This window comes from Sceloporus occidentalis, unplaced genomic scaffold, assembly GCF_023333645.1.
Source record: "Sceloporus occidentalis isolate IW3139 unplaced genomic scaffold, rSceOcc1.0.p SCAF_24, whole genome shotgun sequence".
Lineage (NCBI taxonomy): Eukaryota > Metazoa > Chordata > Lepidosauria > Squamata > Phrynosomatidae > Sceloporus > Sceloporus occidentalis.
The window spans coordinates 2,989,936-3,062,024 of NW_028317004.1; the positions used below are offsets into that span (position 1 = coordinate 2,989,936).

At 39.0% G+C, this 72,089-nt stretch overlaps 1 protein-coding gene across 1 annotated transcript; it reads right to left on the reverse strand.

The window, feature by feature from the left end:
• Positions 1-19,221: 19,221 nt before the first annotated feature.
• LOC149300515 (tyrosine-protein kinase SYK-like) lies at positions 19,222-52,127 on the reverse strand. Its single transcript, XM_089485018.1, has 13 exons — positions 51,717-52,127; positions 51,292-51,452; positions 37,888-38,026; positions 33,158-33,236; positions 32,307-32,356; positions 30,596-30,664; positions 28,360-28,447; positions 26,075-26,252; positions 25,623-25,832; positions 23,940-24,132; positions 22,194-22,334; positions 20,992-21,104; positions 19,222-19,294 (listed from the first exon to the last, which is right to left on the reverse strand). The coding sequence occupies exons 1-13, from the start codon at positions 52,116-52,118 to the stop codon at positions 19,222-19,224; spliced, it is 1,896 nt and encodes a 631-aa protein (XP_089341144.1). The 5' UTR covers positions 52,119-52,127.
• Between the last annotated feature and the right edge of the window lie 19,962 nt (positions 52,128-72,089).

Consider the following 72,089-nt stretch of genomic DNA (forward strand, 5'->3'; position numbering starts at 1 on the left):
AAAAGTCTAATTTTCACTTTTGCCACATCACCCTAGTGATGCCTGGGATAACTGACTGTTATCATAACACCCTTCTTAAACTTGTGCCTAAACTTTCTTGCCACTGAACCAACAGTGCTAGGCAAGAGGGTCAACTAATAACTCCCAAGAAATTTACATCCTGCAACTTAACTTTTTAAATTTTTTGTGTGTTTTGTGTACCCTATGTGAACACCTTACCATTACCCCAACTTTTATAATATTGCATTCTAAATACATAGACATGAATATGCAGTTGGTCTCCTACTTTGCAGCTATAACAGCTTTCACTCCTCTGGGAAGGATTTCCACAAGATTTTGAGTGTGGGAATTTCTGCCCAGTCATCATGTGAGGTCAAGCACTGATGTTGAGTGAGAAGGCCTGGCTTGTGATCTCCATTCCAGTTCATCCCAAAGGTCTTCGATGGGGTTGAGCTAAGGGCTCTGTGCAGCCAGTCAAGTTCTTCCACACCAATCTTATCCAACGGTGTCTTTATGGACCTTGCTTGTGGTCATGCTGGATGCTGGAATAGAAAAGGGCATTTCCCAAACAGTTTCCAAAAAGTTGGAAGTATAGCATCGCATTGCCTATCAAAGGCATGCAAGAGGAGGGTGCTGGAGCCCTAGAACCAAGGGAAATTGAAACCCTAATGCTGCCACTGCAAGAATTACATGTAGACAATAGTATTATCTGTTAGGTATTGTCAGAACATTTCTTATAGTTTTATAATTTTTTATTATAATCTATAATTTTGGCACTGTTTTTTTTTTAAAGTTCGTCATATATTCCTAACAATGCAAATTTTTTAAAGTATCTCTGGATAAAATATGGATTAATTAGTGTGATGAGCCTGAGGTGTAATTCTTTGAATAAGGTCAGCACCTGGGCCTTAGCAGTTCAACTTTAAGCTTAATTACATTTTAAAATGAAACATTAACACTATTCACTAACAAGGGAGGATTATGGAATAAACTAAATTAATTAAGCATTTTGAATGGCCATGCATGACATGTCCCACTCCAAGAATGACTGTGTCTGCCCTGTATAATGCATAATGTGGTCATCTGAGTTAAGGGTTAACTTGAATGACTAAACCAAACTGCATGCAAAACAATGTGCTTTTTCAGTGATGTGGGTTGTTTGATAATGCATACAATGCATGTATGTCAGTTCAGGTTAACTTGCATGACCTTGTCTGGAATTTTCAAAATATATGGTTAAACACAACCTCCACAATATAAGTAATAATAAACAATTTATCTAAAAACCAAAACAAAATGGGAAACCCCAAAACCGCTCTCTTGTCATGGGTAATAAATAAACTTTGGTAGTAGGGCATAGGTATACTTCACTTATCCCATTCCTTGCTCATTGTTTGCTAGCCATCCAAATCAACTAATCAATCAAATCCATTAACCAAAGCCATCCAAATCACTTCACTAAGTAGTTATTTACCATCTTAACCACCCTAAATGTGTAAGAAAACCACATTTTTCATTGGTGTCTATTGGAAGATTGCTTTTTATAGATTTATCTGGAGCATTGATGGTATTCCCCTTCTCAATCTACTTTTTAAGGTGATAATAGAGGAAAGATTTGTTGCTTCTGTGTGTACGATTATCTCAAAGAACTAATACATAAAAAGTAATTTTGTACATCTTGTAAGACATGGCTCAGTTATACACAAGGACATTTACAAACCTACAAAGTAGATTTGTAGATTAATATATAATTTCCATTACTATTAATTATTAAATATAATGCCCACTCAGTTATGATACTCCCTAGTGAAAAATTTAGAAGAAATAATTTAAGTTTAGTTTTAGTTAATGTATATCAGAAATATGAATTTTTTATTTCAAGTTTTGCTTTACACAAAAAGTTCAAGCGCTTTTTAGAAGGAAGAAAACAATAACCTTGTGGAACATTTTTTGTATTTAATGTTTTTTATTATTTTTGTTCAAAAAGTATGTTGAAACAAAGTTGACAAGTGACAGTTGAGCATTGAATACATTAATCTTATAATAAAGGCCTTTAATATCCTATATTTAGGTGAAACAGGTGCTGAGGTCCCATGTTGTCTGTACCACAAGCATGCTTCTTAACCGGTCCCCTTCTGTTTTCTTACAGAAATAGGAGTTTTGGCCTCAGGTTCTCTGTTTTATACAATGTGCACCTAATATGGAAACATAAGGGGTGATATCAGCTCAAACAGGCACCGTTTTCTTAACCAAACATGTGGAACCATCCCAGGCTGTGGCTTCAATAACCGGCATAGTGCGGACAGCTGAAATGAGACTTCGCTCCCACAAAGAAGGTCTTGTTTCCGGCAGATGTCCCAGATACCAAGCCATCAGATCCCACCACAAAAAAGTTGCGTAAAAAATATATGTATTCTCTCTGACCTGACAAAAGTCTGTTTCACTATTTAAGGCCATAGAAATATCACTCATCTTTCATATCCTGTATGTATGGCAACTTTTGTAATCATCACCCCAATGTACTCAATACATTAATTATTTGACAATTATTATTTTTAAGGTATTGATTTGCATTGAGCATGCCATTATCATGTAAAATGGAAATAAATCACATATGCAATGTCATAAAACTTAATTCTCATACATATATAGAGAACAGCACCTTAATGTCATTTTTGTTTTTTCATATTGTGGCATATATTCACATTATATTTGCTAAATTAGCATTGTTTATTGTGACTTGGTGGTTACTGTTACTTTCTAACCACATCTCCCTATTGTGTTGGTTTATCTGGTTTTATTTATGTTCCTAACACAATGCTGTATTTTACAAAAAAGTGGTTCATAATGGAAGGTAGCTGCAACATCGGTAGTAAACTGGTATCCGTATTCTTACAAACTGTATCTTGCGTCTGCTTTTCCTCTTCCTCCTGGCTGCCTCTACTCAAAGCAGGAAGCATACTTAAGTACAGAGTGTACTTGAGTATGCATCCTACTTTCAATAGAGGAGCTGTAGCACTTCCACCGAAGTCAATAGCAGTAGCTATAGCAAATCTGAAAGCTTAGCTAGTATTCATGCTTGGCTACATACATTAATGGCTGCTGGTATTCTTACTGAACTGGGAATTTACAGCACATGTGAAAAAATGTATTTAAGGGGACAGCTAAATGTCCGTTGCATTCCTATCAATAAAAATGTCATTTTAAAGTACTTAAAGAAAGTACTTTAATATGCATTTTTCACCCGTAGGTGGAAAAATTAAAAGGCACTTACCATTAGAGCTGCAATTTACCATCCCATCCACCGTCTGATTTTCATGCCAGTTTTGACTGCTTGAAACAACCAATTACTGGCACTAAATTGCCCCCATTTAAATGCAATGCATTTGCAAGAAGAAAATGGTACTTTAACGTAAAAACTCAACTTCTTTCTTTCAGTAGAGCCACTGGGAGAAGTAAAAAATGAGACAAAAGTCTCATTTTTTACAACCAATACCATACAAATGAAGCAAAATTGAACTAGCATATCTCTCACATTGTAACTTAGTCAGATGTGAATTTTTGCTTTTTTTATGTAGAAGAAATGCAACTACTATTAAATTATGTCACTCTTAAATATGATACAACATTAAGTTGTTGCAAGTGCAATTAGTCTTGGCATGCGAATCATAAGACAGTCCGAATAGCTTATGAGATGCACAAACCATGTGTTCTCTCAGAAACAAATATAAATACCCTTTGGTGTTAATTAGATAGATATAAATATATTTGTAGTTATGTGTCTAAAGGTGAGCAACACGTAACATTTTAAACATGACCTTGACATATGAATGAAAATAAAATCTTTAATTTAATGTAAAAATATAAAAAATGTCTTATAGACACCTGGTTTTCATAGAATGTTGGTGTTTCTGCTTCCTCCAATGTGTGCCATATCATTGAATAAACATTGTTTAAAGGATTGTTTTTACTCTTTGTTTTAAGAGTTCCAAACAAATATTACAGGTGGATCTCAAACTCACATTGGATTCGTTTGCAGAAAAACATGGCGGCGTTATTATGTAAGATAAGTTTGCATAAAAATAAAATGATATGAATCGAGTATATTCCAGACCAAGAGGATGTTCAACATACTAAACAGTATTTAGATATCCAGGGTATACTTTCTTAAATAAGAAAATTAAAGGACCATTAAACTTTGCAAATAACTTTGGCTTCTTTGGGGGTTTTCTTTATTAGTTGTGGGAAAATCTAGAAAATTTGTTGTATCTAAAGATTTTTTCAACTATCTGGCTGCCAGCTTCCATTTGGTAGAGGAGGACTAGTTAATCTCCTGTCTGTCATTCTAAAATGGGGCTGTATCATTTTTAGGGCTTACAAAGCATTTTAAGAAAAAGGTAATATGATGTCAATCTGCTATGATGTATCATACAATCTAAAATAGACATACAAGGTAAATGTGAGTCTCTAGTGTGTCTATTCATTAAAGGGAGAGTTGACAGGAGAGTTTCCAGGTGACTTTTGTTTCAGTTCCTTCACTTCACTATTTTTATGAAGGTCCGACCCCAGTGAGGTATGGCTGCAGAGAGTTATGCTACCATGTATAATGTATAATTTAAAAAATGCAATTTCTACAAAAGACTCCTTATACACTGAATCATATGTTATACAGTGCTAGCTCAGCGCTTCTTAAATCCTGTGTTTGCCCTTCATATTGAATAGTGAAATGAGGAGATTGAAACCACAACTCTCATTCAGACTCTCCTGACCCACTTCCATTGAATGAAACCTCTGTACTCTGAGTTGATGTGAAGTAAGCCTCTATTTAAATATGTTACTCTTGCTATATGTTTGTGCTTTATAAACTTGAGTATTCAAGTAATTGAACAAATCATTTCTAAAAAAGATTTTGCCCTTGGGATATACTGTATATGCAAAACAAAACAAGAAAGCATTTTGGTACTGCTTTTAAAATATGCAAATGCACTTTACTTTTACATATACATACACAAGAAATAACATTTCCCTTTAGTTCTGGTAAAGGAAGATATTTCAATTTTACTGTAACATAGACAATATTACTTTCCTTAATTTGACAAAATTATTTGATAAGGACCTGTAGAAAAGGCACAATTATTTTGGCCCTTACAATGTTTGAGTTGGTTTCTCTTAACTAGGGGTATTAGAGTTCTGCTACATGGAGTCACGGAAGTCATGTTGGTATTATTAAGAAACCTGCATGTAGAAAATAAAAGGAAAACAAGCCTGCTATCACTGTCAATGCTAAAGACCAGGGACATAAAAATGATGTCCCTGGTAATTAGCTGAAGAGTGTAGAAAAGGTTGAGGTGGTTAAAATGCAAATATTCTAAAAAGGAACAAGTAAGACATGTAAGACAAAATTGTTAAAAGAGGAATAATGAAGAAAAGCTTAAATATACTTAATGGAAGAGTGGATTAACTCTACGAGGTCCTAGGCTGTCACAGTCATCCACTCCTCAAAAATCCATATACTGACAACTATCCAATGCAAAAATGTGCTTTTAAAGCTTTTAAGATGGCTAAGAAAAGCCTGTATGACTTTATGTTTTTTTTCTATGTTGCCTCAGTAAAAGCTAGAGCTCTATGGATGTCCTCAAGATGCTCCAAGTATAATAGCAATTTACCAGTTCCCCAGACTGTTCCACTTCCCCACCAAGGATACTTATATCAAACGCATTGCTACTGTGATGGAACCCTCCATCACTGGGGCCACTGGAGAGGCCTGACAGCCAGCCTCCTCCCTATTGACTATGGGTCCTGACTTTGGCTACCCCCAGCAGTATATCATCCCATCACTTGCTGAGAGGATTACCTCTGGCAGACAGCCAGAATCTGCAAGCAGGGAGTGACCACCATTGTTTCAGTTTATTATCAGATCCCCCCCACCCCATGGTGCATTATACCATAAACTGGCTAGTGACTGGGGAACCGGGAAAAGTGTGTGGTGTCCCAGGCTAAGGGAGCACAAGTCCGCGGAGGTAGTCGGTTGGACTAGCCAGCTCTGTGACAGCTACCTCTTATTTCTCAGATTGGCTTCAACTCCTTAGATCTCCTGGATGGAGTGGACCAGGGATACCTGTAATGCCCTCATGTATATCAATATCACTGACAGCACAGTTATCAATGTTGATATATTTATTACTCTTAACAGCTGTGGGTGAGTTAAGATAAGCCATTTAATCTCATCTATTTAACTATGCTTTTTCATTTAAAAAAAAGTGCAAGATGTGTCAACTTGAACTCCTCTTTTCGCTCACATTTCTCAAATACACAGGTGGGCTGGCCCAGGGGAGCAATTGCCCCCTGAGTCGGCCTAAAATTGTTCACAAAGGGTCAGTCTGACGCAGACAGGGACATTCATGGAGGCGGGATTGCAGCAAGGTCACGTAACAAGATCTTACTTGAACCCACGTTAAAAGCAAAGCTGCTCACACTGTGTGCAGGAACAGCCAGCAAGAAAGATGCTGTAAGGAACTCAGAACCTGGTGGCTACAGGGACGTACCAAGAGTATTTGGCACCCAGGGCAGATCCTGTATGCGGCATCCCTCCACAATGTAAAGACACCCCAAAAAATAAAGTTGGCAACAATATGTATTTCACAAATTTGCAAATTTTATGTCAACTGGAAAAAAATAGAAATTTGAATATATAAGTTATTAACTTAGAAATAAATTAAAAAGTTTAAATAAATAAGATTTACTGAACAGATATGGTACAGGATAAACCTCAGCCAGACATTGGTGTGGTAGACCTCTGCCCCTAAAACGACCTGCCCTTGCCATCTCTCCCCCTTAACACCCTGCCTGTGCCACCACTGCCCCAAATAGCCTGCCTGCACCACCTCTACCACCCAACAGCATGTCTGTCCCATTTCTGCCTCTAAACATCCACTCGCTCATTCATTCAGCCTCCTAAGTCAGACATTGATGTGGTAGGCCTCTGCCCCTTAAACAGCTTGCACTAGGCCACGCAGATGTCTCTGAGATGGGTTAACAGTCGTCAGACAGGAGTCACTCCATGGGCCTGACAGCTGCAGACGAGGTAAGAATGTGTAAGTTACATGTGTGTTAGAGGGAGTTTGTATTAACATGAGTGTGTAAGTGTATATTAGTGTAAGAGTGTGTGTGTTAGTACGTGTCAATATGTCTGCTACTGTGAATGTTAGCGGGGTGGGTACCAGGCAAACAAATACCAGCTGTCTCCTGCTGAAATGTGAACTAGAGGGTTTTCCATAAAGCCCATTGTAAGGAGATGAATGCTGTGTCTTTAGTGAAAATACTACTGGTATTTCCTTTCCAGTTTTTTGCATGAAATAGATAGAAGCTTATTTTATAAGCCAACTTCTGTACTTCTGTTTTTAGTAGCTCTAGTACTCTATGTGGAAATACATTCTGTGCTGCTAAACACAGTTTACAAAACTGAAAATAATAGCTGATCAGCATCGCACTGAAAAAGTAAACATGATTTTAGCAAAAAAATATGGGCTTGTAGAAAATTCTATCTGCTCTTCTCAGCTTTTAAAGAAATGTGTACCGAATATATATTGTGTTAAAAAAAGTTTTTACATTTTTTAACACTGTTAGTTTGATACAAAAAACTGTAAAATGCTCTGGGAACATAAAAGAATAACTTTAATTTGTACATGATTCACAGCCTGAACATTTTTCTGAGAATGATATGCCTACAAATATTTTTTAATCATTTCAGATGAACAGATGCTATTTTGCTCATTCACTTGATGAAGTCATCGACTTTCAAATTGGTTGGGTTTATTAATAGAGCCTGATTAGGTTTTCTTCTCAGAATGACTCAAGCAACGTTTTTTGTTCATTAATGTAGACTTTTGGAAAGGGAGATCAAGTCACATCATGGAAACAGAGTAGCACATTCTTATTTATTCTGATTGGTTTACAATATTTAATCAAATGCTTGTTTTTTTTATGTAATATGCATTAATTGCAACAAATTGTCTTATCAGAATACTGAAAAGGGCAATTACAGGATCAGCAGCTGCATCTAAGGCTTGCGATTAATTTTTTAATGTGTGAAAATATCAAAAGAGCAATATAGAATTTTGATTACATTTCTTTCGAAACAAACAGATGTTTAGAATGTAAATCTTTGGAATAAGTGGGAATGAGATGTTCATTACTGAAAGGTTAGATGTGTTTTTTTTTTATTTTTAAGAAATCTCATAACATAGTGGGTAAATACTGTGGGTGCCTGTTTTTCTCAATTGCTGTTAAATGCAAAGCGAAAGCACATTTCTTATCCACTTTTCATGTAGAGACACATAAAACGTACATTTTGTATATTTTTTAAAAGTAAAATACAACACACCATTCAGTATAACATTAAAGATTTAAGATAATAAAGTTGATTTTGGTAAATCCCGGGAAGCAGAGATATTAAACAATGAATCATTTTCATTAAAAAGTGCCAACATAGTTTGCATTGCTGAAGGATGATGTTAGAAATAACATCAAACCTCACCAAAATATTGTATTAAAAGTGCATGGGAACCAGCTACACCAGTGATTCCCAAGGCAATCTAGAGGATTCCTCCCAAGACAAGAACATTCAAAGAACATTTCTTAAGAAGTTGGAGCATAAGTGCTGATTCTGTAGTTTTATACAATATAAACTGTATACATGATTGCATTTGATTTCTGCAAACAAAATATATTATGAAAGAGAACTGATTGGAAGAATTATAAAAGACCTGTTTTGGCCACAGAGCTTAATGATCTACAATTAATGATCTACAGTTTACTGATTCCAATACTATTATTGCATTTTATTTATATATATGGTATATAATACTACTATCACATTCTGCAGAGCTGACGTGTATGGGTTAATGAACACAGGGAGAAGCATTATACATATTTTGAAATGGTGGAGATTAGAGAGGTTCGGCAAACTATGTATTCCCAGCTGGTTATAATTGAAATTACATAGTTACAAAAATAAATAGAGGGGAATTTGGATGCATGTCGCGGACCAGGTGGACAGATTGTTGAGAAAGCCTTTTGATTATCCAGTGATTGTTGTTCTCTTGGTACTAAAGACAAACATAATGTGTTAGGTAAGTAAAAAGATGTTGTTAAAAGGGAAAAACTAAAGACTGGTAGTAACTTGATGTTTCAAACAAATGCAAGAAGCTCTTCAAACAAGATGAAGGAACTAGAGTGACAAAGTGTATGCCCTAACTGGTATCACAATCTGGTTGAATGTTTCTCTTGACTAGGCAATACATTTTAATGGATTTTTAATGGCTATACAGTTTTTAGGAGAGACACATGGCTTTATGTAAACCTGGATTAAGGAAGTTTTTGAAGATGCTTTATGTTTCAATTCATAGAGACAACAACCACATTATATTTATTTTAAAAGCCCCAGTGCTATTACAATAGGGGAACAGTGAAGACTATCAATAACATTAAAGTTAACAAAATGCAATTTGACAATAAGACCTGAAGAAGGTCCTGCTCTTACAAGTTTACAATCTACAAAACCAACTAAAAAGGATTTGGATGTGATAATAACTAACAATGTAAAGCTTTCATCAAATATTCAAGTAAGAGATCATTTGGTCAAGAGTGACCATAATATACTCAAACTAAAACATATGTGGCTTAACAGAATGGTCATTCATGAAACAAAAAAGAAGAGAACAGCATTTAAAATACTTAAGTATAGGCGGCCAGAGAGAAGGATCCAGGTCCCCTGCAGCGGTCTGATTGAGGTCTTAATATAAGACGAGGGGTATTTTTCTGAAAAAAACCTTGTCTTATAATCGAGCAAATACAGTATTACTGTCTTTAATTTATACAGCGCCAGTATGGCAAAACTAGATTTGTCAGACTAAGACACATTGAAATATTAGGTAAATAGGACCCTGCTCACAAGCTTACATTCTAGAGGGAATGGGGTATAGAGTACCATAGGGTATGAAAAATAGGAGAGATAGTGCCATAGATGGATGTAGGAGTTGTATTTGTGTACGCTTTGCTGAAGAAGTGGGTTTTAAGATTTTTCATGAACATTCAAAGACAGCCTGAAAGCTGGAGCTTTGGCAGAAGCGAGTTCCAGAGGTATGGGGCAGCATGAGTGAAATCTTCTAAGCTGGAAAAGGACTATGTGATAAGCAAGGAGGAAAGCCTCAGGCCATGGGAAGAACATAAAGATTAAGTAGGAGAGTATGTTGTTATGAGAGCAGAAATGTATGGGGGAGCAGTATTGTGGAGTAGACATCTGTAAATTGACCAAATCATTGAGACAAATTTTTCAGTTAGTTTTTTGCCCATTAGTTTTTGGACAATGAATTCAGTTTCCTGTCCATTCGTTTCGGCTGAAAATCAGGGACCATTTAAAATTTGGGAACTAAATGTGTTGTCCCACGCCCACATTTATTCTCACGCACAGTCTTAGTATCTTCCGACTTATCATTTTTGTTCACTGCCTCTCTCATGGTCTCTAAATGTCTCTCATGGTCCCTCTAAATGTCGCCGACCACTACTGCTTCCATGTCTTGCAGTTTGCATTCTCCAATAGGGGGAGAGGACATCACCAGTAGCTCTGTCATTATGGCGGAAGTTCATACGAGGTTATCTTAGCGTAAAATGAAGGAGCTTCCAGGGAAAGCCTCTCCCTGATCCTCCAATCAGAGGGAGAGGATGTAACTGGAAGCTCCCCTATTTTGGCAAAAGTTTACACAGGGTTATCTTAGGACAAAATGGCGGAGCTTCCGGGGACGTCATCTTTACGACCCTCCAATGTGGAGAGGCGAATGAAGAAGGAAGAAAAAAGAGAGAAGAACAAGAATAATAAGAAGGTACAAGACACGGAAGTGGAGCTACAAGACAACGAAGCAGAAGTGGTCAGCAGAGACGGTAGAGAGACATTTAGAGAGTGTGGGAGTAAAAGAGCACCCAAACTTTGCACGAACATTTGTAGCCTTTTGCTTCATTTTCGTCAGTTTCGATTTAATGAAATCGGCAAATTTTGTTAAATTTGCACATTATGGACGGCTTGCTATGTTAGTACAAGGATTTTTAAGAATGTAATTCTTCATTTAATAGGAGTGAATGGATGGCTTCACAGAGTGGAAAAGCAGAAGAAGAATGTCGTATAAGGAATTTAAGCCTAGCAGCAGCATTTCGGATAGATTGCAGAGGAGGGTCGAGACTGAGTGATGTCAACCAGTCGAGGCAGGAGATAAAATGGGAATGATCCAGAGGTTTTATGGTTTCTTCGGTGAGTAAAGGGTGAATGAGAGTTGATTTTTATGTACAAGTGGCAGGATCTGGCGAAGGATGGAATGTTAGGGATGAGAGTTGAAGATGACCCCAAGCCATCGGGCCTGGTTAGTAGGAGAGATAGTTGTGTGATTACTTGAGATTAAGAATTCAGGTACTGGAGCGGAGATGGAAGGAGGGAAGAAAATGAGTTACATTTTAGATAGAATAAGATTCAGGTAGTGTTATGCGACCCAGGAAAAAATAGACAAGCAGTCTGATAAAAAATGCGAAAGAGTAGAAAACAGAATAGAAACACACAGTAAATGACAGCTATTCAAAACTCCCTTTTTTTAATAAATTGAGGAAAAACTGCTGGCCTATTGTGATCTGAAATTGGTGAGTTGGTTGATGAGGATCAACTTCAGTGAAGAACCGATGCACGGAGGTGTGCAAATTAACGTTAGGAAGAGCTTGTAGCCAACATGTGATTATCTGACACAGGGCAAATGATAAAACTGCTAAATAAAGTCTGACTTTAATATTTTATTAAAGTGGATATTTAGTGGATACAGTATGCCAAGCAGTGTGATGCAAGTGTTTGCTAAACATGGTATGTCAGATACTGTTGTTTGATGATCACTACAGTTTATTTCAACCAAATTAAAGAAAAAAAAAAGTGTTTAAGGGCATTTGCTTTATTTACAAATCCCCTGCCGCCAACACCCTTAGTAAACAGAATACAAATATCATCTCTATTATATCTTTTATTGAGACAACACAAAAAAAAATGTAAAGTTAGAGCTTAAAGCTTAGAGGTCTCTTCTTTAGATGTAATGAGTGGGGTTTTTTAAATACACACAACACAAATCCATAGAGTTAGTGGTGTAGGTCCATATGTAGGAGATATAGGTTTAGTGGAGCCAGGAAAAATGCAAACAAATAAAATGTGGCCATTTGTGTGCCTCGTTAAGTTTACATAACATTTATATGACAACAAATGCAGCGTTCAGTAAAACATGTGTGTGCTGTGACATCAGCTAGCAGGAATTGGCAGTATCAGTATGCCAGTCCGGTATGTGTGATGCATCAACTAGTCATAGACTTGTATTCCAAAAATGCAAATTATTAATGCGTTTCTAACATAGATTTATAGAGTACTATGGTCTACCCGACAGTGTTGTAAAGTAAATGATAGCATTTCCAATGTAATTGTGTGCTTTATAATGAAATAAGTTTATTTAATTTTGTTAGCTTGAGTTGTTAGTACAGCACACAGAAAATAACAGATATAAATCAACTAATATCAAGCCAAAGCGTTTTTTTTATTTCAAAGAGTTTGTCTGCCATCTACTGCCATTTTTGAATCACTACAACACCTGCTTTTGCAAAGAGCAGCATTGTGATTCCCAACCTTTGAACTTTTAAAAGTTTTTTTATAATGTGCACTCATTGTTGGCCTCTCACTGTCTAGAGCTGCCACTGTTGTGTTTATTGCACAAACCAAACTTATGGTCCTCTAGGGTCATTGACAATTTCATCAGAGCCAGAAACACTAGGGAATGCAATTCCAGGGGTTTCCAGTGCCACAGAAGATATGGTTTGGACTAATGTGGCATGTACACACAACAAGGCAAGAGATCAGCGCTTATTCCGTCACTACATCAAAGTACCCCAATTTTGGTGAGTCCTATATAATCTTACAAGGCTAGATTGCTTACTAAGGAGCTGAATCAGTGGGACAGTATTTTAAAACACTGAGACTCTCATGCCCTAGAGAACATTATCGAGGCATCTGTGTAGTAGATGAGGTGTTTAACCACAAGGTTTGGTGAGAACCCGCAGATATGCATAAAAAATACCTAAAGGTGAAGCATACTCTAAAAAGAATACGCATGCAGATTCTGAGGCGCTGCTGAAATGACCAATATGTACACACAACTAAGCAAAAGATCAACGCACACACAGAAAACACAATACTATTTTTGAGGCATAAATATTGGGGATTCCATCACACTACATTATGTGACATCAAGCTGGATGACCAATAGACACAAAGACATGGATGGCCATTTAGAGATGCCGCCTCCTAAGGACATTTATGCATTTTAGGGGGCTGTGACCACAGCGTATCATGACAGGGGACACTTCACTACATTTGTTCTGGCAGTGTCCTTGTTGAGATCCCTGAAAGATGAACTCAAATACTGTGTGAAGAGAAAGCCCCTTTATTAACATTCAGTTTCTTAAGGACTTTTGCTTGGAACGGAACAGCTCCAGGTAACAGGGAGAAGAGCACGTCAGAGGACAGCAGGGAAGGAAGGCAGCAAAAAAGTAAGTATAAAAAAAAATACAAAAATAATTGGGGTGATAGGTGGAAGGGAACCTATAAGGAGAAGGGGGGCTGCATTGGGACAACAATTAAATACAAAAATGGGGTGGCTAGGGGTTTAAGGACACAACAGGGTGGTTGGGGCATCACATAAATCGATACACAAAGGGGGGTGCGTGGCTGGGGGCAATACACAAGGGTACATTAACCAGTACAAAAGGGGGCATAAATACACAAGGGACGGGCGTTGGTTGGGGACATCACATAAACCAGTTTTTTTTAACTGCACAAAAAGGGGCTGGCTGGGGGCACAAATGCACATGGGGCAATACACAAGCGTGTGGGGGGGGAATACATTAAAACCAAAGTGGGGGCGCTGGCTGTGGCATCAATACACAAGGGGGAAACACACAAAAAACAACCCACTGTGGAAAGCATTTTTTATGCTTTGTGTAGCTTAACCTGTACTGATGCAGGTGTCGGTGTGGCAGAGTCCGTTCTGGTGTGTTTGGTGTGTCGGTGTTGCAGAGCCTGTCCTGGTGTGTGTGTTTGGTGTGGCAGAGCCTGTCCTGGTGTGTGTGTTTGGGTGTTGGTGTTGCAGAGCCTGTACTGGTGTGTGTTTGGTGTGTCGGTGTTGCAGACCCTGTCCTGGTGTGTGTTTTTATTGTGTTGGTGTGGCAGAGCCTGTCCTGGTGTGTGTGTTTGGGTGTTGGTGTTGCAGAGTCTGTACTAGTGTGTGTGTGTGTTGTGTGTGTCGGTGTTGCAGAGCCTGTCCTGGTGTGTGTGTTTGGGTGTCTACAGTCCTCACTCTCCTAATGCCCCCAACCATTGGAGTTTTGTCATACCCCCCCACATACTCAGTTGTTGTTCAAGCTGCAAAGCCACTATTTTTTTGCGCCTTTGGAACTGTTAAATGTTATTACTGTTACTTCTTTGTATTTTACATGACAGACTTCCAGGGTGTGTGCTCCATAGGAGAAATAACTAAAATGACCTAAAAATACAGATGATACGGATGAAAGATATGGATGATACAGATGATAGTTCAAATGTTGCAGTGCCAATAATGAATATTAGACGATTGATGGTTGCCATCTAGGAAGGTAAGAAGCGTATCACTAAGATTTGCATGGAGTGTACTTTCCACGAATAAAGAGTTTTGGAGGGTTATTTTGGTGTTTTGAAGTAGTCATCCCTCAGAATAAAAATTCAGCTTAAAACCACTTCACTCACTCATGGTTTGGGTGTCTCTCATGGCCATGTAACTCTGATATACCCACAGATACAATATGTAGTACCTATGTACTCAGGACAGATAGAGAGATATATACTGTATATAGTTTATTTATGGGATTATTTTGATGTTTAGGGGTTACTTATCCCCACCTCAAGATGCATGTTTGTGGTTTAACTATAAAAATTAATATCGCTTTTTGCCCTCCATTTTTTGGGGCATGTTGTGACCATGTAATTATGTAATATAACTTACATGTGGAATTGGGTTATTCAGGAGACGTTGGAGATTCATGTAATATATATATATTTTTTTTTCTTTAATGTACCTAATAATGAAGAGATATACACTCACTGACCAGTTTATTAGGTACACCTGTTCAATTGCTTGTTAACACAAATAGCTAATCAGCCAATCACATGGCATGAACTCACATTTAGGCATGTAGATGTGGTCAAGAAAACTTGCTGAAGTTCAAACCGAGCATCAGAATGGGAAAGAAAGAGCATTTAAGTGAATTTGAACGTGGTTTGGTTGTTGGTGCCAGACAGGCTGGCCTGAGTATTTTAGAAACTGCTGATCTACTGGGATTTTCATGCACAACCATCTCTAGAGTTTACAGAGAATGGGCAGAGAGGTTCAAGATGACAGAAGGGCAACAGTAATGCAAATAACGACTTGTTACAACCAAGGAATGCAGAATACCATCTCTGAACGCACAACACGTCGAACCTTGAAACAGATGGGCTACAGCAGCAGAAGACCACACTGTGTGCCACACCTGTCAAATAAGAAAAGGAAGCTGAGGCTACAATTTGTACAGGCGCACCAAAATTTGACAATGGAAGACTGGAAGAACGTTGCCTGGTCCGATGAGTCTTGATTCCAGCTGCAACTTTCAGATGGCAGGGTCTGACTTTGGAGTAAACAACAACATGAAAGCATGGATCCATCCTGCCTTGTATCAAGGATTCAGGCTGGTGGTGGTGGTGTAATGGTGTGGGGGCATTTTCTTTGCACACTTTGGGCCCCTTAGTACCTCCGGTAACAACTACCTGAGTATTGTTGCTGACCATGCCCATCTTAAACATAACAATGAGTTCACTGTACTCCAATGGCCTCCACAGTCACCAGATCTCAATCCAATAAAGCACCTTTGGGCTGTGGTGGAACGGGAGATTCACATCATGTATGTGCAGCCAACAAATGTGCAGCAACTGCGTGATGCCATCATGCCCATATGGACCAAAATCTCTGAGGAATGTTTCCAGCACCTTGCAGAAAGTATGCCACGAACAATGAAGGCAGTTCTGAAGGCAACCCTATACTAGCAAGGTGTACCTAATGAAGTGGCCAGTGAGTATATAACCATATATCCTAATGTTTTTTTGCAAGAAAAAATTAAAATGTGCTACAAAACTAATATTTGAAAGTTGTGTTATTGCCCTTGATGTGATCATTCATAAAAATATATACTTACATATAGTTATTTTGACCAGGGAATTTATCATGTGTATTTTTTTTAAATAAATGATTATCAATTTTCTGTACATGCACTGCAATTATGCAGAATTTTGCCTCATAATCATATTAAAAGTGTATATGTTGTTTTGATGTGGTTAAAAATAAAATGATATGCTAAACTATATTTGCTTAACATGCTAAGACATAAAATTATGTTTTGTCTAAGTGGAATAGTACTCTTAGGGAGGTTTGAAAACTTGTAATCACATTTTAATTAATTGATCAGGTTTGGTTATGGTGAGCAATGTGCAGCTCTCCAAACATTGTTCATCTACTAATTGCTAGAATTGTGCATTCAGATTAGTAAGAACGTGTATGAAAATTGCCTGTTTCGTGCATTCATATGAATCTCTGATAACAAGAATGGATTCTAAAACTACTGACATTTCGTTGTCACGTGTAGCCGCCATTACAAGCTGCTTTGACTCTCCTTAAAGGGGTAAACAGGGAAGGGAGTGTATGTAGTAGACTTGGGCACCAGGGAGGTCTTCATGTTCGTCTTCGTGCTCGTCCTGGGCACAAAAATCTTCGTATTCCGCGAATATTCGCCCGTTCCTGTCTTCTCTTCAGGCGAATATTCGTGGACATTCTTTGTGTTCGTGTTTAGTTTTTTCCGGTTGTCTATAAGGGGTTAATACGGGGTTAACGCGTAACGCAGCAGCTCTGGTCTCCAGGAGTTTAAATGTCCGTATGAGCAACTCTATTGGTCGCCAGCAGGGGACAGACAAGCAACAGTTAAATGTCCATGCGAACGACCAATAAAGTCACTTGTACGGACATTTTACTGATAGAGCAGGGAGACCAGTGGTCAGGTTGCACCTTAAGGAGTTAAGGGGCCGTGCGAGTGAGCCTATTGGTCACCTGCAGGGTCTTCCTCTGGCATCAACCAATTTCCGCTTCCGTCAACTCCTGGGATGTCGCGAAGATAAGATAGGCTAGATGGGGAAGGGACCAAGGAGATTAGTAGACGAAGACGATCACGAAGATTCTTCGCGTTGTATGTCTTCGTCTTCACCTACATTTTACCGCCGCTATCTTCTCTTCTTCATTTCTTCTGAACGAACATGAAAATGCACTCTTTGTGCACAAGTCTAGTATGTAGGAGGGTACATATCAATAACTGATAGGTAGAAGTAGCCAACAAAACGATAGGATGGTTATGGCAGTGATTGATGGGTCCAACAACCTGCGGGGTTTTTTTCTTACTTTTCTCACTCTGGCAATCAGCTTTTACAAGAGAAAGGGAAAACTATATACACAGTATATTCAAGTGTGCTGATGCCATTTTGACTTGTCAGTAGCAGAATATACAGACTGGTGAGTGTTGCATTGTGAGACAGTGACAGTGATTGATGCTCACTACTCCTATACAATACTGCAAGTTAATTAATAAAGTCATAATAGTTTATTTCAGTGCAGACAATTTACTGGCGTAGAGTGGATTGGAGAAGCTGTAGTGTACTACTGTAGTGTATGTTTATAATCTATATATGACATTTACAGAAGCTGCATCAGACATCTTTTCCAATTTATTTAAGGGCAAAACCTCTAGTTTTTGGTTAAAAAAAGTGAAACATCAGGCATTTGCTTGCACAGGGTATGTTTTTGTTGTTTATTAAATTCTGTCCTATTGAGAAGACTCTAGTTTATTAAGACAGTTGGCCATTTACGCTACTAGCCTATCATAATCAGTCTGTTGTTCGTTTCTTTCCACCCGTTTGTAGTATCCCCTGCACCCGGGCTCCTGCCCTACCTGTGTACCCGGTCCGAGACAGACGTACTTCTGCAGCTGCAGCAACTGCTCCTCCCTCACCATCCTTAATTTGAGGTTAAAAAAATCTGTAATATTGGAGCAATTCAATCTTGTTCCAAGGGGCTACGTGGGCCTATCATCTGTCAGCGTCTTCCTGCTCAGGCCTAGTGGCTTACTACTACTACTGCCCGTACGAAAAATTACTGCAGTTATTTTTGTAAGGAAGTACAAATGCAATAAAGCTGCAGTACATTGAAGTACAACTGTAGGTTTGCAATATAATGACGTAAACGTGCAGTAATACTGCAGTAAAAGTGCAGTAAATGTGCAGTAATACTGCAATAAAAGTGCAGTATTGCAGTTTTTTCATGTCCAAAAAACTGCAGTATTACTTCAGAAAAAACTGCAGTAATTTTTCGTAAGGGTGCTGCTGCTCTTCTTTCAGTGTCTTTACTCTGGTGCTGCTGTAGGTGAAGGGTGAGTCCAAAAGGTGTCAGGATCTCCCCTCTTTGGGAAATGCCTTTTCATGTACTTCTTCATGTACTTTTTCATTTAGTTCAACAAACTTTGTTAATTGAATTTAAACATCAGTGTTGGTTTGCTTTTTAGTAGACAGCAGAAGTACTTGATCATAAATGCACATGACCAGGGCCACTTCTCTTTTAGTGCTAGTATGTCAAAATCTATTTAATTTATTGTCATTTTTTAATACTTTTATTTTAATTCTTTAATGTTATTAGTAATTCTGCATGCTCACCTGTACTTCACCCAGACCCTCCTATAAACTCATAGGAGACATGCAATTAATTTCACTAGTATATTTATTAGACTAAAACACAATTCTCTGGTTGTCTCTCTGAATTCTCTCCAAAGCACTAGAATTCAAATGTATTGCTGTGCAGTCAAAAATCTTCAAAGATGGTTGTTTTATTTATTTTTTATTTTTGGCAGCTTGCATATAGAGCATACAGTATATTGTGGCTTTTAATTAATACACTAAAATATTCATATTAAGCATATATCTTTTTTGTTTACTGAGTATTAAAATTGTTGTTTACAACAAGTTTGGGCTTCTGTAAGTTCACTTCAATTAAATTACTGGGCAATGTCATAATAATAGTTGCGTAGTTTGGGTTCAATTGTTGCAAAAGAGGGACGTTCCTCAATACTGTAAAAAAAAACGAGAAATAATCTTTAGAAACTGAGATATTCACATTGGTTAATTCTATGGAATAATATGTTAATCAGGTGTCTCTCTGCTTTCAAATGTCAAATGTTCAAAACATTCAGATTCATTTTTACCATTATAGCATTTATTTCCTAAACAGTAGACTATCTAATAGTGCTTCTCTTTCATACTACCTGGAAATGTCCCATTGAATAAAAAAGACCAAGCAAATTTCCTTATTCAGGTGAACCCAGTAAAGATAAATTGACTGTTTTGTACATGAGAAATTTAGTACATATATATATATACTGTATTTGCTTGATTATACAACCCTGATTATAAGACGACCCCCCAAAATCTGAATATTAATTTAGGAAAAAAAGAAAAAGCCTGAATATAAGATGACCCTATAGGAATTTTTTTTACCAGTAAATGTTAATTCATGTTAACTATGTAAACTATTTTTTTTTAATAAAAGCTATGATTGAGAAAAATATTTTTGCCACTTTGCCCCATGCTATGCCTTTTGAGCCCCTATTTGCCACTCTGCCTCCAGAATTGCCTTATACCCCTATATGCCGCTCGCATTTAGGGGGTTAAAAGGCATATTATGGGGCAGATTGGCATATAGGGAGGTATAAGGCATTTCAGAAGGCAGAGTGGCATATAGAGGGTTAAAAGGCATTTCTGGAGGCAGGGTGGCATTAAGGGGGTTAAAAGGCAATTCATAGCGCACTCTTCCTACAGAAATGCCTTATGCCCCCCATTTAACACTTACCCCCTCCCCAAACTTACTGGTGCTTCTGACTGCTGGTGTGTTGTCCGGGCAGCAGGTAGACGTCTACGCGATTCGCGTAGGCAACTTTCGCCGCAGCCAGAAGGAGGAGCGGTTAGCAGGAGTTTGTCTGCGTCCAACGCGCATACACCCTACGACTGCCCCGGCTACACACCATGGACTCATAAGCACCGGTAAGTGGGGGGGCATAAGACAGGATGATTCAGGTCCCCTGCAGCGCTGCGGGGGATCTGGATCTTAGTCTCATAGTCAGACCTATTTGAGGTCTCATTATAAGACGACCACAGCATTTGCTCTGGAAAAAATCTCGTCTTAGAATCGAGCAAATACGTTATATGCATCAGGCAGTCTGTGTGACATAAAATCAAAGCATAAGATTGGCCTCAAAATTCCAAAGAGCTCTACTCCACCTGGACACAGAAAATAAGTGTATGCTTAGAATGCTGGATTCCCTGCTAAATAGCTCTGTCTATTGTCATTTATTTTGTTGTCATTTTTTAACATTCACATCACGTGGTACCATGGTAGTAGTATGTGTGTTTTGAAGAACTTGAAAATGGCATCCCATGGCAACAGAGACAGTCTTCAAATATATTCTTCATTTCACTTAACAGTGAGCTTTACATTGGTTTAACTACCTCTCTGTGCCAGGTTTGACTATCTAGGTACAACTGAAATGTAAAATGTGGAGAAGTTATTGAATTACTTCATATTATAAATGTAACTTAGTGTAGAGGTCATGACCTATACACATAAAAATCAAACGTTCCTTTAGTTCTGACAAATATAGAAACCTATCCTTTAGTCTGGTGGCAGTTACTTAAATTACATAATATTCATGCTGTTAAGAAATGTATCCTAATGTTTTTACTGTGAAGAAAATTAAATGCTGCATACTCACTTATATGTCCAACATAGTTTCATTAGATCATACATTTCTGATGGACACCTGCCCGGACACTCCATCCGTTTTCCACTTTCAATCATTAGAGAAACCTCACCACCTTTCATACTCTAAAAGTACAGGAAGAAGATTAAGCATACTGTATGTACTACTACTACTGAAAAGTGGCAGTTGCACTCTGGATATTTTCTATATAACAAAATATGACACTTCACATTAGGTTTCAAAACTAAAATAAAATTGTAAACATTGACTGTAATTCATAATATGAGCCATATTTATCATGCCCCAGATATTCAACTGTATATTCTACTGTGTGATTTTTTCTTACTTCCTGTCACGGAAGCCTCCATGCCATGGGCTCCTGGAGGGGACTGAGTGCCAGCCTCCTTATCATAAGAGACTCTAAAGACTGCGGAGCTCGGAAACAGATTTGGGGTTCCTGCATTTTGGGACTGTGACGGTTCCTAGAGTCACCCTACCCCTCAGTTAATGTTATCCTTTTGTGTGATATTAATAAAAATGTATTTTATTATTTCCTTATTTCCTAACCATTTACATACAGCACACTAAAGTCTGGGAGATAATCTAATCAAGACAATGTGTATTCCTTATTTTAGTGGCATCTGTATCCTTTTGTATTGCTAATCCCTTTACTGCCCCTGTTGTCTCTGGGAGGCAGATTAAGAGGGCGGTTTGTATCTCAGTATCTTGTTTTATGTTAATGTATGTTTTGCTGGGTATATCCAGCTGTCTGTGTCTAAAATAAATCAGTTCTCCTCTTGTACCTAAAGACTAGTCTTGCTTGGTTATTTGGGTACTGGATAGAGATATCCCTTTACTTTGCTTGGGGATATTGCCGCCGGATTGCGGGGAATAACTGTCCTCAAGGGAGAAGTCGCTCTTGGCGGAGAGGGACAACCTGAGGTCTCTGGTCGGTCTGTCACACTTCCCTATTTGCTTCTAATATCTCCCTGACTCGTCCTCGTATTTTCCATCATTCTTTGGTCCTTTGTCTCAGAATGGTGGACTGACTTATGTTTGAAGAAGCTCACTATCTTAATTTTGTTATTTTTAAGTATCAGTAAAATGAGAGCTTTCCAGGACAAACATTAAAAGCTCTTTCCATGGCTAACATCTCTTAACAATCTTGGCAATCTGAAGTAAAATAGTTAGCCAGATCAATACATAAAAAATACCTTGTATGGCTTTTGACCATAGGAATATGCTTCCCACATGAGTACTCCAAAACTCCACACATCACTTTTGCTTGAAAATTTGTAATAGTTTATGCATTCAGGGGCGTACCACTTAACTGGCCATTTCCCAGAACTTTTTGCCTGTGAAAGGTACAATGATTGATAGGAATATAAGTAACATTTACTTTTTGCAGAATTGCAATACAAGTAGCCTCCAAGGTCAGGCGGATGATCCCAATGTCTAAGGAGGCTGGGTTTGCGGTACCAGAGGGGAATTCACAATGGTAGATCAAGCAAAAAGGCCTATGGAGCAAGCTAGCCCTACAACTGAGCAAGGAGGAAACAGCAGGTAGCACATACAGTATCCCACAAAAGTGAGTACACCCCTCACATTTTTGTAAATATTTTCTTATATCTGTTCATGTGACAACCCTGAAGAAATGACACTTGGCTACAATGTAAAGTAGTGAGTGTACAGCCTGTATAACAGCGTAAATTTGCTTTCCCCTCAAAATAAATATTTACAAAAATGTGAGGGTTGTACTCACTTTTGTGAGATACTGTATGGAGGGAACACCTTAATTACCTTGCTCAGGTGTAAAGGGGTGCAGGCAAACTGACCCAGGAGCTTGAGTAATATATTTATTGCATGTGATATGCAAATTGGGCGGGTCACAAAAGAGGAGAGAAGGTGCCTGGACCATACCATACCTAGGTCAGTACCACTTTGTAAGACGGTCAGCAATCACTTACTCACGTCCTCCCTTTTTTGTTGGCAGGTATAGTGATTTAACAATCTCGTTTTCTTTCCTTGTCACAGAAGGCAGTTATTGTGCTGGTGTGAAGGAAGGCAAGTTGGGCTCAGTCCTCCCCTGACCCCTGGTATGGTCATTGACTTTGGACGTGCCCACTGAGCTTAAGGTCGGCTGGTAGTTAGCATGATTGGGGGGAAGCGGAGGGAGCTGTCAGTATTGTTGGACGAGGGGGAGGTGAGTTCCCTCTTCCTGTGTTGGTGGTAACCGGAATTAGAAGGGGCTGGCAAGGACAATGCTAGTTGTATTGTGTTAGGCGAGTTATTATTACTTGGAATATGTTTTTTTATATTGTGTTTTATATTGTATTTACATTGTTTATATTTGTTGTTTATTATTCATGTATTGTTTTGGTTCCTTAAAAAAAAGGTTGTACATATTAAAGTTATAGGCTCACACAGTGCATACATATGTTTCTTGTTTAATTAAAGCTGTGGCCTGTTTATATCCAAGAATGTGGTGTTTTTATTGATGGGTTTCTTGGTTATGGGGGGTAAAAGGTTTTCTTGAGTTCAGCACGGACCCCACTACCGTCACATCCCTTCATTTACTGTGTTTGCATGTACTGCTTCCAATGAGTGACTATTTACATATCAACTAACCTGTAAAGTATAATTTTCTCATGTTACCCCTCAGTCCTCAGTCCTCAGTCAACTCCTGGAATATAGTTTTGGCACCCCTCTTTTTATTAACAATGCTTTCCTGCTAGACGTTATTTAATCAATTCATATATTTGAATGTTCTTGTCACTTCTCTCCTTTCCCTTTAATGTTCTACATGTTGTACATATTATTTTTTTGTGTCATTCCTAGTATGTTTTGTTAGCAAGACCATTTTAGTGACATTTCTTTGAATTCTCTTTAAATTATGAATCCCTTTCTGAAACAGTGATGTCCTACAAGAGACATATAAAAATGTCATTAGTACATCTTACTTTGTAGTAATTTTCATCAGATGCTATTGCCTTTGACAGGCCAAAATCACTTATTTTAGCATAATGCTGGGTAACCAGTAAAACATTTCGTGCTGCCAGGTCTCTGTGCACAAAGTTCTTCTCCTCTAGATATTTCATTCCCATGCAAACCTGATGAACAAGCTCGGTTACATTCTTTTCTGAAACAACATCCCTAGAGAAAAAAAATACATGTGTCACAAACCATGTTCCATAAATGAAAAGGCTGAGTGGATTGACTGAAACATACAGGAGTTCCAAATAGGACTTTTACAGAATTGCAGCACAAGATATTACTTTGTGATCTGTTACCACTCTTGCTCCGACCCAAAATGAGTTGAAATCATCATCTGACATGGTTTCTAGTATATTAATGCTATTGTATACTCCCCAATTTACTGGACCAAGCAAACAAGTACTTTGATAAAGAATACTGACCCTGACCATTCCTTATTAAGCTATGAGTTAGAAACATAGCATTGTCCAGAATGTCTTGATATGTACCCTTCAGCATATGGGACAGCAAAACATTTTGGGCAATGCTTCCAACTTAAGTCAACAATTAAGGTCAGCATTTATTTGCATGCGCCTACCCAGAATTCCTTGTGGTTGTGGCAGGACCATGAGATTTCTGAGGGAAAAGCAAGCCTTCTGGCTTGTCTGGTGTCTGTAGATGAGTGTTTAATTATGCTTCTACTACCGCCTTAATTTTAGTCGAAGGGTTTTCCATCACCTTTACCCACCATAACTGATGTAATGTTATATATACCGTATTTGCTCGATTATAAGATGACCCTGATTATAAGACGACCCCCCAAATCTGAATATTAATTTAGGAAAAAAGAAAAAGTCTGAATATAAGACGACCCTATAGGAAAAAAGTTTTACCAGTAAATGTTAATTCATATAAACTATTTTTTAAATAAAAGCTATGATTGAGAAAAATATTTTGGTTTTATTTCCTTCTATTTTCCAACCTGCCCCCCTCAGTTATGCACATCTGCCCCAGAAATGCCTTATACCCCCTATATGCCACTGTGCCCCATGATATGCCTTTTGACCCCCTATGTGCCACTCTGCCTCCAGAAATGCCTTATACCCCTTTATGCCACTCTGGCATTTAGAGGGTTAAAAGGCATATTATAAGGGTAGAGTGGCATATAGGGAGGTTTAAGGCATTTCAGGAGGCAGAGTGGCGTATAGAGGGTTAAAAAGGCATTTCTGGAGGCCGAGCGGCATTAAGGGGGTTAAAAGGCATTTCACAGAGCACTCTGCCTCCAGAAATGCCTTATGCCCCCCATTTAACACTCACTTCCCCCGCCCGCCCCCCAAACTTACCGAGCTTCTGAGTCCCCTGTCATCTAGCCGGGGCAGCGTGTAGAGCTCTACGCGATTCGCGTAGACATCTACACGCTACCCCGGCTACACACCGGGGACTCAGAAGCAGTGGTAAGTGGGGCGGAGGGAGACAGGAGGATCCAGGTCCCCTGCAGCTCTGCGGGGGATCTGGATCTTAGTTGTCTCATAGCCAGACCTATTTGAGGTCTGATTATAAGACGACGCCGATTATAAGACGAGGGGTATTTTTCAGAGCATTTGCTCTGAAAAAACCCTCGTCTTATAATCGAGCAAATATATAAAACAATTTGTTATATTTTTGCATACCTGTTTTTAAGCAAAAATTTATTTAGTGCTCCTAGTTCTGCCAGTTCCATCACCAACATCCAAGACTCTGCTTCACATATACCAATCATTCGAACAATATATGGATTGTCCAGTTGTTGCATGACTGTGGCTTCTTTGAGCAGTTCCTCCTTTATTGAAGGGTCCTCATTGTCATTCTTGAGGATCTTAACAGCAACATTTCTTTCAGACCTGGAGTGGTGGAAAACAAGTGTCAAAAAAGTAATATATGGAAACAACTGCCCAAAGTTCCATATTTTGAAAGCTCATTCTAGACCTATGAATATAAGCAGGACAAAAAATAAATAAATATATATATATATATATATATATATATATATATATATATAAAATCACACATTGTGCCCATTTCATAGATTTCATAGATTTAAATAAAGGGACATCCGGATAAGTAATACATTTCAACAACTTACTTTGTCATCTTTAAAATTCCTTTCTTCACGGTTCCAAAGTTGCCAGATCCAAGATCTTGTTCAATTAAGGAGAGGTGATCTCTTTGTATTTTGACAGTTCTTGGTCTAAACTCTTCAGGGTCTTCATATAGTCCACGATACACATCTGTGTCCATTGGCATGGAATCTTTTGTAACTTCTAAAATTTGCAGCATACACACAATTACTATATGACCAAAAGTATCTGGACACCCCTCCTAATTTGTGAGTTTAGTTGTTTCAGCCACATCTGTTTTTAGCAGGTGAATAAAATTAAGCACCTAGGCCAGGGGTGTCCAACCGGCGGCCCTCCAGCTGCTGCAGTACTACATCACCCATAATACTCTTTCAGCTAAGGAGCTGGATGAGTTTGGGAGATGTAGTCCTGCAGCAGATGGAGAGGCGTGTGTAAGGGCAGTGTGTGTGTATATGTGTGTTTATGAGCAGGTGTGTGTAAGGGCAGTGTATGTATATGTGTGTGTGTGTGTGTAAGGGCAGCGTATGTGTGTGTATAGACAGGTGTGTAAGGGCAGTGTATGTGTATTTGTGTGTGTAAGGGCATTGTACGTGTATATGTATGTTTATGGGCAGGTGTGTGTAAAGGCAATGTGTATGGAGAGGTGTGTGTAAGGGCAGTGTGTCTGTATATGTGTGTGTAAAGGCAGCGTATGTGTGTGTATGGACTGGTGTGTAAGGGCAGTGTATGTGTATTTGTGTGTTTATGGGCAGGTGTGTGTAAAGGCAGTGTGTAAGGGTCCTGGGAGGGAGGCTAACATTAGCCTTTTTTTAATAAAAAAAAGATCTCTGCTGTTGTCTACTCTTCCAGTGATACTCAGTCAGCATTATGGTGGACATCTGGCTGGCTGAGAATCATAGGAATTGCTGTTCACAGCTAGCATCTGCAGCCAGGGCCGGCCCAAGGCAAAATGCCGCCTGGGGCAAATTTTAAAATGCCGCCCCCCCTTACCTACCCCCCCCCTTTGTACTTACATTTCAGCAGTCCTGCGACGAGTCTCCGTGTTCAGTCTGGGTGCCGGCTTGTAATGTTGAGCGCCGGAACAGGGAGACTCACCGCAGAGGAGAGAGGGGTGCCGAGCGGGTACTGACAGCTTGGTAAGCTGGTCGGCGCCCCTTTCTCTCTCTTTAGCTTTAAAAAAAAAAAAAAAAAAGGGCTTGGGGCGGCGAAGTGCCGCCCCTTCAAAAGTGCCGCCTGGAGCGGTTGCCCCACTCGGCTCCATTGTCGGGCCAGCCCTGTCTGCAGCTTTACTGTTGAATGCACTAACAATGATGCTCAGCCAGCATCTTGGAAGCCGTTTGTCTGGCTGAGCCTCATGTAAACAGTAGTTAACAACAGATGATAGTAGTATGTCTGGCTGAGCCTCATGGGAATTCGATGTGTTCTTTATTTTTAATATGCATGACTGTGCTGACAAAAATGTAGCATGTTTTAAGTAGCGATGCAAGCGCGGCATTGTGAAGTGCAATTACTTGTATTGATGAGTTCCGCGAGAGCAATTAAAAAAAAAAGTGTCCCTCTTTCACATTTTGAAATGTTGGGAGGTATGCAGTATTATGCAAACATTTAATAAATACTGCAGCCTGTTATCCACCCATATATCTGTGTCTGTGGTTATTTGGGGCAGAAAGTCTGTATAGCTGGGTGGTATGGCATTGTATATATAGCACAGTCCCTACTACCTTCATACATGCCCTGTCTTCATTTGATGGGCACAATTTAAGTCAGAAAATTTCCAAGTTCCCCCTTGTGGACAGCTATGGAAGTAATATATGTTCATAAGGAGCAGTAATCATATGCATGCAATAGCAAACTGTTCTCTTTAAATTAACACTTTCCCTCAATGTAAGGGTTTTTTTCTTTCAGCAAACAATTGCATATTTCTCCTATACAGCTGCACCAATGAAAAATGTATATTAGTTTTCCTTTAAGCTAATGTCTTGATTATGTATGTATGTATACTTTTATTTATTGATCGCTAATATATTTACTTTGCAGTTCAAAGCATAGTAATGGGGAGGTACAATAACTTATGTCATATAATAAGTAACATAGTCTACAGACCATTTAAATGAGGAACATTTTTCAAATGTAAAATATAATGAAAAAAACCCCGTAATATTTGAAAATCTCATTATAAGCCCACAATAGATTTAAGATGAATGAGTAATACACTTACTGCATACATGGACAATTTAAACCGGTATTTTTGTAATTGAACAGATTTATAATATTGGATAAATCAAGTTACCTCTGCCTCTTGCTTCTGTTCTTGGCCTCGTCACATATGGGTTTACGGATGAGAAACTCTCTGTTCGATTAACAATTCCAGATGAAACCTGTTACAATATTTAATACTTTTTACAGATAGTTGATAAAGCCTCCTCTTCTGTTTCAGTTCCACGTCAAATAAATATTGCTTGCAACATGAACAGGCTACCAGAAACCTGCAGGAACCTAATTTATTATGGGAAAACCAATGTTTTCAACTCATAGCACCATCTGTGGTAATAATAACTAAAATATAGATATTAAAAAATAAGTCTTCTCCCTCTTAATTAGCCATGCTATTCTATGAGCACTAGTCTTGTGCAGTCTTTTTCATACAAACTGTATTTTTAACGAAAATTGCCTGTTTCGTGCATTCATGCAAAATCAACAAAAGACAAGGTCCATCTCTTACAAAACCCAGAAAAACAAATTCCTGCAAAAGTTCCGAAAATTTGTCATGATTCGTCCATTTGTCGCCACGTGTAGCCGCCATTACGTTTTGGCGCTCGTTGATAAAGTAAAGTGGGAGAGAATGTGGGTGCATATCAATGACTGATAGGTAGAAGTAGCCCAAAAATACGGTTTATGGTCTCATTTATGGTAATGGCTGTGATTGATGGGTCCAACAACCTGTGGGAGTTTCCTTACTTTTTTCACTCTGGCCAATCAGCATTTACAAAGGGGAAGGGGCAAGCATTAGATATAATGGTGACGCCATTTTACTTGTCAGTAGCAGCAGTTACAGACTGATGAGAGTTGGAGTGTGAGACAGTGACAGTTAGCTTAGCAGAGGCTGAGATTGATGCTCATTGCTCACCTATCATACTGCAAGTTAATTAATAGTTTATTTTAGTGCAGAACATGTACAGTTGTAGGGTGGATTGAACAAGCTGTAGTGACTAGTGTAGTGTATTACAGGGGCTGTAGCAGACATTTTTCCCATGTTCCAAACTAGAGTTTAGTTGATTCACACAGTTGGCCATTTATGCTACTAGCCAAAGCTGTAATTTGTGGACAACCACATTTTTTTTATTATCTTTCTATCACATCATCTATTATTCTTTATTAATAAATATATATTGGTGATGCATAATATATAATATTGGAGAAATTCAGTCCTGCTTCATGGGGCTGCATGTGTTTATCATCTGCCAGTGTCTGCCTCCCCAGGCCCAGTGCCCTACTACTACTGCTGCTGCACCTCTTTGACCGTCTTTCTGTAATATTGTGGTGGAAAAGTAGTCCTGCTCCATGGGCTGCATGCGCCTATCATCTGCCTGTGTCTACCTACCCTACATGTCTAATGAGCACTTACCTTTTATGACTGTTCTTCTTGCTATATATTAGCAGATGAACACAATTCTGTGCCACCTGCATCAAGTGGAGCTGTAGATCTTCCTAAATTGGCCTTATTACTGACAGAAAAGATCTTAGAGAGACATCATACTTGCCAAGGGTATTGCGGCAACCATATGGTTTCTCTATGGTGCTTTCTGTCAGGGACTGCAGAGCACCAAGACCATTGCTCTCTGTCATGCAGAAAATTATAGTATATGAAAGCTATACCCGCAAAGCAAGATCTATTATGAATGATTGAACATAAAATAGCATGGCCTTCTTTAAGAGGAATTAAAAATTATATATTTCATCCACCTAGTATTTTAATCCAACTACTCCCTTCAGTCATGATTCAAAATAAACATTAGAAATAAAAACAATTTGGGAGAATGCTTAATATTGTTTGTACTAAATTTCTTTTAGGTTTTTATAAGCGGAAATTATGTTGGGGGCATTAGGTTAAGGGAACAGCCACTAACACTGTTAGCAAGATTAAAGCAGCATTGCTAGTTCTAAATAATCGCCCCGACCTCTGTTGGAAGTGAGTGTGAAAAGGTAAACTTGAGGGTGGGGGACCAGTCTTGCTTTCTCATCAATGTCAGCATTAAGTAGCCTTTTAAATGTTGGGGGGTACTGGCTAAATAATGACATTACAACACTTCATGTGGAGACCATACATTGAAAAAGTTATTCAAAGTTTCCAACAGGGTTCTGTAAAAATCCAATTATTTATTATTACTATTATAATTTAGTTCACAATAATAGCAATTGGTTGTAAATGATGGTGACAGTGAAACCTGCAATGCTACTTTAAAGTAAGCTCTAAAAGCAAAAGCAGCACTAGCTAATAATGTGTAAAGCCTTGAAGTATGGTGCACCTTTTTACTGCCAGGCTTGGGAAATGTGTAGGATTTGACTCTTGAGATAATTCCACCTGCTGACCAATTCTAGAAACCACAATGTCAGAGAGGAAAATTAAATGTGCTATGAAATCACCTTTAACACAATGAACATTGGATACTTTAAACACCACCTACAAAAATTAATTTCATGCAAAAATAATCTTTGATTAATAATGTTTCTTGAAATGAATTTGCCCACAGTATTTGCAGTTAAGGCTAGATTTCCCTTGGGGAATACCAGGAACGATGTGCAGATGTTCACTTTTTAGGGGCACCAAATGTTACATAACTTAGCTCTGAAATATCTCTACCGAGTACTAACATGCCAATCTTTTTTTTAACCTTTTTGTGAGTGCTCACAATAAGGTCTATTCACAAAACAAAGCAACTCATATTTTTACTCCTAGAATCGCTCACTGTCAGTAGGATAGTCAAATTGATGTTAGTTGAAGAACATTGGGGGCACTGTTTTCTTAGAGACTCTTCTGAAGACTTAGAGGACAGCCCATATCCAGAAAGATACTGACACAGAGATGTTACTTTAGCGTGCAGTCTACCGGTAATCTGTGGTCTACCGTAAACCTGCCGTGCATTCTGTCTAGCACAAGTACAAGTAAGACTTAAGTATAACAGTTTAGCCTTGCGGTAATGTTGTTAGAAGATGTGTATAAAATTATCATCTGCACGGAAGAGAATGCAGTTTTGTTTTTTTTAAGCAAGGTAGCTGATGGTCAAAATTTTTATCTGCGACGGTGTGACAGAAACACCCCAATACCAATCATTCAGCGTGAATGCGAAACAGGTTCAGTACATATGGAAACCACACATATGGTGTGTGTATATTGTTTAAAGGATTGAAAAGTGAATACATTTTATTTGTATGTCATAAAACTAAATATAAAGCAATATTGGTCATTGTTTTTTATGATAAAGTTCAGGTAGACTGCAAGGCTAAAATAGAAAAGTTCAGGTCGACGGCACGCTACAGTAGAAAAGTTCAGATAAACTGCACGCTAAAGTAGCAATGACATACTGAGAGCGTTCAGAGAAAGGCTACAGGAGGAAAGTTTATTTCTTAGATGAACTGTAAGAACAAGAGGCCATAGTCTAAAACTGGAGTGTCAGAGATTTGGATTTAATGTTTTATCTTACTAAGAAGATGTTAGATAAATGAACAGCCTCCCTTCAGAAGTGGTACAAGCTAATACAGAGAGGAAGTTTACACATGCATAAAAAAGGCATAGGGCTATCCTGAACCTAAAACAAGACCAAGGATTGGTCTCTACGGCTGGAAAAATGGGTAGACTAGATTAGCCATATAGTTGTTATCTGACCTCAAATTCTATGTTTCTGTGAATTTTAAAAATAATCTTAAACAAAACTAAAACAAGCTACTTACTTTTTTACTTAGAGTACTTAGCTGGTAAATATTAAATTATAGACATTTTTGTCCTATAATTCATTTATATATTGCAGAGATGTGTTATCAGTTAGACAGCAGTCTTGTTTTATGGCATTAAGAAAAGCCACGTTTTGTTGACATTCATTTAAGTTTTGAAAGTATCTTACCTCTAAATGGTACAAAACTTAATTGTTTAATTATTGTCTTAGTACCCATTGTTTGCATACAGTTAACCTGTATATTCCTGTGAAGAGAACCTGCATTCAGCTCTCACAAGTGACTTACTGTTGGATGTTGTCCAGGAAGTTCAGGGAGTCTAGTGAAACTAATGGTGCCTAGAAAAAGAACAAACATCTAAATACTATATGTGTCAAGAGTATGTGGACACCTGACCATCACTCCTATATGAGGTTGTAGGACATCTTATTGCAAAACCATGGTCATTAATATAAAGTATATACTCTGCCACCCTCCCTTATGGCTATAACAACCTCCACTAGTCTTTACAGGATAGATGTCATGAAAAGTTACACATTTTTTTCACACAAGATCTTAATGATTATTAGCAATATTTACTGAAATTAAAATAATTTAAAATATGCATGGAATAGGTGATGAGACCAAAGACTTAATTAAAGTTTGAGTCTTTAAAGCAGGGAAAACAGTAATTTATATAGGTTGAAAGGTTTGTCTCTGCTGTCAAATTCTATGATTCAATATCGAATGTTATCCATAGTATTATATTTTCTTTTTGCATTTCTGTGAAACAGCCTGTGATAATATAATTCACCTAGTGTGACTTTTATTAAATGAAGTTTGGACATTGGAATGTCTGATAAACAGCAAGGTCTACCTAGAAACTAAACTAATAAACTCAAAAGTTTTTTTTTTATTTACTTAGTTCAGCCTTAAAGATAAATAGTTGAACTGAAAAATGTAATACTAAACTTAAATAATACATTTTTTTATTACTGTATTTAATTATGGTTTTATTTCTGATTCGACATTTCCTCTTTATGGTGAAAAACTGTAACTTGGCAGAAAGTCTTATCAAACAACATAGGCAAGTTTACTTTATAAATGTGATTTAAACTAAGAAAAAACCTTGTTTTCCTAAAATAAAATGAATTACTTACTTCTGTAATTAGATCGTGTACAAGGACTTGTCAGGACCTGTAGCAGTCCATCTGGTTTGTAAGAATAATGTTCAACCAACTGCAAAGTGAAACATAGCTAATAAGATAGTGTGGTACTCGTTTCTCAATAAGCAGTCTCTGAGTTAGGGGTCATTTAGCTGTATGTCACTATGGTAGCCTGTTAAAATGGTTAAACAGCAGTGCACCCTCAATTTAACATAGCACCTTTTAAGGCTTTTACAGGGCTATCTAAGACCATCTTTTACTACAGATATATTGTATGTCAACAAGCATAAAAAAAGAGCTAGTGTAATAATGTAAAACACCAAAGCAAGATAAACTAGATGAATCAGAGCTTCCCTTTTTGCTAATTCGGTAGAACTACTTTACTACCTCTTTGGAAATTATAGGCCTTTTTATAAAATGAATCACAAGATGCTAAACAGTCAAGTTTAGTAAAAGAGAATAGATTATTTTGTTACATTAATAACAGTAAGATATATTTACTATGATAATTACTGAACATATTTAACTCACTTACATCAGCACTTTAATCACACTATTAAAGATGGTATTGGTGTAAAAAAAAAACAAGTGAGGGCAACAAAGTTGTATTCTTTCCTCTTCAGTGTATACTTATTTAAGGAAACTGGCCCACTACATGAAAATGATTTGTGTACTTGCACTTCCACTTTTAGCCTCCAGGGTATCTAAACTAAGAAGCAATTTTGACTGTATTTGTGCCATGCTTGGTTTGTGTCAACAGTCCTTTTGAATGTGTTCTTCCGTTACCCTTTTGGTGAATGTGCGGTCCTTCACATGTATACATTCTTGCTATTTTGCTATGCTAGTGTTAATTTTATTGTCAAAAACGTGTAGTAAGTAATCATGTAAAATAATGAATCATAGAAGTAATACAATAAAATAAGAAATGATCTCTTAGATTTTTTTAGAAATTAAACTGTGCTTTGAAAATAACTCATCTGCAAAGACATTTTGACAGCAAATATTGGGTTTTGATAGATTTCACTTAATAAAATTATTATAAATTAAGCAAGAGTAGGATGTGTTATGTTAATACATACAGTTTGTCTCTTATTCACCCTTCTCTGATAGCTTACCATGTCTCTTTTTACCAACGGGTGTTTTTGTATCTCCTTGTAGATGCCACATCACTATATAAAATCCAATCTGTCCAAAAGAAACCAATAAACTTCCCTCCTTCCACATCTAACCTGGTAAACTGAATAACAAATAACAGCACCATCTCACCTACTAACGTAGAACAATGCCTTGGGCTTATCTTTGACACCAGGGGCGTAACTAGAAGCCTCAGGGCCCCAGTGCGAGAATCTGTTAAGGGCCCCCCACCCCAAACCCAATCTACCCCTTCTCACACCATCCACCCCCTTCTCACACTATCTACCCTCTCTCCTCCCCATTCTAACTATCTACCCCCTCTCCCCCCTTCTCAGGCTATCTACTCCTTCTCACTATCTACCCTCTCCCTATCCCCCTTCTCACTATCTACCCTCTCCCTATCCCCCATTCTCACTATCTACCCTCTCCCTACCCCTATTCTCACTATCAACCCTCTCCCTACCCCCCTTTTCTCACTATCTATCCCCTCTCCCCCCTTCTCAGGCTATCTACCCCCTCCCTTCTCACTATCTACCCTCTCCCTACTCCCTTCTCACTATCTACCCCCTCCCCCCTTCTCACTATCTACCCTCTCCCTACCTTCCATTATCACTATCTACCCTCTCCCTACCCCTTCTCACTATCTACCCTCTCCCTATCCCCATTCTCACTATCTACCCTCTCCCTACCCCCTTTCTCATTATCTACCCTCTCCCTACCCCCTTCTCACTATCTAGCCTCTCCCTACCCCCTTCTCACTATCTACCCTCTCCCTACCCCCCTTTTTAGGTCCTGTGGTGGGGGCACGAGGCCTCTGTCTCGCTGATCTGCCACGGTGCGTACAGCTTCACTGCTGAGCGCCGGCATATGACATTACCCGAGACAGATGCCTCACGCTCCCACCACTGCAGTCGGGGCAGCGCTGAGGCAGGCGTTGGCGGCGGCAGGGAGCAGAGGAGACAGAAGGGCACAGAGCGGTTGCTGAAAACAACTGCTCGGCACCCCTTGGGCCCCCCTGACTGGCAGAACTCCAGGGCCCGGTCGCAGTCGTGACCCCGGTAGTTCCGCCACTGTTTGACATGTTCATGTGTTTAATCCCACACAGTTAATCTTTCATAAAAATATGCCTTCTGCACCTTAAGAACATTGCCAGTATCTGACCAGTTGTCATCCAAGATGCCTAAAAGGCCCACTACATGAAAATGATTTGTGTACTTGCACTTCCACTTTTAGCCTCCAGGGTATCTAAACTAAGAAGCAATTTTGACTGTATTTGTGCCATGCTTGGTTTGTGTCAACAGTCCTTTTGAATGTGTTCTTCCGTTACCCTTTTGGTGAATGTGCGGTCCTTCACATGTATACATTCTTGCTATTTTGCTATGCTAGTGTTAATTTTATTGTCAAAAACGTGTAGTAAGTAATCATGTAAAATAATGAATCATAGAAGTAATACAATAAAATAAGAAATGATCTCTTAGATTTTTTTAGAAATTAAACTGTGCTTTGAAAATAACTCATCTGCAAAGATATTTTGACAGCAAATATTGGGTTTTGATAGATTTCACTTAATAAAATTATTATAAATTAGGCAAGAGTAGGATGTGTTATGTTAATACATACAGTTTGTCTCTTATTCACCCTTCTCTGATAGCTCACCATGTCTCTTTTTACCAACGGGTGTTTTTGTATCTCCTTGTAGATGCCACATCACTATATAAAATCCAATCTGTCCAAAAGAAACCAATAAACTTCCCTCCTTCCACATCTAACCTGGTAAACTGAATAACAAATAACAGCACCATCTCACCTACTAACGTAGAACAATGCCTTGGGCTTATCTTTGACACCAGGGGCGTAACTAGAAGCCTCAGGGCCCCAGTGCGAGAATCTGTTAAGGGCCCCCACCCCAAACCCAATCTACCCCTTCTCACACCATCCACCCCTTCTCACACTATCTACCCTCTCTCCTCCCCATTCTAACTATCTACCCCCTCTCCCCCCCTTCTCAGGCTATCTACTCTTTCTTACTATCTACCCTCTCCCTATCCCCCTTCTCACTATCAACCCTCTCCCTACCCCCCTTTTCTCACTATCTATCCCCTCTCCCCCTTCTCAGGCTATCTACCCCCTCCCTTCTCACTATCTACCCTCTCCCTACTCCCTTCTCGCTATCTACCCTCTCCCTACTCCCTTCTCACTATCTACCCCCTCCCCCCATTCTCACTATCTACCCTCTCCCTACCTTCCATTCTCACTATCTACCCTCTCCCTACCCCCTTCTCATTATCTACCCTCTCCCTACCCCCTTTCTCATTATCTACCCTCTCCCTACCCCCTTCTCACTATCTACCCTCTCCCTACCCCTTCTCACTATTTACCCTCTCCCTACCCCCTTCTCACTATCTACCCTATCCCTACCCCCTTCTCACTATCTACCCTCTCCCTACCCCCCCTTCTGACTATCTATCCTCTCGCTATGTACCCTCTCCCTACCCCCTTCTCACTATATACCTTCTCCCTATGCCCCCTTTTCACTATCTATCCTCTCCCTACCACCCCCTTCTCACTATCTACCCTCTCCCTACTCGCCTTCTCACTATCTATCCTCTCCCTACCCCCTATTCTCACTATCTATCCCCTCTCCCCCCTTCTCAGGCTATCTACCCCCCTACCTTCTCACTATCTACCCTCTCCCTACTCCCTTCTCACTATCTACCCCCTCTCCCCCATTCTCACTATTTACCTTCTCCCTACCTTCCATTCTCACTATCTACCCTCTCCCTACCCCCTACTCACTATCTACCCTCTCCCTATCCCCATTCTCACTATCTACCCTCTCCCTACCCCCTTTCTCATTATCTACCCTCTCCCTACCCCCTTCTCACTATCTAGCCTCTCCCTACCCCCTTCTCACTATCTACCCTCTCCCTACCCCCCTTTTTAGGTCCTGTGGTGGGGGCACGAGGCCTCTGTCTCGCTGATCTGCCACGGTGCGTACAGCTTCACTGCTGAGCGCCGGCATATGACATTACCCGAGACAGATGCCTCACGCTCCCACCACTGCAGTCGGGGCAGCGCTGAGGCAGGCGGTGGCAGGGAGCAGAGGAGACAGAAGGGCGCCGAGCGGTTGCTGAAAACAACTGCTCTGCACCCCTTGGGCCCCCCTGACTGGCAGAACTCCAGGGCCCGGTCGCAGTCGTGACCCCGGTAGTTCCGCCACTGTTTGACACGTTCATGTGTTTAATCCCACACAGTTAATCTTTCATAAAAATATGCCTTCTGCACCTTAAGAACATTGCCAGTATCTGACCAGTTGTCATCCAAGATGCCAAAAAGGCATCCTTCTAGATGGTAGACTCTGGGACACTGCCTCACCAGCACTGTCTGTTAAAGGGGACATCACACACCCCGGCTTATATTCTATCCTTAAATACCTAAATAATGAATTTTAAGAAGATGATACAAAATGAAAGAAAAACACGTGTAGCTCATATTCCATTACATATTTCACAAATAAGGTAGACACTGCTTGTTTCTACTATATTCAACAAGGGTCAGAAAGCTCCAACGTCTTTTAAAGTATACGCTACCTGCCACAGCGTGTCAAATTTTTTTCCATCCGGTATTGACAACTTTCCAGTTTTGTCTCGGTCAATACGGTAGTGTGACACTTTTTTGTTATGTATTACACACAAAGCATAGGATCCATTACTGTCTCGTTCTCTTATACTAAAATAACAGAAGAAAAACATAACTGATGATTAATTATCTGAGCAACATGCTTACATAGCTTCAAATATATATATATACAAATTACTTGAATAAATTAATGTTATTTTAAAACCTTGGGATATGTTGAACCAACATAACTTTTATAACATGTTACTTATGTATTTCTATATTATTTGCATTAATCATATAACACTTTTGGAATAAATGTATGATGCCAATTGTATAGTTATGTATATATATATATATATATATATATAGTAAAGGAAGAATGCTTTCAAAAATAGACACGTTAGTTTATTTAACAGCGTACAAGCAGCCCTAGAGAAAGCTGCTGGAGAGGTGAGAGATAAGCGGGGGTGAGCAGGAGGGAGGGAGTATGTACGTATGTTAGTATATATATATATATATATATATGTATGTGAGCATGAATGTGGATGCATAAGCATATGTGAGCATGAATGTGTATGTATAAGTATATATGACAATGTATGTACATATGTTTGTATATATGTATGTGAGCTTGAATGTGGATGTGTAAGTGTGTGTGTCAGCATAGATGTGTAAGTGGTTTCTAGCTACGCCCCTGCTACTATTTATTTATCATACAGGGAGTTCAATAGCAAACCAAGTATTTTCAATCACCCTTAACACTTCTAAAAAACATTTCCATGGCTGCTTTACTATGTGGACTTACCTTCATAAATTATTAAAACTAGCAAAAGACAGAATTAATTTGGTTGTTCAACAGAATTCACAAATTGTTTAGCCTTATCATCAGTGTAACTTGAAAATGTATTATGTGCTTCTAACCACTGGTCAGTACAGGAAGTAAAATGCAGAGCTCCTTGAAGTTAAGAAAACCACAGAGTATTTAGAGAACATTCTGGTTTTCCCACTATAGTCAGCGTTCATAAGAAAAGTAGAATATAGAATGTATTAGCTCTGTGTTACAAATAAAGTGGTTGTAAAATTTAGTTGTTCACAACACAGCAAGATTATTATCCCCTTAATGACAATTGCCGGTCCTGGCACGGCACGGAAAAGCATGTGCTTTACGACAATTGACGTGCCAGGACCGGCACGTCTTTAAACGGGTGCAGAAAGCGATCTACTATCGCTTTCTGCACCCAAAAAGCGTTGCTGAATGCCTCGACCTCGAGGCATTCAGCAACGCCGCGATCGGCACGAAGGGGCCATCTCTGGCCCCTCCACGGGGCGTCAACATCCGCCATACTTTGTATGGCGGCGGACGCCCGTTTTAAAAGCGTTTAGGAGGCGATCGATGATCGCCTCCTAAACTTAAATGGTGTCGCTGGAATGCCTCGATCAGGAGGCATCCAGCGACACCAAACACTAACCTTTTGATGGGCTGTGACCGCTCCGGAGAGCGGTCACAGCCGCAGCTGCCGGCAATCTTCGCCATCAAGGAAGATGGCCGCCGTCCTGTAACAGGAACCACAAATTTTAAAAGTTCGCTAGATAGTCCAGACCATCTAGAGAACTTTGGCTCCACTTGCAGGTTGAATACAGGTACTGCATTCACCATGCAAGTCAATGGAGCCCAGCTTTCTAATCACAGTGTGATTAGTAAAAATAAATTAAAAAATAAAATAAAATTAATAATAATTAGAAAAAAATAGTAAAAAAACAGTAAAATGTAAAAATCATTTCCCACTGATGTCACTATCAGGGGAACCTCCAAGTTGAAAAAAAATGTTAAATTTTTTTAAAAAAAAAATAAAAAAAATATATATATATATAAAAAATATATTTTTGTGAGCAAGTCCTAAAATTAGCATATTAGCTTAAAACAATTCTCGCATGGAAAGAGTTAAAATACTGGCATATTAAATGCCCGTGGGGTGTCTACTTTTAAAAAATGTATGATTTGATGGGGTAAATTGAATGGGCCAGGTTCAACAACGTCCCAATTAACACGGGGGGAAGGATGGCCACACATCTAATTTCCAATTAGAAAAATGCACACGTACCAAATGTGGCCTTTTAGTTCCCCCCAAAAATGGCACACCCATGCATGTGGGGTATCACTGCACTCAGGAGATGTTGCTGAACACATTATGGGGTGTCGTGTGACAGCGGCATATACCAGGAGCTGTAAATTCATACATAAAGTAGGTGTGTGTGGGAAAAATACACACACAAAAATATTACTGCAAACTTTGAAAAAATGCTGGTGGTAAAATATGTGCATGCAAAGAGTTAAAATACCAGCATTTAAAATACCCTGTGGTGTCTAGTTTTGAAAAATATATGGTTTTGTTGGGCACACTGAAATGGCCTGGCTCAAAGATGTACCAAATAGGGCATGGGCAGTGGATCCCAAATGCCAAAGTTCAACATTGAAAAAAGCGCATGCCCCAAATGTGGCCCTTTTGCCCCAAAACAGCCAGGCAAAATCATTCATGTGAGGTATCGCTGTACTCAGGAGATGTTGCTGAACACATATTGGGGTGTTTTGTGATAGTGACATATACGAGAACATTTTAATTCATACCTGAATTAAAATGTGTGTGGAAAACCAAATGCAAAAAAATGACTACCACAAAGTTTGACAAAGACTGGTGGTAGATATGGTGCATGGAAAGAGTTAAAATACTAGCATTTGAAATACCCTGGGGTGTCTAGTTTTCAAAAATATATGGGTTTATTGGGCACACTGAAATGGCCCGGCTCAAAGATGTACCAAATAGGGCATGGGCAGTGGATCCCCAAATGCCAAAGTTCAACATTGAAAAATGCGCATGCCCCAAATGTGGCCCTTTTGCCCCCAAACAGCCAGGCAAAATCATTCATGTGGGGTATCGCTGCGCTCAGGAGATGTTGCTGAACACATATTGGGGTGTTTTGTGATAGTGACATAAACTAGAACATTTTAATTCATACCTGAAGTAAAATGTGTATGACAAAACAAATGCAAAAAAATGACTACCATAAAGTTTGACAAAGACTGGTGGTAGATATGGTGCATGGAAAGAGTTAAAATACTAGCATTTGGAATACCCTGGGCTGTCTAGTTTTCAAAAATATATGACTTGATGGGGTAAATTGCATTGGCCGGGTTCAAAGATACCCGAAATGGCACATGGGGGGAAGAATTACCAGATTTGGAAAAAATGGCTTTGAAATAGCAAAACGCTACCTGTACTTATTGCCCCATAATGGGTAGAAAAAAGCAAAAAAACATAAAAACATTGGGTATTTCTAAACTCAGGACAAATAGTAGAATCTATTTAGCAGGTTTTTTCATTACCTTTTATAGATGAGTAAAAGATTTTTCAACTAAAAGTTAGAAACAGTCATTTTTTTCTAAATTTTTCACCATATTTTATAATTTTTTTAATAGTAAATAATATGATACAATCAAAACAATGTCATCTAAAGAAAGCCCTTCTTGTCCTGAAAAAAACAATATCTAATGTGTGTGGGTTCAGTAAACGGGAAAGAAGAAAATTACAGCTAAACACAAGCAGCGCAGAAATGTTAAAAAGGCCATTGTCACAAAGGGTACAAAAAGTAAAATCAGCCTTTGTCTCGAAGGGGTTATTATTATTTATTGTTTTATATAGCGACATCAAATTCCGTAGTGCTGTACAATCGGTGGACAGGACAAAACAAGTAGTATGTAACATAACAATTTGACTTACAGAGACAACACATGAGGAGGGCCCTGCTCAAATGAGTTTAAGATGGTTCTTCCACCATGGGTTGATGCGTATCAGCATCCTGATTCAGGTTATAGAGTGTATGATAATAAGCAGCAAATTCCTCCACTATAGCTTTTGGATTGGCAACCTTATGTCCTGATTTACATAGGATATTGCGTATTGTGCTGTTCTGGCGCGGAGTTTGCGAGCCAGCAGAGTATCGGCCTTATTACACTTAAGCTAAAATAGCTGTTTAGATTTCCGCAAATTAAAAGCAGTGTGCGCCCGTAGTTCCGAGCGAGCCCTATGCAGTGCCTGCGCAGAAGCAATGGTGGGGTCAGTCTTATGCTGGAGAAGTCAACGCACTCAATAGTGAGAGGTAGGTTTTCCTACGCAATTGCCTAAGCTGGGAGGTATGTTGTATTAAAATGGCCCCGAATAAACACCTTGGAAGCAGACCAAACCATTGGAACGTCTACCTCAGGAGTCCTTCGTCGCGGTGACGAGGCTGGAGACAAATTCCTTGTCATTAAGCAAAGATTCATTTAAACGCCACACTCCGTGGCCCCTAACCGCAGCCACGAAAGGGCAAGTCCACAAACTTCGGAGCGTGGTCCGACCATGTGATATCACCCACAGTGACAGTCTTGACGTCTTGTAAAGTGAGTTTATCGACAAATATAAAATCAATCCTTGAGTAACTATTATGGGCCTCAGAAAAGAATGTGTAGTCCCTCTCTGTACCGTGAAGAATGTGCCAAGAGTCAAATAACCCGTATTGTAACAAAAGGTCCTGAAAACCTGAACATAACCTGCGCAGGGGCGCACCTCGGGCCCTGATAGCTGAAGAGGAGACATCTCACACACCGGATCTAAAGGGAGGTTAAAGTCCCCACAGATCAATATGCGACCCTGTTGGACCTTAGACAATTTCTCGAAGCACATGGATAGGAATTGGAGTTGGTCAGCGTTAGGTGCATATATACACGCTACGGTAACAACCTGGTGATTCAATCTTCCCACAATAAAGAGATATCTCCCCTAAAGCATATGATTTTAATAGAGTTCTCAATATTTTGTGAGGGTAAAAAGAGGAGGGATAGGGTGAGAAAGAGAGGAGGAGAATGTGTGTGAGAGGAGGATCAGAAGGTGTGAAAAAGAGGAATAGGTGTCAGAGGGGGGGGCAGGAAGAGGAGGAGAGGGTGAAAAAGTGAGTGTGTATGTATACGTGTATGGTGTTAGAAGGTGTGTAAGTGTGTAATGGTAGAGTAAGTGAGTGTGTGAACGTATGCTGTTAGTGTATGTGTGTCGTGTGTGTGTATAGTGTTAGCCGCATGTGTGAGTGTATGTTGTTACCGTGTTATTGTGTGGTGTCAGTGTCTGGTATCAGAGTTGAGCCTAGAATTAGTGGCCCCTGTGAGAGAGGCAGGGAGTGAAAGTTTGTGTAAGTATGTATAAGTGTATAGCTAAGACTAGTACTGGAATGATAAATATTATACCTATAGTTTTGACTTATCTATATGTGTGTATGATATTTGCTGTTAATGTTGATTGTCTGACACATCTACCATTAAATATAATAGCTTAGTAGTGTTAATACCTTTTTTGCTTTACTTAACATTGCTTATGGCCAAAAAATTTTTATCTTTCAATCTGCACAACAAAAGGCTATTTTGTACTCTAAAGACTAGAGCTCCAATGACTTGCTGCTATAAAAAGTAGTCACATCACCATAGAATCTTATTTTTGCTACTGTAAAAATAAACTGTACGCCAATGAAGTGAAATGGATACAGAGATCCAAAGGACACAGCCTCTCTATACAAGACCTTAAAATTCTCTCTCTCTCTCTCTCTCTCTCTCTGATCGCAAAGGAGTGGTAATTGTATCACATGTCTAGAGGCTTATCGTGCTCTTTCTTTATTATTTCCATTCAATCAATGAATAGTTTGGTAACATCATATACTAACTTATAGCAAATTGTATATGTATTGTTAGTTTGTTTCGCCTCTCTTAATAAATATTGTTAATTGCAGAAAACAAGGAGTGTTACACTTAATAGTTAGTGGTTATTGATAGCATCATAACAGTATATATATATATATATTATATATATATATATATATATATATATATATATAGCCAGACCCGTTCATAACAGCTACTCATTAGGGCATTCAGTTGGTAGCTATGGTGATAAGATCACCTAAAACTTTGCACAAAACTTTGTTCTTTAGTAGTAACAGATAATATGTTGGGGGGTTTTTTTTGGACAAATTGAAAACCAGACAAATTTAACAAAGAAAAAAGTGTTATACACAGAGCGCCAGGCATGGATTCAGCAGCACCTCTTGAGTCTCACACCTCTTGAGTCTCAATCTAGAAAAGTACCAATATACAGCAAACAGAGTGGTAGAGTACGCTACCAGATTGCACCTTATAATCACACCAAAGGTGAATTATACTTAACTCTCAGGTATGCAGCAGGGGAATATCCAATGCAGATCAGTAATATATGTATGTATATTTCTTTATGTATATATATATATATATATATATATATATATGTGTGTGTGTAAAAAAAGAAATACAGAGAATACAGCATTACACACTCTTGCTAACAAACACTCCCTCTCACACCAACACATTCATGCTCACACACATACACATTCATAGTCACATTTAAACACAACCATGCTAGAACACAAATACTTACATATACACATCCATGCTCAAAAACACTTATGCCCAAACACTGCAAAGGCTAACACATACACATTAATGCTTAAACACATATACACATCCATGCTTAAACACAAATACTTGCACATACACATTCTAACATGCATATATTTATACATACTCCCTTCCTTGCCCTCTCCCTCCCTCATGCACTCCTATTATCTCACTGTCAACTTTCTCTCTGGCTATGCCCACACAGTGCAGGCAGCCTCGTTTTAACTGTATAGTGATGTAAACTTGCGTTATATGACCTTGCTCCAAAATTGTTCACAAAGGGCTAAGCCCCACTACCCCCTGAGAGCCAGCCTGCCGCCCCGGATGCAGTATGTAAATATATATAGTCATGTCACAATATAGAGTTTTTAGGCACATGATTGTTAAATTGTGAAAATAAATCATTGCAACATTACTCAAGCAACATGTTCAGTCCTTGCTCACTGAATCCCTGTTAATTTCAAAGTAATTATGTGAAAAGGTATTTTGTTGCATGAAAATAATTTACAGGATGCTTGTGGCTGCACATATGCTCTTAAAAGGAAATTGCAAGTTCATGTGGTTGGCAAGACAGGTCTTGCTAGGGGAAGTCCAGACTTTAGACACCAATATCTAGTATACAAAAAGTAGTTTACAACAATGCTACACAAAACAAGTCTTGTTTTATTAAATAATGTTTATTATTTTATATTTGTTTCCCAAAATAATGAAACAATATGTTTTTAAAGTGTTATTACAAGTCCCTTTACTGTCTGCATACTACTGTAAAAAAAGCAATCTTCAAAAGTGGAGTTATTATTGTTTCTCTTGATTTTCCCTGCTTTAGTAATTTAGTAACTCATTAAGGCAATTTTCCTCTTCTGAAATTACAAACTGCTTCTAGGTGGTAATCATTATTTAAAATAATACAATTGAACAATTTTAGGTCACTAACAATATTAGTATGTTGAATGTGTGGTAGCTTTAATTATGTTTTTTAATGTTTTATACAATGTGAATGTTTCGGTTTTTTTATCAATGGGTAAGTTCTGAGAATAAGTCAGGGTTCATTGTGTAGTGAAGAGCTGAACAAATATCTCCATATGGACAAACTTAAAGAGGGGATGGGAAGACTCTTCCAACTACAGACCAGTAAGTCTTATGTCAGTAGCGATGTTATTATGTAGCTTGGGGTAGCCGTGTTAGTTCAGTGTAAATTTCTGTGATTTTGTTCTAATGTATACATTCTTACAGTTTTACAGTTTTGTTTTAACAATTCCATTATCACCCTCATTCCCTCTACCATTGCACATTCTTCTTAAACTACCCAAGCTAATTTACGATTACCTTAAACAGGTCTGCGGCTATGCAGCTCCATATGCAACAAACTGCAATGCACTGTGTGTGCTGACACCTTTCTTTCAGAACCAGCATTAACTTTTTTTCAGCAATTTGAGATACAACAGCTACAGGCCAGCCTTCACCCCCCACATGCATTAATGAGCCTTGGCCGCCCATGACCCTGTCGCCGGTTCACCACTTTTCCTTCCTTAGACCACTTTTGATAGGTAACCATCACAATTTGGCCCTTGTCAAAGTCGCTCACATCCTTATGTTTGCCCATTTTTTTTCTGCTTCTAACACATCAACTTTGAGGACAAAATGCTCACTTGTTGCCTAATATATCCCACCCACCAACCCGTGTCAAGGTAACAAGATTATCAGTGTTATTCATTTCACTTGTCAGTGGTCATGTTATGGTCATGTTATGGCTGATCAGTGTATATATATATATATATATATATATATCAGTGTATATATATACATACATATATATATATATATATATAAACCTTGTCACTGTGGGAATTGCTGGTAATGCAGGGCTCGGCTTAATGCAAAAGTCCAATCAGATTGTAGATGCTGAAGTTTTATTAGACCCTCTAGTCACATGACTCCTCCTGTAAGGCTTGGGGAGATGGAGGAGTCCGGTATGCAGGAAAAACACAGAGGCAAGCTGCAACAGGAACAAGTGAACTGAAAGCAGCGAGAACTGTACACGGAGCCGGAATCGGTTAACGGAGAGCAGCGTAGTCCAGTATACAAGCCAGGTTCGAGTTCACGGAGAGCAGCGTAGTCAGGTATACAAGCAGGGCCGGCCTTAGGGGTGTGCGACCTGTGCGGCACAGGGCACCATGGTTGCAGGGGCGCCTGACCGGGACTTAGATTAAAGCATCGGTTTGTTTTTTTTGTTTTTTTTTTAAACTTTATTTAACATCATTCATGTTAAATAAAGTTTAAAAAAAACAACAATGCTTTAATCTAAGTCCCGGTCAGGGGCGCCGAGCGGTTGCTCGTGAAGTTCTCAGCAACCGCTCGGCGCCCCTTACTCTCCGTGAGTTGAGCACCGGACTATTCCAACGCTTAACATGAAATGCCGGCAGCACGGCAGAGCGAGAAGACGGATGCCTCCCGCTCTCACCGCAGGACTCCGGCAACAAGGTAAGTGGGGGGGTGTAGTTTGAAGGGGCAGGGGGGGGTGTAGTTTGAAGGGACAGAGGGGGGGTGTAGTTTGAAGGGGCAGAGGGAGGGGGTGTAGTTTGAAGGGGCAGAGGGAGGGGGGTGTAGTTTGAAGGGGCAGAGGGGGATGTAGTTTGAAGGGGCAGAGGGGGGTGTAGTTTGAAGGAGCAGAGGGGGGTGTAGTTTGAAGGGGCAGAGGGAAGGGGGTGTAGTTTGAAGGGGCAGAGGGGGGGTGTAGTTTGAAGGGGCAGAGGGGGGGTGTAGTTTGAAGGGACAGGGGGGGTGTAGTTTGAAGGGGCAGAGGGGGGTAGTTTGAATGGGCAGGGGGGGTAGTTTGAAGGGGCAGAGGGGAGGGGTAGTTTGAAGGGGTAGAGGGGAGGGGTAGTTTGAGGGGGGGTAGTTTGAAGGGGCAGAGAGGGGGGTAGTTTGAAGGGGCAGAGAGGACAGGTAGTTTGAAGGGGCAGAGAGGGGGGGTAGTGAGGGGGGGCGCCAGAGGAGTAGTCCGCACAGGGCGCCACAACGCCTAAGGCCAGCTCTGTATACAAGCCAGGTTCAGATTCACGGAGAGCAGCGTAGTCAAAAAACAAAGCCAAGGTCAGTACACAAGAAATCGGGAAAGCCGTTTAGTAGACCAGGGTCGGGACAATGGAAGGCAGCAATGTCAGAGGAATAGCCAGGATCAGTAACAGTAGTCAGGAGAAAAACACTAGGAACGCTTTACTGCAAAATAACTGAGGTTTTAAACTTGCCGCTCGGGAGATACTCCGCCCCCAAGCGTGACGTCATTCAGGCGCGTTCCCCGGCGTCTCCATTCAGGGACGCATAAAGTTTGCGTGCCCCTAGAGGCAGCAGAGCCGGCCTTAGGCGTTGTGGCGCCCTGTGCGGACTACTCCTCTGGTGCCCCCCCTCACTACCCCCCCAAACTACCCCTCCCCTCTGCCCCTTCAAACTACCCCTCCCCTCTTCCCCTTCAAACTACCCCCCCTCTGCCCCTTCAAACTACCCCCCCTCTGTCCCTTCAAACTACCCCCCTCTGCCCCTTCAAATTCCCCCCCATGCCCCTTAAAACTTCACCCCCCCCCTCTGCCCCTTCAAACTACACCCCCCCACACTTACCTTGTTGCCGGAGTCCTGCGGTGAGAGTGAGAGGCATCCGTCTTCTGGCTCTGCCGCGGTGCCGGCATTTCATGTTGAGCGCCGGAATAGTCCGGCGCTCAACATGAGATGCCGGCACCGCAACGGAGTCACGGAGAGTAAGGGGTGCCGAGCGGCTGCTGAGAACTTCACGAGCAACCGCTCGGCGCCCCTGCCCGGGACTTAGATTAAAGCATCGTTTTTTGTTTTTTAAACTTTATTTAACATGAATGATGTTAAATAAAGTTTAAAAAAAAAACAACAAAAAAACCCCCAATGTTTTAAGTTATGTCCCGGGCAGGCGCCCCTGCTACCATGGCGCCCTGTGTGGTCGCACAGGTCGCACACCCCTAAGGCCGGCCCTGAGAGGCAGTCATGCTGGCTGTGGAGGAGGAAGGAGGTGCGTTGCGGGATGCGGTAGCCGCGAATAGCGGGTACTCCGGTGAGTGGCTTCATCGGGGTCCGAAGCTCTTCCTGTTACTAATGCCTCTCCCTATGCAACCCAGCATCCTGCTTGCTCTTTGATATTGTTTATTTCATTGTCTGCTTACCTTTAAGTCATCAGAAATAATTTCTCCTAAGTCCCTCTCTTCCGTCGTCACTGACAGAACAGCCCCCAATGCTATATTCTGATTGTTTAAGAAAAATGCTATTCATGGAGCAGCAGATGCCCCTGTGTTTAACTTTAAACTATATGCTGTAATCCCATTAGAAGCAGAGAGTAAGTAAATATTTATAACTTCACTTTATATAGACCAACTTTGTATATTATCTGCTTTTACTTTACCTCTATATGACCAAAAGCGTGCAGACATCTGACCATTGCACTTATTTGAGCTTGTTGGACATTCTATTCCAAAACAGCATACATTCTTCTGGGAATGCTTTGTATAAGATTTTAGAGTGTGTCTGTGGGAATTTGTGCCCATTTAGTCCAGCAGTAGTATGCTTTATACCACCCCAGCCGATGCTTGTCATTGGGCATAGTGATGTTTGGCCTGTGTGCAGCTGCTTAGCCATGGAAACCCACTCTATGGAGCTTCTGACACACAGGGCTTGTGCTGATGTTGCTTCCAGAGGCAAGTAGGAACTCTGTAGTGAGTGATGTTACAAAGGACAGATGATTTTTATGTGCTACATACTTCAGCACTCAGTATATCTGCTTAGTGAGTGTGCATGGGCTGTTGTCTTGTGGCTAAGATTTTGTTACTCCTAGATGCTTCCACTGCACAATAATAGCACTTACAGTGGATTAAGGCAGATATAGCCGGTCATAAGGTGGCATCCTATGACAGTCCTATGAAACTCTTCAGTACCACCCATTTCACTGCCCATGTTGCCTATGGATATGGCTCCCTATATGCTGTGTTTTATACACCTGTTAGCAATGGGTGTTGCTAAAACACCTAAACTGTGGAGGGTGTCCACATCCTTTGGTCATTTGGTGTACCTCTTCTCCTTAAAAGTAAAGGAGACACTTAAACAACTTCACCCCATTAACTTCTTCACACACTGGAGAGAAACAGTGAGAGTGAGTGACAGTGTGTGTGACTGTGTGTGAGATTGTGTATATAAATGCATGTGTGAGAGAGAAGGCTGTAGAGAGAAAAAGAAGGTGGCAGGAAACTGTAAGAGAGAGTGAGCATGTGAGTGTGCATGCGAGGAAAGAAAAAGTACATGAGAGAATGAAAGCTTGAGAGTAAACTAGAGTGCGAGAGTGTAAAGAGAGATAAAGAATATGTGAGAGAGAATGTGTGTAAGAAAGCATAATAAGAGCAGAAGAGAGTGTGTGTGAGAGTAAAAGTATGAAAGAACAGAGGAAAGTGTGTATGTGTGAGAGGGAGAAAGAATGCATGAGACAAAGAAAACGAGAGAGTATGCTTGTGTGAGAGAGTTCATGAGAATAAGCCGGTGCAAGAAGACAAGGCAGTCTTGTGTGGGTGGATGAGTGAGTATAGTTGGTAACTTTGGTAAATAATGTTATATATATATATATATATATATATATATATATATATATACATACACATATATATATATAAATATATATATACTAGGGCTGCAACAACTAATCGATAAAATTGATAATAATCGATAATGTACATTGTTGGCAACAAATTTCATTATCGATAAATTGAATCGATTATAGGATTAGGGTTTTTTCCCAGAGCAAATGCTCTGAAAAATACCCCTCGTTTTATAATCCAACCTCAAAAAAGTCGGATTATAACACTAAAATCCAGATCCCCCACAGCGCTGCAGGGGACCCGGATCCTTCTCTCTGACAGCCAGTGGTGTCTGTGTGATGCGTGCAGACATCCTCCCCTACTGTCCTCCACTTCCGCCGGGGTTCCTATGATGGAGCACCAGCGTCACATGACCTTCCGTTGCTCAGTCATAGAAGCTTCATCGAAAGTGCCAGCTAGAAGCAGAGGTTGTCTACGCACATCGCCCAGACACTCACCGGCTGCCCCTACTAGACCAATGAGTCTGGAGCACGGGGGGTAATTCTGGGGGGGATATTATCAAGGGGTGCACAGTGGTATATAGGGTGTTATAAGGCATATTTGGTGGGCACAGTGGCACATAGGGGGTATAAGACATATCAGGGGGGGACAGAGTGGCATATTAGGGGTATACGGCATATCAGAGGGAACTATGGCATATCTGGGGGGGCAGAGTGGCATATCTGGGGGTATAAGGCATATCTGGGGGGGCAAAGTGGCATATCGGGGGGGCAAAGTGGCATATCGGGGGTAGAGTGGGATATCAGGGGGTATAAGGCATATAAGGGGGTATGATAAATTAATCGTAAGTTGCAGCTCTAATATATACCCCTGAGGGCTACATTTTTTGCACCCCACTGCATACAAGGTGATGGAAGGGGAGATCATGCTCACAAGATACTTGTATAATAGTAACAGTAATTGTACAACTTACATGGAAGATCATACAAATTCAGTCAAAACTGATTAGTTGAATTGGCCACTGAGCACCAACTTCATAGTGAATTTTCCCAATGCAGCAATAGATAATGATGGCTGAGAGATTTGTGCAGTACTAGCAAATTATTTGTCCAGTGTTGGTGTGTAATACTTAATTTGCAACCCCAATAATCATTAATATACAAAAGTTCAACATTTTTCACCAAATATCTATATGGTTAACTTCATAAAAATGTTCTCATTAAACAGCTCATAATTTTAGTAATATTATATAAATTACTTACAGAAATGTTCCATTTGTCTTTGGTCCATTCAGTAATAATGCTTCTGAATCTTCTCGAGATATCTTCCCATGGAACCATGGCATTTTTTCATGAGCAGTTGTGGCTATTAGTTTCTCTAGTTGAGGCTTTTGACTAATAATTGCTTGTTCAAGAGCTTCACCCTTCAAAGGCAAAGAGGTAATTAATAAAAAAAAATATTGTGAACGAGAACATTTGAGTATAAATTGTCAGTTCAGTTTGTTGTAAAGTTTTTTCAGTTTTATCAGTTGGATAATCATACTGGTGGTCAAATTGGATGTCAATTAGAGAGTACCATTTTGTTTAAATAGAGTTCAACTCACTTCCAAACCCTGAATGATTTAATGCATGACCCCCTTATATATTACTGAAAATATGCTGATGCTATGTAAATGGAGAGTAATTACCTCTAAATACCATGTTTGCCGTACATATTCTCTGACGAGATTTTCTTTTAGGTCTTCAAATGGGCCAATTTTTGGTTGAACACCAGGTGGTCGATTACATGGTTTCTTTAGTAAACAAACAAGCCCACTACTTTCTTGGGTGTGATAATGGCAGAGTTCAGCCGGGGAACCGTGAGATATGCCTCCAGTTATAGCATATGTCCCACTTATCTCTCTTTCAATCGTATAATGGTAAAATTTTCTGCCATGAGCAACTGATAAAGCATAACCTCCAAGGTAGCTTCGACTCTGTCTTAGTAGATAAAGTCCATCACTTTGGCCCTCTTGCTTCAGATAATCTTCTGCCTCTTCACGTGTTATGTTGCCATAGAAATAGGGAAGCTGTTGAGCACTTTCAGCCATTATACTCGGCAATATTTAAGACTTGTTCTGATTCAACCTATGCGCCTACACAACCAAAAAAAAATGAATGCATTCATTAGTAACAGAGAAATGCTCCAATAAAACATAATTACATGGACATTTTCACCTAAATATTATTTAAAGTCAGATGAGTTGCATTCTTTAAAATACACTTGTTGGTGCCTTGTTACTCAAAATTACACTACAAGTTATTTAGCAAATAAATCTTCCCCTGGAGTGGCCATTTTTAGATATCACCCTTCACACATACAATGGAGTCTATTTACTAAACAGTGAGTGCTTGTGAGTTTGAAAAAAAATGGTTTGTAGCAGTAAACTTCCCAAATTCGACAAAAGTCTGACTCAAAATTTCATTAAAACTGACTGAAGACCACTTGGCCCAAGAAAAGGGGCTATCCAAAAAAATTAAACAATGATAGCCATTTTTACAGTCTTTCCTGATTGACTGAAAGCAGAGAGGCGGTCCCCGTGGCTCCACCCTTTTGCGGAAGTACTCCAAGAGGCCAGAATAATGCAGTCAGAAACAAAGGTACAATAGTGAGACATTGAGAGAGCGTATGAGACAGTGGGAGAGGGAATGTGAGAGAGCATGAGGGATAATGTAAGTGAGAATGAAAAAAACAAGAATATACAAAATGGAAAATTGAGCTCTCTGCTTCTTTTTTTTTGTTTCTTTGGGGTCCCTCCCCGTTTTCGGACATTCAAATTGACAAAATTGGCAAACTTTGTTAAAATTCAAATTTTATATATTAAAAAAAATATGTCAACACCCTTGACTTATTAAGACTACCTGTTTCAGCCACACTCATTGTAGAAAATTAAGCACATAGGCACTTCATCTCCATAGACAAACATTGGCAGTAAGATGGGTCATACTGAAGAGCTCAGTGACTTTAAAAGTGGCACTGTAATAGAATCCCCAGTTTGCTACAGGTAAATTTTTTTCAAAATGCCAGATCTGCCTTAGGCCCCTGCAGGTGCTATTATTATGAAATGGAAGCCTCTAGGAGTAACAATAGCTCAGCTGTAAAGAGGTAGACCACACACACTCACTCACATAGCTGAGTGCTGAAGTGAGCAGTTCATAAAAATTGCATGTCCTCTGTTGCATCATGTACTACAGAGTTCTAAACTGCCTTTGGAAGCCACATCAACACAACACGTGTGTTGGGAGCTTCACAAAATGTGTTTATATGGTCAAGAAGGTGTACACATACCAAAGATCAGCATCAGTGAAAATGTGTTCTCTGGAGTAATGACTCACGCTTCCCTAACTGGAAACCTGATTTTGGTTTTGCAGATACCAGGAGAACGCTACCTACTATAATATATAGTGCCTATTGTAAGGTTTGTTGGAGAGGGATAATGGTCTGGCGCTGTTTTTCAGGGTTTTGTTCCAGTGAAAGCTAATGTTAATGCTACAGCATACAAAGATGTTTTACACAATTGTATGGGGAAGAATCTTTCCTGTTCCAGCACAACTCTGCCCCACTGCACAAAGCAAGGTCCAAAAACACATGACTTTTCTGGTTTGGATAATCTCGATTGGCCTGTACAGAGCCCTGATCTTAACCCCACTAAACACCTTTGGGATGAATTGGATGTCCACTTCTGACCAGGCCTTCTTGTCTAACATCAATGCCTAGCACACTTCAAAATGTTGTTGAAAGCTCTAAATGAATTTGAGGTCCTCCTTTGCTTATACAATGCAGTATTAGAGAGCACTGCTCCCTTGTGAAACAAGTAGCCTCAGGGCAGCTCTCTGTTGGGCCAGTGAGCTGAGCACCCTTTTCACCCTATGTGACATTATGTTTTTAGTTTACCTCTAGACTGTAAGCTCGTTTGAGCAGGGCCCTCCTCACCTGTTGTCTCTGTTAATCAATTTATGTTACATACTACTTGTTATGTCCTGTCTACCCATTGTACAGCGCTACGGAATTAGATGGCGCTATATAAAACAATAAATAATAATATCATGTAAACATATATTAAAATGAGGTCCACGGATTAAAAGTGTGACTTATGAAAAAGAAGATGGACCCTGTTCTGTTGTTCTTTTGGTACTGAAGACCACCTCAGACCTCAGTAGCTGTAAACACAAGTTTAGTGTAGTTGTATTTTTAAGACTCGATACTAAAGTAACTAACACAACTTTATTCTTGCAGTCCCATCACCGCCGAGCACATCACAGCCATGTGCTCTCTTCAAGAGCTTTTTGGACACTCCCTCAAAACCAGCTCTGGGCGGTTTTTAAGTAAGTACAATGTGTGTAACATGCTCTTCTACTTAAAGTGACCATGTATTAAAACATTAACTTTCATCTTGCCTCTTTACTGAGTACCCCATCATTTTTAAAGAATTAATGATGTACTTCAAAACGTCCAACAACTTTCAACTTAGTGTAGTCCGGACTATGCCTTTACCCCATAACATAATCATGGCCTCTTCACCACTCTTCCTTTTCAAATACAATGATCAGTCTTTACAAGTGACTCTACCTCTAGATTCCCTCCAGACTTCCTTTTTGAAAGTCAAAAATATCTGCAGCTACAGACTGGCAAGCAGTGTGGAACCATACTAATATAAACATCCCTGATGAGGACATCACAGCTATGTGCTCTTCAAGAGCATTTTGGACACTTACCTAAAACCAGTTCTAGGCATTAACTACCTCCAAAAAGGATATGCTTCCAAAAGGATATTAAAAGACAATACACACCAACTAATGAGGGCAGTGTCTAATGAAAACAGAAAACATGTAGACACCTTAACATTGCTTTCCATGGTGTATTCCAAATATATGTATCTGCTTATAGCAAGATCCAGAACAAAGTATTTGCGCTAATACCGGGTACTATAGCTTTAGCTCCATGCTAAAAAAGTTAAGTTGTGAAACACATTTTACTGTCCATTATGATTGGACCTTTACAGTAAGCTACACCCAGCATGGCTGACCATTCCCACAATGACAAGCCGTTTATATGCAGAAAGATAGACTGTTGATAGACTGCATTGAGAGTACTGAAATATGATATACTGACACACAGTCATTGAATACTTGTTTGTTTCCTGTATTCATTTGTTTGCATAAGTACTTTGGATCCTGGATTTTCAACTAATTAGAGGGAGTATACATAATGATTCTAGAGGTTATCCAATGTGCATCCAATTTAGAATAGCACTCGATGACCCTGCTCTGTGACTATGTGGTCTTCCTCTTCATGGCTTAGTTGCAGTTGTTCCTAAATGCTTCTACTTTCCAATAATACCACTAACAGTTGACCATGGAATTCATATGGTCAACATATTCACATATTGACTTATTATAAAGTTGGCATCCATCACAGTACCATGCTTGAGCTCTTCAGAATGACCAATTTTTTCACAAATGTTTGAAAATTCAGACTAATAAGAATACCAATTGGTATATCTACTGTACAATATTTTAACAAATTATTCAATACCTTAAAGCCTTAATGTTAATGCTTGCTTAAGTGTCATAGCAAGTACAGGGGGAAATGTAGACAATGTTGTCTAAGAGTATAAATTTGAATAACTCACTTGAATAGATGTGGAGATACAACAACCTGTTTCAGTCTCGCTGTACCTTTCTCAAGCTGGCACGTGTGATAATGAATACAAGTAAGAACCCTCCAACTGAACATTAAGTAGCCACACGTAAACCAACTACATACCCCAAACAGGGGCTGAGATTAGAGATGCAGCTTACAATTCAACCAATCAGCCCGGCCACATAGCCGACATAGTGACAGGGCTGACAACTGAACAGAGAAACAACCCTAATTGCCAAAAAAAGCCTGCTTAGAACTTCACCCTTCAGCTCCCAAGAAAAAAAATTAAAGCACTCCAGTCTTTATCCAAGGGGATATGCACAACCCCTCATCAGTTAGTCAAATAGTCTAAAAGGGTACTTAGTAACAAAAATGACATGCCACTGTTTGCAATAATACATAATTTACAGAATAAGGGACAGTGATATATCACTCACAAAAACATACACTATCGAAATCATCATTCAGCCCATGGGGGAATAAGGTTTTCAATTCAAACATCCAATGAGCTTCTCACTGGCATAGTTTTTTCAATCTATTCCCACCTCTGTTGCCTAAATCCACCTGTTCAATTACCATTGCCTTAAGTTTCTTGGGGTCTTTATTATGAGCCTTAGAGATAATGCTTAGAGAGAACATGTTGTTCATAGCCTTTCCTAATATTATCACAATCTTTGTAGAGTCTTTTTTTAAAAGGCCGGCTACTTACATACTGGAGGCCACTCAGGGACTCCAGTAAGTAGATGACAAAGCTTAAGCTACATGTCAGGAACTTTTTAACTAAGTGGACCTTTCCAGTGTTATTAATATAAAAGCTCCATTCTTTGTTCAGGCAAAGTTAGGCTAGGTTTCCACTTGGGTTTTTGTCCTGCGTTATTTTCTTGATGAAAAACGCCAAGAAAACTGCCACTGCATTTACCTGCGTTTTGGCGTTTTTTCTGGAGTTTTTTCTGGCGTTTTTGCCTTTCTGTGGAAATTGCTTTTTTTGAAAGGCAGTTTTGCCAGTGTTTACAAGTTAGAAGTTTCACCCAGCTAAAAGGGATTAGGATAAATGTCAAGTATCTGCCCTCCCCTGATGTCATTTACTTGGTAGAGTCCTACGAGAAATAGGCTGGAAACAAACAGTTTCACACAAAACAAACTTCATATTGAATTTTACACCATTTGGAACAAACATGCCATTACAAACAAACATACCCCACTGGATCCTGCGTGCCAAAAGCAACAGCAAACAATTTGCACCATCATTTGGGGCCAATCTTCCTAGAGGAGCAGACATTCGGAATAAAGCATGCCTTACAAACCACAGAAAAGAGACAAAAGGGTCCACCGGGGCGTGTTTAAGTAGAACTCTACCATGGAAATGACATCAGGAGGGGGCAGATACTTGCCATTTATCCCAATCCCTTTTAGCTGGGTGACAATTCTATCGTGTAAAGGCTGGAAAAACTGCCTAAGGTCAAAAAAGCAGTTTCAACAGAAAGGCTAAAACGCCAGAAAAAAACGCAGGAAAATGCAGTTTTTCATCAAGAAAATAACGCAGGACAAAAACCCAAGTGGAAACCTAGCCTAAGACAGTTTTTTGAGACATCTGACGGTCCCAAGATATATTTGAGATTCTGATTCTTCGTACAAATGACTCACCCAGAGTCTGGAATCCGTTCTTTCAAACTTGGATCTTCTTTAAGGATATTCCAGAAAGTATTCAGAATCCCCTTACTCTTCGGTACTTTGTCAGAATATCCAGTGACAAATGACAACATTGAGTTTTGATCCTGGCATTACCTCTCTTGTAATCCTTTTCAAGGAAACAGTTCTTTATTTTATTAGATTAAACATCAAAATCTTTGATTTTTCAAATAGGTCTGATTGAAACCTAAATTCAATAATAAGAGGTGTGCCCCTTTTGTCCCTATAAATAGACAAGCCCAGTGGTCCCACACTCAGCCTCTATTAACACAAGATAAGCCACATGCCTGGATGCTGTTCAGCATATATATATATATATATATATATTTAAAATTAATAATACCTTGTGAAAGCAGAAAATCCCTTATGCAAAAGAATATCCTATGTACATAACAGACATCAAAATACATTGCAAACTTAACTGGAAAAAACACAGTTTAATATATCAAATGTAAATATTTAGTTAGATTAGTCCCACGTCACACATGTATAAAAATAGTAAACATTAACATTTTCTGATTGAAGTAACACAATAAAGAAATCACTGGATTTTGTCGATATATGAGAGCAAAAGTGCTGTCATTTTATTTGCCTATATTTTTTTTGTAAATAAAACCACCAAGGAAGATGTATCAATAAAGAAAATGCTAATATTTTTCGACAATTAAAGGCTTTTTTCTTATTTTAGATTTAAATGTATGTCAAAATGTGTTGATATGGGTTTTATTAGCTTGAATTAAACAGTTTTGAGAGCGTCTATACAGACAAGATAAGGCAACAAAATTGCTACAATAGTTTAATGCAACATTTTTTAATTAAGATCCGTTTAGATAAGATTTCCATTTGTTTGCAAGTCCTTGCTTATTTTAACACTCCATTAATCATTCCATAGAAAAGAGAAGCTACTTTTTTATTTATTTCCCACAAAATATTTGAATAGCTGTATTTTTACACATCCTGTGTCACCTCGCATGATTAACACAATGTTTTCTGATACTGTACTGATACTTAATGTCTCAATAAATCATGCAAACTTTAGATTTAGCGTAACAATATCTGAATTCTGAATGTTTATTTAGGAATCTTCAATAGATATATTTACATAACAAGTCTTAATAAGAAACTGTATAAATATGGGTCTTGAATAATAAAAAATAAATATGAACTATGATGCGTATTTAACTGCATTGGGATTTTGCATGCAATTGTCACTATATCAATGTTTAATTATTATGTAGTCAAAGTAAATACTTGTATATTTGACAAAAGGAGAGTGTTTTTATTTAGTGGATATTAACTAAATAATACAAGTAAAAGATTATGAGTTATACGTAAATGTTCTCTTAACAAGACACTTAAAGTGATTACGGACAGGAGGCATTAAGCATCACAAGTAATAAATGTTAAGTGGTCCAGAAAGTTGAGATAACAGAAATAAATATATATTCTACAACTCTGTATGCAAACAACTTCTGTACACGATTCTTTCTATCTATATTATTTTTGAAACGGAAAAGTAAAACTTTATATCTGCAAGATTCCAAGGAAAAACAAAATTATATTATGTATGTATGGTATGCATAAGTGTATTATTACTTACCTGTTCCCCTCCCTCCTGGATGCAAGTCTCTCACCCCAGGCTTAAAAGGCCCAAAGAGTCTTGCCTTTTTTAATGCACAGCTCTTGGCTCCCACAGGCAAGTTTCTTCTGCAGTTTAAGGCAATTGTAGGAATAAACTTGTATCCATAACTAATCTTGCACAAGGTTAACACACGCTATAGAGAGAATTGTGCTCAGTGAAAGGAATTAATGATACACCTTTTTAAAAAGCCCAAAGATAATGCTGAAGAAGTTGTAGGGGGTAACTATGAAGACACGTTGCAATCCTTCAACTGGAACTGTACACTTGCTTCCTCATTTTTAGTTCATGGTAACAGTTTCTCTGACTTCCTCAGTGACTCTTTTGTCACACTGCTTCCTTTTGCATTTTTTGTGAGCCCTGTTATCATAGGAGGTTTGTATTGCATAACAAATTAACTGTGTGTCACTGAACCTTCTCTGCACTTTGACAGGATAAAGCATACAGGAATTCTTTTTTCCCAATACCGAGAAAAGTACCCAAATTAGGTTTTGAAAACATACTTGAATGATGTAGAAGTTATTATTATTATCTTTTATTCTTATAGCAGGACTTCCTACAATACTTATATTCAAATGGTATGAGAAAACTAGACTTGACAAAGAGAAACCAATACATTTACCCCTTAAGGACAACTGGTTGTCCTTAAACCCTTAGTGACAATGCATTGCGGGCCCTGCTCGCAAGTTTATAATCTAGATGCAAGATTTTGAGGCTTTTCTGTTAGATTACCGGTATTCTGTCACTGTAGTTCTATTTTTAACTTAACTATAGAGTATGTATAACATCAATCGAACTAAAACCATAAAGGAAAATAATCAATTACCTAAAATTAATATTTTTCCTCATTTTATACACAAATATTATGTTATATATTTTCCTACATTTTAAATTAAAAGTTCTGCTCCCCTTACAAAAAATAATTTAATTCAGTAAAATGTTGTCTCATTTATGAGTTTTGGGAAAAATTGGGAACACTTAACTGTAGTAACACAAAAGCATAGAATTTAATGGAAGATTAAATCTTCCCCGGTGCGGGGAACTCTGATCTCTGACAGCCGGGGAAGGTATCCGCGACGGACGCAGACAAACCCCCACTGCCAACTCCACCTCCTTCCGGCTGCAGTGGAAGGAGACGTCAACCCGCTGCCCCGGCAATACAGCAGGAAATTGGAAGCACCGGTAAGTGTGTGTGCGTGCGTGCGTGCGTGCGTGTGTTAAATTTCTGGAATGCCTTATACCCCTATATGCCACTCTGGCACTTAGGGGGTTAAAAGGCATATTATGGGGCAGAGTGGCATATAGGGAGGTATAAGGCATTTCAGGAGGCAGAGTGGCGTTAAGGGGGCATTTAATAGAGCACTCTGCCTCCTGAAATGCCTTATACCTCCCTATATGCCACTCTGCCCCATAATATGCCTTTTAACCCCCTAAATGCCAGAGTGGCATATAGGGGTATAAGGCATTTCTGGAGGCAGAGTGCTCTATACAATGCCTTTTAACTCCCTTAATGCCACTCTGCCTCCTGGAATGCCTTATACCTCCCTATATGCCACTCTGCCCCATAATATGCATTTTACCCCCCTAAATGCCAGAATGGGATATAGGGGTATAAGGCATTTCTGGAGACAGAGTGGCACTTAGGGGGTCAAAAGGCATATCATGGGCCACAGTGCCATATTGGTGTGGCAAGCCTGGGGGCAGATGTGCGTAACTGGGGGACAGGTTGGAAAATACAAGGAAATAAAAACAAAAAAAATATTTTTCTCAATCATAGCTTTTATTTAAAAAAATAGTTTACATGAATTAACATTTACTGGTAAAACTTTTTTCCTTTAGGGTCGGCCTTTAATCAGGCTTTTTCTTTTTTTCCTAAGTTAATATTCAGATTTTGGGGGTCGTCTTATACTCAGGGTCGTCTTATAATCGAGCAAATACGGTAACTTGAAAAGCAGTATGAACACATTTAATGGCTACCAACAGTGTGAGTTGGAGAAGCATGGGAGTATGCATAACATGATATTCTGATAAGCCTGATTTTTTTTTCTGGGCTTTACCTAATCCTTAGATTTTTAAATGGACCCTTTCTATGTGCTGAATAATTGAGGAGAAATGGCTTTATTGATCATCACTTAAACCTTACAGGTTTAAGAAACACTTTTAGTTTCTTTTGCAATCTATTTCTGCTTATGTGTCATATGACAATTTTTGTCACCAAAAAAATATGTGACTGAATAATTATTCCTGGGAAAGGCTTAGGAATCCAGCAGAACTAGCTATGATGTTTATTATGCTGCATAGTTACAAAAGTGTTAAATAAGGCAGAGTGGAACAGTAGCTTCATATATTATTGCAAGCTAGGGCAAGTTTCTCTTTGAACTGCCTCTTCATAAAGCAAAGCTAGATCAGTATTTCTTGAATATAAGGGTGATTTTGGCATTGTTTCCCACTAACCTTTGTTTTCTTTAAGTCCAACCCATGTATAATATATAGATTCACTTTTACAAAATTATAAGGGTATTGTCAGCAAGTCCAAAACAAACTTGTTTCTCCAACCTGCTGACAAATAGCATAACGCTTAGCCTGAGATCCATAGTTCACATATACCATTACTTTTTTCTGTTTGTTCAGAATTTCGTATTTGTCTATTATATTACTAAAACAACAAGTTCTGCATTTGTATATTTTATGCTATAGGCATAAAAACTAAATATCATCATCAGGAAGGAAACAAAAGAAACATTTAAATAAAAATAAGAAAAAGTAAAATATGTTAAGTTCTTCACTATATTTTGTGCTGAATATTACAAATATATCTACATTCCAGAACGACAGGTGTGGCACAGAAGTTAAGACATGGTTGGTTGGCACAGCATTAGTGAACATTTGGAAAGGAAATAAATTGGCTCAAGTTGAAACTAAAATCACCTAACCAATTGTTTCGTTTAGAATTTAACTAGAAAACACACACATTTTCCTGTTAGATATGTACTCAAGATATACGCACTACATTACCTTCTTAGTTTAGTCCTCATGGGTATCTCCTATGTCCCCATTTTTCAGACGTATGATGTTTCTTCCGGTAAACTATCATAATGCTCCCATTTAAAACAAGCGCTGATTGCAAAACATCACGTATTCTATACACCTAAGTAACTAGAGGCTAAAAACGTCTAAAAAGTTGTTGTAATTCTTTTGTAAGTTGTAAGTCTTAAAGTGGGCATAAAACTGAAAACTTGTTTCAACAAGAAGGGCAGGCAGTGATCTAGAATCTACTCCTTCCTAGTTTTCTTAATTATGAATATACAATGCAAGATTTATGCCATGGGCACACTGCCAAAATATGCGTCATCATGACTATTATAGTTACATGGTATACAAAAGTAAAATACACAGGTTTGCCAGTCCTGTCAGAACCTCCACCCTTAAATCATCATCATCATCAACATCATCTAATGATAAGCAATTCGTTAATAAACATGATTCCAGTGCAGTTTAAAGATATATATGTCTATGTTTCAGTATATGTGAACATGGAAGTTAGGCTGGTACTGATAAGCTGCTTGAGGCAAATGTGGCACTCACAAGCTGTTTGGGGCAAAGGTGGTCCTCTGAGACATGTTGCTTGGCGAAGTTGGGGGCCCCAGGGCAACTTTTGGACTGGGGCCCTGTGGATTCTAGTTACGCCCCTTTACTCTTCTTCTCTTGCAAAGATTTTAAAGCTTCCTGTTTAATGTTTACCTGAATGCTTAGGTTTGCCAATAATTCTGGGGGAATTAATTTTAATTCCCCTTGTTTAATAAAGAGAAAGTATATTTTGAGCTTCCAAAGAAACCTTTGTTTATCCATGAAATAGTTAGAATTACTGGGTCCTCTGCAAGGGGCAAACTTCAGGCCTTTAGAGAGCAATTGTAGCTCTGCTTTATCTAAATTGGTATTTCAGGTGTTAATATTACCCGTTTCAGGTTGTTCATTCTAATCCACGCCTGATTTAATTTCCAATTTCTCTGCTACCCTTTGTTCTCTGTAAATTCCATGAGGGACTGTTCTAATGTTTGTAATGTTTTCTAATGATTTCTAGTATTCCATATAGCTTTTTATTCAGATGATCATGTAATTTATTTCTCTATATACCGTATTTGCTAGATTATAAGACGACCCTGATTATAAGACGACCCCCCAAAATCTGAATATTAATTTAGGAAAAAAAGAAAAAGCCTGAATATAAGACGACCCTAAAGGAAAAAAGTAGTGGTAAACCAGTAAATGTTAATTCATGTAAACTATTTTTTTTAATAAAAGCTATGATTGAGAAAAATATTTTTTTTGTTTTTATTTCCTTGTATTTTCCAACCTGTCCCCCAGTTACGCAGATCTGCCCCCAGACTTGCCACACCAATATGGCACTGTGGCCCATGATATGCCTTTTAACTCTCTATATGCCACTGTGCCCCATGGTATGCCTTTTGACCCCCTATGTGCCACTCTGCCTCCAGAAATGCCTTATACCCCTATATCCCATTCTGGCATTTAGGGGGTTAAAATGCATATTATGGGGCAGAGTGGCATATAGGGAGGTATAAGGCATTCCAGGAGGCAGAGTGGCATTAAGGGAGTTAAAAGGCATTGTATAGAGCACTCTGGCTCCAGAAATGCCTTATACAGGGAGGTATAAGGCATATTAAATGCCCCCTTAACGCCACTCTGCCTCCTGAAATGCCTTATACCTCCCTATATGCCACTCTGCCCCATAATATGCCTTTTAACCCCCTAAGTGCCAGAGTGGCATATAGGGGTATAAGGCATTCCAGAAATGCCCTATGCCCCCATTTAACACACACACACACACACACACACTTACCGGTGCTTCCAATTTCCTGCTGTATTGCCGGGGCAGCGGGTTGACGTCTCCTTCCGCTGCAGCCGGAAGGAGGTGGAGTTGGCAGCGGGGGTTTGTCTGCGTCCGTCGCGCATACCTTCCCCGGCTGTCAGAGATCAGAGTTCCCCGCACCGGTGCCGGAACTCTGATCTCTGACAGTCGGGGAAGGTATGCGCGACGGACGCAGACAACCCCCGCTGCTAGCCACACCTCCTTCCGGCTGCAGCGGACGTTGTCTACGCGGATCGCGTAGACGTCAACCCGCTGCCCCGGCAATACAGCAGGAAGCACCGGTAAGTGTGTGTGGGGGGGTGTTAAATGGGGGGGGGAGACAGGAGGATCCAGGTCCCCTGCAGCGGTGCGGGGGATCTGGATCTTAGTCTCATAATCAGACCTCTATTTGAGGTCTGATTAGAAGACGACCCCGATTAGAAGACGAGGGGTATTTTTCAGAGCATTTGCTCTGAAAAAAACCTCGTCTTATAATGGAGCAAATACGGTATATCTAGACCCTAAATAATTCTCCTTCTAATTATGTCTCAATGCATGGTTAATCCACTATAATTTTTTAGAGGACAAATGTAATCTAGTGTTAGCCCCTTATGGGTATCAAGTTTTTAATTATAACAAGCAGTGGTGTAAGTACAGAGGGGACTTATATAAAAACTCTAGGGGTATAAGGCATTCCCTTCTGACAGATCACCATGACGCAAAGACATCCAAGAGGGAAAACGGAAATTGCCTTTAAAAATAATTGGAAGATGGGACAATGTTTACTAAGACGGTATTTAGATCGGGCAAGTACAATACAAAAACTCCAAAAGAAGCTGGGCAGGGCCCAGTGAAATGCTTAGCGGGCTTTTATTTTGCTGTTATATAGTTTGAGGAGCTTTGATGATCCTTGCTGGACCTTGTATGGAATCATTTGCTATTTTGCACATTTCGAATTGTGATGTTGCGCCATTGGCTTTTTAATTTATTATGTAGAATCCCGCAATTTAAACTTATGCAATTGATGAGCCTTCTTTATTGAAGACTTTTGTGAGTGCATCATATACCCTTACACATTGCTCTTTTTCAATTATTGCATTATGCAATTGGTCTGTTTTATTTATTTTTTTCTTCTCCCTATGTATATGCACCTTTTTTTGGTGATAAGTTGTCTATATGTACAGATGGAGTAATTTTATGGATTGCTGCAATTACATTGCATAGTTGTATACATTAATAATATTTCAATTTATATTATTTTTATTTTTCCAATAATCTTTAATGACAATTACTTAAGGAACTATAAATCCCTTTGTGGTTGTCTCTCCCTGACTTTGCTAAATATTGGGATACACTGATGGACCCCAAACAAAGGTTTCACAAACCTAATCTGGGGTTGGACTAGGACATTCAGCTCTTAATTGATTTCTAGCAACCTTATCTAAGGGGTTTCTTATCCTGGGAGATTAGAACCCGACAGGATCAATTAAAGATATAGTATTTCTTGGAATTTGTAATGGAGGATGTCTTCTCTAATATAGCCTCTTGAATACTAGACTCATATCAGAGATAGAATAATTAGGGAAATAATGTTAACTGTGATAGAGAATTATTTCTCTGTATGATGGGTCTTAAGTGTACCTTTCTTGTTACCTTTGTTGTTATCATATTGCCCACACCTGACAAATGGACATGTGAAGGACATAAATTGCTCCTTGTGCATGTGCATGAGCAACCCAAGAGGCCAGAAACAGATATGGCAGTAATGGAACAGACGGCATACACACAGCCTAGCCTTCATGGGGGACAGGCACCAAAATGGCAACAGCTGCTCATGTTGAAGCAGGAGGCAAATGAAGAATAAAAACTATTGGGAAAACAGAGCATGTCTATAATAAACAATAGAAATCAAATGATGAGATAATAAAATGGTAAACATAAGAAAAGGAACAGAAATTATATGAAAAGAAAATGGACAAAGCTAAGAAAAGTATAAAAGCATACAGTGCGTTGAAAATAGACAATACAATAATACATTTAATTAGCTGTAAATAAAAATATAAAAAAAAATATAAACAAATATATCACATGATATTCAATGAATATTCAAATCTCTATTTTTTCTTTTTTGGAGCAGCAAACAAACCCTGCATTTATTAGTCTGGATATGTTCTGAAACCTATTGTTTGCCTTATAAATTGTTGCTGGGAATTGAGTAAAGAAAGACTATAATATGAGTCTCCAGAGGAGAAAGAAGTCGTAGTCGGCAGTCAGGTCATGGTAACCTCCTTCAGGGCTTTAAGTGTCGGTGGGCAAATGGTCTGGATGAGCAAGATCTCAGGAGCAGTCGAAGTCTTCTGCTTTAGGAGCTTCAGGGACAGGGAGAACGTGGAAGGATGCATCAGATCTCTCATGGGTTCAACAACCTGAAGTTGCGGGGAGTTCAACATCTGGAGGGTTTTAATTTGTGAACTTTTCCAGAAAGGTTAGAGGTTTTGTTGCTAAGAGCAACCCTAAGTAGTGACATCTAAGATTAGTAGAGTTACTGTTGGGTAGACTGGCAGTTTCTTTTTTGTGACTTACCAATGCCCAATTTAATTGGTCTCCCCATTAGGTGTAATGCCTAAAAAAGAAAGAGGAAAATACTGCCTTATACACCATTTGTCTCTTTTAAAGGGCTATTCTGCGAATGATGGTATAGGCAAATAATTGTATGGTATGTTACACCTCTTTTGACAAGGCTATTCGATTAGTTAGGGAGGCAAGAACCAGAAGATTGAAGGCTAAGGCCAATATCGAAGCGACTTTTCGTAACCCGTCCATTCAGATAGTTTTAAGATATTGGGCTGCGAAGGGTTTTACTATGATGATTGTTGTTTGCCAATGGGCCATTCTATAACACATTTTTTCTTTCAGAGGTTTAGCATGTTTATAGAATGGGTAAAGTTACCATTTGGATGATATTTTATGTATAGGACCAACTAATTACAGGAGCTGTCATGTCTTGTTGGATACACTGAGAACAGTCAATGTTTTTAACCCCTTAAGGGTATTGCATGTTCCAGGAGGCATAATCAAGTAGCTGATGCTTTATCCCTGCAGAGACAGGGATAGATGTGCCCAAATGGATTCAAAACATGACAACTAGTGTGTTTTGTGACAGGTTTCGGGGTGGCTATGTAGACTTTGTTGGCTAATGAGAAGGTTTGACGGGACTTGGAATCTCTACAGGATGAGGTGGGGCCTCGTGTTTTGGATCATTTTGCATTGTTATTGTGGACATTGGCCATGGATTTTACTTATAGAGTGGCTTATATACAGATGCATATGGCAGCTTTTGCTTTTTATTTCAAGTTACAAGGTAGTGAGCCTTACCTAAACATTTTAGTGTTTCTTAAACATTGAAAGGTTATAAGAAAAGGCATTTGTATTTGTTATAACAATAGCCCTTTTGTGGCTTTTCGAATTAGCAAATTGGTAGGGGCAAGTACTAGGTCAAGTATGGGATTACAAATTGAGGATACAGTAATGTCACTTTCTGTCAGTTAATTTTTTGGGGAGTAATTCCAAAACAGGTATCGGCATAAGTGTTTTAAAGTTTAGCTTTTTGGAATGAATGATGTTTATTTAACCCGTCTGATCGCTCCCCAAAACGTGCACCATATTAAATGTGGCTCTGGCCACCAGCTTTCAAAGAAGTTGATTGTTGATTACCTTCTGCGCTCAAACGGTGTTGCTGAAATGCCTCACTATCAAGGCATTCAGTGACACAGAAAACCTACTGCATGATGTATTGTCACCACAAGCACCATAGTGAGTGATGCATTCAACCATGCAAGTCAATGAAGCCAGGTATACTAATTACACTGTGATTAGTAAAATATATATAAAAAACAGAAAAACAAATACATAAAAATGTGGTAACATCTAAATATAATTCTCAGTGATGCCACCTTCAGGAGAACCATACAGTTTCAACAAAAAATATATATAAAAAAGTTTATTTTTATAAGCAAGTCCTACTATTAGCGCTGTATCTTCACAAAAATCCTGGCACGAAAAACAGTTAAAATACTGACATTTGAAATAACCATGGGTTGTCTAGATTTCAGAAATGTATGATATAAGATAAGATACATTGAATTGGCCGGGTTAAAATATGTCCCAAATAGGACAGACTGACCTGTCAAAAAAAAAATTCTGACCTCCCAAATGTAGCCTTTTAGCCCCAGGCAACCTGACATACTTATGCATGGGTGATTTCACTGTACTCAAGAGATGTTACATATTGGGGTGTTGTTTGGCTGTGGCATATACCAGGGGCTGTAAATTCATACACAAATACTACCACAAACAAAAGCTGGCGGTAGAATTTGTGCTTGGAAATAGTTTGAAATACTTTGGGTGGTCCACTTCTCAATTCTATTGAATTGGTCGGGTTCAAAGGAGTCCCAAATAGGACATTGGGGCAAAATGACCACATGTCAAAATTCCAATTTGAGAAACTGAATTGTTTATATCCCAAATGTGGCCTTTTACCCCCAAACAACCTGACAAACCCATACATGGGAGGTCTTATTATACTTAGGAGATGTTGCAGAACACATATTAGGAGAAGAATGACTAGTTTTGGAAAAGTTCCATTGGGTACTTCTAAACTCAGGACAAATATTAGAATCTATTTAGTAGGGTTTTTTATTAACTTTTGTAGATAAGTAAAGGACTTTAAACATTTTTTAAAAAATCCTTAACTTATCTACATCCTTTATGTTTTTTTCACCATATTTATTATTGTATATAGTAAATTAAATTATATGATCAAAATCTAAAGAAAGCCCTCTGAAAAAAACAATATATAATTTGTGTGGGTACAGTAAATGAGAGAAAAGAAACAGCATTTGAAATACTCTGGGTTGTCTAGTTTTAAAAAATATATGATTTTGATTGGGCTTCAAATATGTGTCAAATAGGACATGGGCACATGTTGACCAGATGTCAAAATAACAAAAATGCACCCCCCCCAAATGTGTCCCTTTATCCCACAACCAACCTGACAAACCCATGCTTGGTATCAGTGTACTTAGAAGATGTTGCTGAACAAATATTGTGACATATACTAGAAGTGGTAAATTCACACCTGAAGTACAATGTGTGTGGAAAAGAAGCACACAAAAAAACACTCCAAACGTTGACAAAGGCTGGTGGTAGAATTAGCGCTTAGAAAGAATTAAAATACTAGCACTATGAATAACCTGGGATGTCTAGTTTTTCAAACACATATATTTTGGTGGGGGTAAATTGGTGGGGCCCCAAAGATGTCCCAAATATGAAATAAGGTAAAACAAATGGTTTTGAAATAGCAGTATGATACTTGTACTTATTGCTCTATAACTTGCAAAAAAAACCCATAAAAACCATTGGGTTTTTCTAAACTCAGGACAAATATTAGAATCTACTTATCAGGTGTTTTCATTAGCTTTTGTAGATGAGTAAAAGATTTTTCAAATACAAGGAAAACAAGTTCTATTTTGAATTGTTTTATAGTAAATTAGATGATGCAGAACACATATTAGGAGAAGAAAAAAAAAAAGGTTTTGAAATAGCTACTTGCACTTATTGGGTACTTCTAAACTCAGGACAAATATTAGAATCTATTTAGTAGGGTTTTTTATTAACTTTTGTAGATAAGTAAAGTGATCAAAATAATTGTATCTAAAACTGGCCCTTATTGTCTTGAAAAAAACGATATATAATTTGTGGGTACACTAAATGAAAGAGAAAAAATAGCTAAACATGAGCACCGTATAAATGTTAAAACAGCCATTGTCACAAAGGCTACAAAAAGAGCTCTGTTCTTGAGGGGTTAAAGTACAGATGAGATATTTTACACATAGTTTACACATTTTGGCTGTGAGCTGTATATGAAGAGAATAGATAACATTCCACATATCAGAAAGAGAGGCGACAAATTAGAAACACCTGAAAAGGGAGTCCTTGTGGATTTGTACCATTGGTATATTACATAATGGGAATCTTAATATGAACCATTTATTTGACAGGGTTTAGCCACTTAATTATTTAATGTGTTGCCATCATAGTTTGTATGATTAGTAAAATATTATATTGAAACCACCTATAGTCAGTCAGTTTATTTTTTGATGTACACAAATATGGGGAAAGTGTCACATCTACTTATGTCAGGTATGGTCAATAAAATTACATTTTTTATGATTATGTTTATGGATAATGCAAGTGCAAATCAGCTTATAAACCAGTTTTCGTTGTGCTTTTTGAACATAGATGTTTTTAAAATAATACAGTTTAATACAGGTCACATTACTAACAAGAAATGCTTGTAGATGTCAAAAAGTACCATTCTCAGGATATACAGACCAGTGGAGCAGAGGATCTACCAACAGCTGCTCTAAATGCTCTAACACCTTCCTAACTGGACTGCTTTTGAAATGCTGTTCCCTCCCTGACTATGGCTGTATTAACATTTTCTGCGGGGTTTGTGTTTAGCTGTAATTTTCTGGTTCAAAAACCAGCCATAACATTATGACTTCTGACAGGTGAAGTGTATAAGACTGATAATCTTGTTATACTGGTTTCTGTTAGTAGGTGGGATATATTAGGCAGCAAGTGAACGTTTCAGCTGCAAAGTTGATGTCTTAGAAGCAGGAATAATAGGCAATGTAAGATCTAAGCCACTTTGACAAGGGCCAAATTGTGATGGCTAGACAACTGTGTCAGAGCCTCTCCAAAACTGTAGCTCTTGTTGTGTGTTCCCGGTCTGCAGTGGTTAGTACCTAGCAAGGTGCGTGTGTGTTGCTTACCTGTAGAACACATGGCACCAGGATGCACTACGAATTGACAAGCCGGTGGAGAAAGTCTGATCCTTTGGGCAATTTTCTGCTGGGAAACCTTGAGTCCTACCATTCATGTGGATGTTACTGACACGTTCCACCTAACTAAGCATTATTGTAGAACAATTTCATGGACATGGTATTCCCTGATGCATTGGCCTCTTTCAGAAGGATAATGCACCCTGCCACAAAGCAAAAATGGTTCAAGAATGGTTTGAGGCACACCACAATGAATGGCCTCCAAATTTGAATGATTCCCTATATGATATAATTTACTATTTTTAAATGTTATCACATTTTTTTACTCTTTAACTACTTTTTCATTTTTCTCAGGAGGGTCTGGATATACCTTCTTGGACCCATTTTACTTTCATTAGCTCTAGCCAGCAGAAGGACACCGCCATCTTGGGAAAGGCATGCTGCCTTTCAATATGGAGCCCATGATGCCCTGTTTTTTTATAGTGTTACTGAGTAACACTGATGAATGAGGGAAGTGATCATTGATTGCTTCCTAAACTCTTTCTAGCAAAAAGGAACCACCCTATTTGAAAGGCATACAGCCTTTCCATATGGTAGCTCTGGAAAGTGATTACAAAGCACCACTGCAAATTCTTTTGGTATTGCTGAATGCCTCAATATCAGCTGAGTGAAGTGATACCAGCTGAGTTTCTAAAGCTCGCCGTAGAATGCTTTCTAATCTCGGTTAACCCAATGATGTGCCAGGTACATCAGTTGTCATTACCTGCATGTTTTTGTGTGACATGCCTGGCACCCCAGTTGTCGTTAAGGAGTTAAACCACTAGATGGCATCGCAAATTATTTTCAACAACTGTATGCTTGTAATTAGTAGGTGTATCTGGAGTGTTATTGTAGGATTACACTTAATTGCTATGCCCTTGAGTTATTTTGCTGGCAGAAGTCAATAGCCTTAACTGTGTTACTTGTGTCCAAGCTAAAATTTAAATCCCTAACCTAACCAGGCACATGGTAAAAACACTGCCAATTCCTATGTTAAAACTTCTGATAGCAGGAGCAGCTTTGTTGTGAACTGTTAGTGTCTATTCATTAAAGTGTGTGTGCTTCCAAGTTGTCAGAGAAAAGAAAGTTGTTCCTACCACTATCTTAAACATAATTTAAAATTGTATGGGACCCGGGCGGGCACGGTAATGTGTAACACAGACCCCCCGAAGTAAAAAGCTCTGAATTTTTATCCAAAATATGTCGGCCCATATTTACACACACTCTCTCACACTCTCATTCTTGTTCACTCTCTCTCATGTTCTCTAAATATTTCCCTACCTTCTCTGTCCACCA

Bases quoted from the DNA above. Each gene is read 5' to 3' on its own strand.
- LOC149300515 (XM_089485018.1), bottom strand. From the start codon at position 52,118: ATGGCTGAAAGTGCTCAACAGCTTCCCTATTTCTATGGCAACATAACA. The intron at 28,448-30,595 runs GTGCACCATACT...ATATTGTAACAG, and splicing joins CCAAGCCTGGCAGTAAAAAG to GTTTCATCTGGAATTGTTAA. The intron at 21,105-22,193 runs GTATTTTTTATG...CTGTACTTTTAG, and splicing joins ATGGTCAAAAGCCATACAAG to AGTATGAAAGGTGGTGAGGT.